The following is a 72089-nucleotide window of genomic DNA, read 5'->3' on the forward strand; positions in this document are numbered from 1 at the left end:
TCTGGAAGGAACTGTTATTGTCTCCATTCGAAATGCAGGAACCGAAACTCAGAGATTAAGCCACTAACTCAAGGCTACTTAGAAGTGGCAAACCTAAATTTGACTCCAGGGCTTTCTCTGCCCAAAGCCCCTTAGTTCTTAACCATTATATTCTACAGGCTTCACAAATAATTTTAGTTTGACAGGGAGAACAAGTTAATATCTAAAGGGTGTGGCAGCAAACAGATGGTAGTTCAAGCAATTAGTGGGCCTCAGAGATGTATAAGAAACAATTGGAGCCCAGACAGGCAGCCAAAACAGAAGTAGGGCGGCCAGTGTTTTAAGGGTGTTTGCCAGTGGGCTGCCATTCTAGAAGTAGTAAAGTGGAGAAGAGAGAAGCAAGGAGCACAACCTAGAGGTGCAAAGTACCAGAGGACTAGGCTCCTGGGCACATTACAGAGTCAGGGGCTCAGGCTGGGGATGCAGCAGTCACCAGGAGTTTCACGGGCAGGCAGAATAAGATTCAGAAACTGGGCACAAGGATAGAAAGAAACCCAAAGCCAGGCTTACTCTTTGATTAGTCATGCAGGGCTTGGCTGGGTGGGGCTTCAGTTGTTTTAACCTCCACACCTGTTTGTGAGCATGAAATGCCTCATGTGCTAGAAAGGATCACTTCGAGTCTGGCAAGTGGGAGTGATGCACCAGTTTCCTGAACTCTCCAGAAGCATCTCGCAGAACTCCAGTAGCCTTTTTCCTATTTTTAAGCAGGTGCTCTTAAAAAGCTTAATTTTATATTGACTGCTGTGTTTGGATTTAGAGTTCTTTTTAAAAGAAATTCTGAAATATTTTCAGAATGTGTCTATGTGGATGTGTTTTGTTAAGGAACGTATTTATAACTCTGGATTCCATTTCCTTGATCTACACCCTTATTGTTAATCAACATTCCAAAGTCAATACTTCAGCTTAAAATTGTTCTCTGACAGACGTGAGTTACCTGTTTTACAAGGACTGGTTAATTGGATATAGTAATGCGTGCTTTGCTTAAATGTGAGGAAGAGCTAATTAAAAATGAAATAAAGTGAGATTTCTTAGAATTTGTGTAGGCTTCAGTTCTAGCAACAGGTTTTGGTAATTATTTAATTGTTTTCATCTTATTTTATTTGTATATCTTTAAAATTTTATGGTAATTTTTTTCATGTTACAAATGACAAGGATTTTACAAGGTGGTTTTGCAAGAGATGAAAGGAATGTAATAAGGAATCTTGGGCTGTGGGCTGTGCAAAGTAATGGCCATTTTGATGACTCCTCCACAATCTCTAGAAAAGCATTTATTGCTCTCTATTGTTTGTATGTTGGTGGATTCTTCATAGGGAACTTGAAGAAGCAGAGTTTGGGTTGATGCAGAATGCAAATAGATATATATTCTCATGTTGGAGCTGGATCGGGAGTGAAGACACCTGACTTCAGAGTTATCTGGGAAAAGACATCATGGTTTCCTTGCTTACTTGTTGACAGAAGCCAAATTCAATTCATTTTAATTTAACTTAGTTAATTTATAAGGTATTAATTGAACACCTATGGCATGCCAACTGCAAGCCTGCAATATGCCAGTGGAAATAGATGGTTACAGAGCTAAAGTGAAAATAATATAAAGTATGCTAATTTAGGGGGACCAAATACATAGGAGATGCTTTTTAAAGATAATGACATTAAGGCTGAAAGATGATGTGGAAATTGGTAAGATGGAAAAGTGGGAAAGAGAATTGTAGAAAGAGGGATGAGCATGTGCAAAATTTCAGAGTGCATGGGAGGTTCTGAGAGTGGTGACTAGTCTGGGGCAAACTGTGGAATGGAGAGAGATGAGTTTGGAGAGTGAGGTGGCCGATATTGGTGAGGCTGTAAGCAGTGAGACTCACTGAAGCAACCTTACCAGGGGAATGGATGATGAGGTCTGTGTTTAGAAATATCACTCTGAAGGCTGTTAGAAAATGGATTGTGGGAAGTGGGTGGTAGAGAGGATAACAAAGAAGAGTGGTTGGAAAACATGAATTGGCCAACAACTCTTTATACTGGTTTTCTACATTGCAGTCTCATGTATTCACAATGCTTGGAATGATGCTTCTCTCTTTCTTTTCTTTTCTTTTTCATTTATTATTATTATTATTATTGAGACAGAGTCTCACTTCATCACCCAGACCAGAGTGCAGGGGTGCAATCTCAGCTCATTGCAGCCTTGACATCCAGCCTCAACCTCCCGGGCTCAAGTGGACTTCCCAGGCTCAATTGATTCTTCTGCCTCGGCCACCCAAGTAGCTGAAACTACAGACATATACTACCACACCAGCTAATTTTCTCTGTTTTTTGTAAAGATGGCATTTCACCATGTTGCCCAGGCTGGTCTTTATCTTCTAGGCTCCAGCAATCCTCCTGCCTTGGCCTCCCAAAGTGCTGGGATTACAGGCATGAGCCACTGTGCCTGGCTGCTTCTCGTTTCTCAACCCCATGGCCAACCTCCCCCAACTCCAACTCACTGCTCTTGCCCACCATTTTCTTTTACTGACTTCTATCCATCCTTCAGGTTTCTGCTTATAAGTTACCTTCTCAGGGAAGTCTTTCCTCATTACCCAGTCTAAGTCTAGCTTTTTCAAATATGTATATTAAAGATTGATATATTGTTAACATAATTCTTTCTCTCTAGACTTAAAACTCCATGAAAAACAGACTAATGTTTATATTTATTTGCTCTCTGATTCATTTCTAGCAGCATCTGGCAGAGTGAATATTTAATAAATATTTGGTGAAAAGATGGATGAATAAATTCTAGGTTAATATTTTTAATTCCTTTAAAGAGTTTCTTTGAAGAGCACTTTTTTTCCCTCTCTAAATTCCAATCAACAAATTTAAAGAGAGTGTTTTTAAGTAATGTTAGTGATGGTCTTGCATCATTCTGAAAGTTAAAAAAAAATGTAAAATAGAAAAGAAAAGAAAAGAAAAGAAACACCAAACACCATTGTACCTGAATTCTGTGGAGGTTAACATGGGTCATTCTGATAGACAGTCTTGTTCCCTGAATCTGTGATGAAGTTGCAAGACCAGATCATAGCTCAAAAAGGGCTTGACTACATTTTCTCTTTCTCCCTCTTTATAGATAGTATATAGGTAGGTTTTCATATGTTAAATTCATGGGTGACTCTGTTATAATCTAATGAAAATGTTGCTTAATTTCAATTCAATTTATTGAGCATGTTTCTATATAAGTTTTATGCAAGATGCTGTACCAAGCATAGGAATTCCTTCACAGAATATAAACTCCAAGGTGGCAAGACCATATCTACTCTACTCAACATTGTATTCTCCAAGGCAGAACACTGACACTGACAAAGTAGGCCTTAATAGATATTTGTGATTGAATATATGCACAAATGGATTACCAAGATTTACAAGGCATATTCTCTGGTCTTTAAGAAACTTGTGATATAATAGTAGGATAAGCTAAATTTCAGGTCTCAGACCTGAGATCAAGCATTCAAGAAAGAAAAATATCAGAGACGTCAACTAATATGTGAGAGGCTGCACAACTTTACCAACCATTTTTTTTACCAGCCACATTTTACAAACATATTCTCTGGTAGGAAACAGTTGGAGAGCAGTCCCAATCCGGAGCAATTCTCAGTGTCTTAAACCCAAGAGACGTCTAGCAAAGCAGTGTTTTCTGATTCTTGTGCCTGAAGGGTCTCTCTTTATCTGTTCACATTTCAGGGATGTTCAATAACTGAGTAATGTACATGGAGTGTTTTCCTAGCCTGGGTAAGAACAATGCATCAGCTTCAGGGCCTTTAATTTTCTAGTTCCTATTGCTAGTCTTGATTGGCCCTTTTTTTCTCCCTAAAATTATCTATTAGACAGCACCCAAAAGTAAAAAACAAATCTAGAAAATTCAACTCAGTTCCCCCCCAAAAAGGAGTCAGGTGCACATTTATTTCCCTTATATCTGCTTTATTATACAAAGAAATCTACATATGGTGATGAGTAGGCAATGTGGCATAGATAATATGGGAACAGAAGTGTGTCTCTTGTGAATAGATGCATTAAAAGATATTTTGGACTCACAAGATAGATTTAACATTTTCCAAAATGTACAAATTTAAGTTTGCCGTCAGTTTTCCTGTGGAGAGAATATAGCAACAAATGAGAAATGCTGAGCCCATAGGCATTTCATTAGCATCCAAACTTCACTAATGAATCCTAAAAATGTATTCAAGTTTCCCCGCTTATTGATGTTTTTAAAAGGAGTGACTGCAATTTAGAAATATTTTTGAAACTGGTGCTGATTACATAAGGATGATGCTCAAATACATCACAATTTATATCCCTGAAAACGTTTTAATTTTTTTTTTTAATTTAAGGGAAACACACACTTAGGAGTCTCTTTTCACAAAAATTGTTATTTTTCTTTTATTAAAAAAAGAACCAGAACAATATGCCGCATATGTTAGATGCTCATTTGTATTTCATCTATATTTTTGAAAATATTTAAAATGACCCATATGTTTTTATACATTCCAGTATATCATTCATTATTTTATAATTTTTGAACTAATGTTAATATATCTTGGAGATGATTAGTTTATAATCTTTAAACTACTTTTGGCTACTTGATTTTTTAAGTGTAATTTTTACTATAGCACCAACATATATTCTGTTGAGATATAATACTCTGAAACAGAAGAAGTTCTTCAGATTTTGCAGATATCCCTGTTGTACCAGGCATTAGGGGGCTCTAACATATCCAAGCCTAGTTGCTAAAGCTGAACAAAAACATGGCTCATTCTACCAGATGTGGATGGGATGCCTAGGAGGGAGGATATTCCTTATCCCTGGAAATAATCCAGATGGACTGTGAGACTACCTGGTAACTTTTCTGTAGAGGAAGTTTAAGCAATAGATTATCAAGTGGAAGTTGAACTAGATGACCATATATTTCCTTTCAACTTGGAGATTTTAGAATTCTCTGATTCACTCTTACTTCTAGAATATGTGGAGATATTGTGATATCAGGGACTCCCAAATTCTACCAACTGGAAGGTTCTGTTTGTTAGAGACAACATGATATGATTCACATATTCCTTAGGCCCTACATCACACCTTCTAATTTGTCTTAATATATACTTTTACCTTAAATATGAAAAAGAAAACATTTTAATACTTACTTAACTTGAGAACAGAAGAAACAATCATTTTTATAAGTTTTGCCATCAGATCCACAAATTGGATCATACATGTGATGACAAAATCTCTGTTGTCCTGGTGGTAGCTTTTTATAATGACTGCAGTCAACCTGAAAAAACATGTTAAAAACCTTCAGCTCTTTCAACCAAATCTTTATTATCAGAATTTAGGATTTTCCAAGCAAGCTCAGAGGGCTCTCAATGCATGTTTCTTATTACAATTGTTGGTTCTCATCTACCCCCTTCAAGACATTTCAAATGTAAAGATGTTTTATGTCAGATATAAAATCATGACTGATAAACATCTTTACCATAGTTGGTTCCCAAATCATAGCTTAATGTAAAAATAGATTTTTTTTCTCACTATACTGGTTGATGTGTCAGTTCTTAAAATACATGGCATATTCTCAAATGCAACCATTCTCGTGGGAATACTCATAAGTGTCATATATTTTCTGTAGGAATTATCCTACTATTTCTGTCTTTCACTGAAAAAGCTCAATATGAATGCAAGTGTGAAATATAGGGATAACTACTATCATTTTAATGACCAGTACATTATTGACAGATTTTTACTACTAATTATTGGTAACAATTTACTTGTTATATACTTCACTGGCACATAGATGAATGTATCTTAATATTGTAGTTGGGAACCAGTGTTCTAAATTCCTAGAGCAAAGCCTGTGGAAGTAGGTAGGCAATTCCCAAGAAAAGTTTTTCATATTTTTTAAAAAATCTATGAGCATATAGAAGAGCATGTAAAGTCAAACACATCTGAATGCAAATCCTATGTGACCCTGTAAAAATTATTTTACCTCTTTAAACTTTAGTTTCTTTACCTGTAAAATAAAGATAATAACCACATTGTAGGGTGGAAGTAAAAAGTATGTAAATGAAAAGATATGTGTACAATGCTTAGCACTACATTGCATGGAAAATATTGAATGAATAATAGGCACAATTTTTTATCTTTTGATTTCTCTTTCGGGTCTACACAAACTCCAGCTGTATATAAAAGACTGCATCTCTAGCTTGTTTTGTCTGAGAGGTCTAGGCATGATATTTTATTAATTGTTAAGTATCTCTACTTGAATAGCTTGGAATATACTCAAACTTAAAGTTGAATTCTTCTTTCCCTCCAGATATGCTTCATTAATTCATTCATTCATTCATTCATTAGCTTCCGTACACCTCCTGTTTTTGGGCTAAGGTTAGTGGAGCTGATGCAAAGATAGGTATGCATGGCATAATGGCAGGAGGACCTTAGAGGCTAGTGCAGCAAAATAGAAACAGCAGTGCCTGATGGTAAGTATATGCCAGCGTGATTTCACTTCCTCTTCTTGCCTGCTCAAATCCCAGGGAGAGAGTTTATGTGATACTCAAAAATGTGATGGGAAACTACCAAGCTCGTAACTTTCAGTAATCCTTTACATCCTCTCACAGCTACTAAATCATGAAGGATGGCTTGAACTCAGGCCCATCTGACTCCAAAATTTGTATCCTTAACCCTATTATTGTCTTTAATAGGTAAAACAAAAGTCTCAAAAGACATAAAATAAATTTCCCAGGCCCCAGTGTCACACAGTTAATAAGCAACAGAGTTTAGAGTGGAACTCAAATTAAGTACCAAATAAGATTTTTACTACCACACCTAGATTTTTTCAACAATACTCATTACTCTAACCTGAGTCATGAATGGAAGGCTAAATTAAATCCTTATTTTCTAAGACAGAGAACAAAGATACTTGTGACCCATTTAAACATCATAAGAATCATGACTTGCCCTTATTGAGTTTCACTATGTGCCAGGCACTGTGCTAAGCTCTTTTCAAATACTATGGCTTCAAGTCTTGGAATAATGTTATAAGTATGTTGCCCATGGCCACGTGATCAAAAAGGTGGAATTAAAGACCAGGCCTTTCTAACTTTGTTGCTAGTGTCTCACCACCTTGTTCTACTTTCTCCATTTTAGAAAGATCTGCTGACAATTTTTGAAATAAAACCAGTTTTGATACACATAAAGTAAATATTCAAACATATAGAAATTTAATTACTATGTAGTATCAAATATTTCCTTACTGATACTGACTTTAAAATTACGTAAAAGTAGGATGGGTGTACTGACCATCTGTTTCGTCTGCTTGGCACATTCTATACCTGGAAGAAAAACAAAGACAAGACAATATTAAACTCTGGAAGAACCTAATCTTACTAGAAAAATAATCTTTGATTTATGCTTTAGCTTTCAGCCTGTCATAAAAATGTAAGTCTCTCTTCACAACTGTGTATCAGCATTGTATCAAAGGTTGAAGCTCTTCACACGTATCTTTAAATTTTTTTCTTTTTTGGAGTGGAAGTGGAATCTAGTCAAAGAAATGGAAAAGATGCCACGATGAATGAGAAGTTTGTCTTAATATTTTCTACCTCATAACCAGAGCTCAGTAGAGACAGAAGAAGTAAGTGAGTCATATTTAGGGAGATCTGCTATTGTGGACAGGGGTAGATGATAGATGTTGGAACAGTGGTTGAAAATTCTAGGGAGGCCAATTTTAACTCAATAATAGAAGAATAGCCCATGGTGCCAAACAATTGATTGTAATGTTTTATGAATAAATGAGTTCCCTGTAAATGGTGACATCAAGTCAAAGCAGAGTCTGGATGATCATCTCCCTAAAAAATTACACAAAGTATTCTTATGAATAAGCATTTGACTTTAGCTGACTGTTAACATCCACTCTACCCCTGAGGTGATGTGATTTAACGATTTGTTGGTTGAGGCAAAAGATGCATTTTAAAAAGTTTCCCTTATTATTTATGTGATGAATTACATATATCCCAGAATTACATAGGCAGAAGACTGCATGAGCTATTAGTACAAGGGCAGGGGCAGTATTATCAGAGATACTCACTGAACATGGTTGCAAGTGTCAGAGCCAAGAGTAGGACAATGGCTGTTGCTCTCATAGTACTGAAGTGGCCAAGGCAGTCAGATGTAGGGAAGAGAAGTGGCCTGGTGTCTGTCCAGCTCACTTGGATCCTGCCTTATATATTTTCAAGAATTCCTGCCTTAATTGTGAAATAGCAATTTCTAAGTAGTACAACTCCAGAAAGAGGTCAGAAATGTCTGCGAGCCATGGCGATTCTTTTCTTGTGAAAGACAGCTAATTGCACATGCCATTTTAATAGCTAGTCCCCAAACCCAGGCTGATGGATGAAGAATGAGATGGTAACTTTGCTTTGAACTACAATTACGTACATAATCAGTGGCATTTTTCATTTCATACAATAACTTGCAATAGACAAGCCACCAATCTTTTGGCCATGGTTGAATAAGTTTTAATTGTTCCTTAATTAAACCATGAGTCATTTGAATTCTTTAATAAAGGCTACAAAAGTGCTGATTTTGGAATGTGCTGGTTTTCAGATAGAGTGACTCTATGAGAAAACTCTGGAAGAAGCTCTTGCAGGTTTTGTGGGTAGAATTGGAGGACACTTTATACTACTAATGGAAGTATTAGTATCTAAGGCTGAAATTCACATTTATTTCCCTTCAAAAGTAAAGAGATAGCTGGAACTTATTCTGGTATGATCTGGGGACAAGATCATCATACTATCTCTGCGAGCTGAAACTTTGGGAATCTTGCACACCTGAACTAATTGCCAGCTACACCACTCTCTATGTGACCTTGTGCAAGCTATTTATCCGCTATAAGCCTTGGCTTTTTTAATCTTCATTTGATCATCTCATAAATATTAATGAGCATTTACTCTGTCTTAGAGACTGTAAATTATCTTGAATATGCCACAGTCCATGAAAAACTGTGACTGCTCTCATGTAGTTTGAGAGAGACTGTCTTCTTTTTTTTTTTGGAGATAGAGTCTTGCTTTATCAGCTAGGCTGGAGTGCAGTGGCATGATCTCAGCTCACTGCAACCTCTGCCTTCTGTGTTCAAGGGATTTTCCTGACTCAGCCTCCCAAGGAGCTGGGATTACAGGAGCATGCCACCACACCTGGCTAATTTTTGCATTTTTAATAGAGACCAGATTTCACCACATTGGCCAGGCTGGTCTTGAACTCCTGACCTCAAGAGATCTGCCTGCCTTGGCCTCCCAAAGTGCTGCAATTACAGGCGTGAGCCTCGGTGCCCAACCGAAAGACTCTTCCTGATCAAACTTATTTAAGGTCCTCTGGACCCTTTTCTTGACTAGGCCTTAGTATTGGCCCTCATTTTGTCTTTGGCCTCCCCAGCTCCCAGTTTAGTAAAGAACTTACTAAATTTAGTTTTAGTAAAGAATCCTACTAAATCATAATCATCCCCCCCACTCTTGATATCTGATCACCCTTGATATCTGATAAAGTTCCTTATCCTCCACCTCTGACATATAATTGCTTAGCCTGCCTTTAGCAAGAATCCTATTAGGTCCTTTTATCAAGAATCCCCCCCTACCCTTAATGTCTTCTATTAAGTAGTTTTCTATCCACCGACCCCCTCATTCTTCTTCTTGGCTATAAATCCCCACTTGTCCCTGTTGTGTCCAGAGTTGAGCCCAATCTCTCTTTCCTATTATAATAATTCTATTATATTAGAATTAAAGGAATCACCCTGCAAAGGTGATGATAATAGCAATAACAGTAAGCATACTTACTGAGCACATATTATGCCTCAGGTACTATTGTAACTGCTGTAAGTATATTAACTCATTTAAATTTCAAAACAAGTTAATGAGACAAGTATTATTACAATCAAGAATTTAAAAATGAATGAAGTGAGGTACAGAGGAGTAAGTTTTTCAAGGTCATAAGAGTAAGTAGTAGTCAGGAAAGAGGTGGGACTAGACTCCTGAGGCAGAGCCTGGACACTGGAACAAATTGGGAACTAGCCAAAACAGGTCCGGAGCATAAGGACTTCTCCATAAGACATGCCTCACAGTATGCCATGTCAGTTTACCATTGCCATGGCAACACCCAGACATTACTGCCCCTTTCCGTGGCAATGACCTGACAACCCTTTAGTTACCACCTTCATCCTAGGAATTTCTGCATAAGCTGTCCCTGAATTTGCGTATAATTAAAAGTGGGTAAAATATGAGTGCAGAACTGCCTCTGAGCTGCTACTCTGGGCACACTGGCTATCGGCTAGCCCCGTTTAACTCAGCAAGGAACAGTAGCTGTGCTGCTGCTGTATACTGCCACTTCAGTAAAAGATGCTGTATAACACCATCAGCTTGCCCTTGAATTCTTTCCTGTACGAAACCAAGAGCCCTCCCTGGCTAAGCCGCAATTTTGGGTCTTGCCTGTCCTGCATCAGTAGAGTTGGAAAATGCTGTGTAAAAACATGACGTATTAAACAGATAAGTGTGCTGTTAGATGAAGTGGGAATGTGGGAATGTGGCAGCCTGGTTTCCTTGTACCCCTCTTTCCACAATGACCCCTGGATCATGCTCATGGAGTCCTCTTGGCTACTTGGAGTAATGGGAAGATCACTAATCCAGATGAGAAGTTCCCAAATTTCAGAATCCCGACTGTGATAAAGTTTTTGTCATTATGAGGCAAAATATGAAAAATTTTTAAATGCTACCAACTCATTATTTGGGAACCTTATTTAAGACTCATCTTTAAATTTAAAAAAAATTACTGTATAAGTTTCCCAGGTGAGGTAAAGATGATCTCTAATGTCCCATTTCTGACTTGAAGTGGGTATAATTCCTTGACACTGAGAGAAGATGACCTTTACTCACTGACTTGTCAGGGAGCATCTCAGAGAGCAAGTAGAAAAATCCAATTTAGTGTGAGTTATTTAGCAGCCTCATTGTCAGTCCCACTTTTCCCTCTATGGTGAGTGCAGCTCTTCACTTTAGTGGAACTTTAGAATAGTCCATGGTATTTTCTGAGGAGAGTACAATAAAATTACAGATACTGAAAAAGAGGGAGAAAGCCTGTTTTGTTCTTGAGAAATATTTCAAAAAGCCTGGTGAACTTGAGTTCCCATTATGTACTACTGCTTTTGCACCACTTTTCCAATTATAGTCTTCCAAATGTCCCCCACTTTATCTGTCGTGAATGCTTATCTAGCACAGATCCTAGAAAAACCTATTGGTATCGCTATTTACTTCCATTTTATAGAAGGTAAATGAGTCTCAGGTTAAATCACATTTCCAAGGTTTCAGATTAAACAACTTAATTTGTAATAAGTTTGTGTTGGGAATGGGGTAAGTGAACACAGCCTCACGGTTTACTTGAGAATTTACTGAACAACTCAGCCTGTGTGGCAAATCCCCTCAGATTCTCTTTGGCATTTAACATTCTGAAGTAACTGCTGTGCTTTGAGGTTGCTGTTTTGGAGGTTGACCTCCTTCATAGAAACAGATTTATCACATTACTAGTACCTACTTTACATGACAGTCAGGAAGAACACATTTTTAAGTTTATAACTTTTTCTTTTGAATTTACTATTGCAAGAATAGACCAAAGAACTTCATATGTACTCTTTACCTTAAGGTCACATTCAAATTTTGCCATCTGTGCCATTTGCCATCAATGCCTTTATAGAAAACTGACCCCAAAGAGCAAGATGTGCCATTGTTATAATGGTCATAGTCCTCAAATTGAGCTACAGATTCAACATAATCCCTATCAAAATCTCAGTTGCCTATCTGAGAAAGAAACTCACATTTTCCAATATTAAAATTTACTACAAAGTTATAGTAATCAAAACAGTATAATAGAGACTATAATAGTCCAAAAATAAATTATTTTATGGTGAATTGATTTTTTGAAATATAGTTTTATTTTTAATTGACAAATAATAATTGTATACATTTATGGAGTACAGTGTGATGTTTTGATGGATGTATACATTGTGGAATGATCAAATCTGGTTAACTAATGTATCAGTCACTTCAAATACTTATCTTTTTTTGGAGAACATTTAAAATCCACTTTTTTAGCGATGTTGAAATATAGAATGTGTTATTATTAGCTGTACTCATTATGCTGTGCAATAGATCACCAAAACAGATTCCTCTTTTCTAATTGAAACTTTGCACCCTTTGGCCAGTGTCTTCTCCTTCCCTCTCCACTTCCCAACTCATAGCTTCTGGTAGCCACCATTCTACTATCTCCTACTATGAGTTTGACTCTTTTAGATTCCACATGTAAGTGAGATCATGTAGTATTTATTTGTCTTTCTGTGCTTGGTTTATTGCACCTAGCATAATATCTTCTAGTTTCATCCATGTTGTCACAAATGACAGAATATCCTTCTTTTAAGGCTGAATAATATTCCATTGTGTATATCACATTTTAAAAATTCATTCCTCTAGAGGGTGGAGCCAAGATAGCCAAATAGGAACAGCTCCAGTCTACAGCTCCCAGCATGAGTGACACAGAAGACGGGTGGTTTCTGCATTTCCAACTGAGGTACCAGGTTCATCTCACTGGGGAGTGCCGGACAGTGGGTGCAGGACAGTGGGCGCAGCGCACCGTGGGTGAGCTGAAGCAGGGCGAGGCATCGCCTCACCTGGGAAGCGCAAGGGATCAGGGAATTCCCTTTCCTAGTCAAAGAAAGGGGTGACAGACAGCACCTGGAAAATCGGGTCACTCCCACCCTAATACTGCGCTTTTCCATCGGGCTTAACAAACGGCACACCAGGAGATTGTATCCCACACCTGGCTCAGAGGGTCCTATGCCCATGGAGAAACTCTACAAGCTAGAGGAGAGTGGGGGCCAATATTCAACATTCTTAAAGAAAAGAATTTTCAACCCAGAATTTCATATCCAGCCAAACTAAGCTTCTTAAGTGAAGGAGAAATAAAATACTTTACAGACAAGCAAATGCTGAGAGATTTTGTCACCACCAGGCCTGCCCTAAAAGAGCTCCTGAAGGAAGCACTAAAGATGGAAAGCAAAAACTGGTACCAGCCACTGCAAAAACATGCCAAATTATAAAGACCATCAAGGCTAGGAAGAAACTGCATCAACTAACGAGCAAAATAACCAGCTAACATCATAATGACAGGATCAAATTCACACATAACAATACTAACCTTAAATGTAAATGGGCCAAATGCTCCATTTAAAAGGCACAGACTGGCAAATTGGATAGAGTGAAGACCCATCAGTGTGCTGTATTCAGGAAACCCATCTCACATGCAGAGACACACATAGGCTCAAAATAAAGGGATGGAGGAAGATCTACCAAGCAAATGGAAAACAAAAAAAGGCAGGGGTTGCAATCCTAGTCTCGGGTAAAACAGACTTTAAACCAACAAAGATCAAAAGAGACAAAGAAGGCCATTACATAGTGGTAAAGGGATCAATTCAACAAGAAGAACTAACTATCCTAAATATATATGCACCCAATACACGAGCACCCAGATTCATATAGCAAGTCCTGAGTGACCTACAAAGAGCCTTAGACTCCAACATAATAATAATGGGAGACTTTAACACCCCACTGTCAACGTTAGACAGATCAACGAGTCAGAAAGTTAATGAAGATATCCAGGAATTGAACTCAGCTCTGCAGCAAGCGGACCTAATAGACATGTACAGAACTGTCCACCCCGAATAAACAGAATATACATTCTTTTCAGCACCACACCACACCTATTCCAAAATTGACCACATAGTTGGAAGTAAAGCACTCCTCAGCAAATGTAAAAGAACAGAAATTAAACTGTCTCTCAGACCACAGTGCAATCAAACTAGAACTCAAGCTTAAGAAACTCACTCAAAAGCACACAACTACATGGAAACTGAACAACCTGCTCCTGAATGACTACTGGGTACATAACGACATGAAGGCAGAAATGAAGTTGTTCTTTGAAACCAATGAGAACAAAGACACAACATACCAGAATCTCTGGGACACATTCAAAGCAGTGTGTAGAGGGAAATTTATAGCACTAAATGCCTGCAAGAGAAGCAGGAAAGATCTAAAATTGACACCCTAACATCACAATGAAAAGAACTAGAGAAGCAAGAGCAAACACATTCAAAAGCTAGCAGAAGGCAAGAAATAACTAAAATCAGGGCAGAACTGAAGGAGATAGAGACACAAAAAACCCTTCAAAAAATTAATGAATCCAGGAGCTGGTTTTTTGAAAAGATCAACAAAATTGATAGACAGCTAGCAAGACTAATAAAGAAGAAAAGAGAGAAGAATCAAATAGACACAATAAAAAATGACAAAGAGTATATCACCACCAATCCCACAGAAATACAAACTACCATCAGAGAATACTATAAACACCTCTACGCAAATAAACTAGAAAATCTAGAAGAAATGGATAAATTCCTCAACACATACACTCTCCCAAGACTAAACCAGGAAGAAGTTGAATCTCTGAATAGACCAATAATAGGCTCTGAAATTGAGGCAATAATTAATAGCTTACCAACCAAAAAAAGTCCAGGACCAGATGGATTCACAGCAGAATTCTACCAGAGGTACAAGGAGGAGCTGGTACCATTCCTTCTGAAACTATTCCAATCAATAGAAAAAGAAGGAATCCTCCCTAACTCATTTTTATGAGGCCAGCATCATCCTGACACCAAAGCCTGGCAGAGACACAACCAAAAAAGAGAATTTTAGACCAATATCCTTGATGAACATTGATGCAAAAATCCTCAATAAAATACTGGCAAACCAAATCCAGCAACACATCAAAAAGCTTATACACCATGATCAAGTGGGCTTCATCCCTGGGATGCAAGGCTGGTTCAACATACAAAAGTCAATAAACTTAATCCAGCATATAAACAGAACCAAAGACAAAAACCACATGATTATCTCATTAGATGCAGAAAAGGCCTTTGACAAAATTCAACAACTCTTCATGCTAAAAACTCTCAATAAATTAGGTATTGATGGGACATATCTCAAAATAATAAGAGCTATCTATGACAAACCCACAGCCAATATCATACTGAATGGAGAAAAACTGGAAGTATTCCCTTTGAAAACTGGCACAAGACAGGGATGCCCTCTCTCACCACTCCTATTCAATATAGTGTTGGAGGTTCTGGCCAGGGCAATCAGGCAGGAGAAGGAAATAAAGGGTATTCAATTAGGAAAAGAGGAAGTCAAATTGTCCCTGTTTGCAGATGACATGATTGTGTATCTAGAAAACCCCATTGTCTCAGCCCAAAATCTCCTTAAGCTGATAGGCAACTTCAGCAAAGTCTCAGGATACAAAATCAATGTGCAAAAATCACAAGCATTCTTATTCACCAATAACAGACAAACAGAGAGCCAAATCATGAGTGAACTCCCATTCACAATTGCTTCAAAGAGAATAAAATGCCTAGGAATCCAACTTACAAGGGATGTGAAGGACCTCTTCAAGGAGAACTACAAACCACTGCTCAATGAAATAAAAGAGGATACAAACAAATGGAAGAACATTCCATGCTCATGGGTAGGAAGAATCAATATTGTGAAAATGGCCATACTGCCCAAGGTAATTTATAGATTCATTGCCATCCCCATCAAGCTACCAATGACTTTCTTCACAGAATTGGAAAAAACTACTTTAAAGTTCATATGGAACCAAAAAAGAGCCTGCATTGCCAAGACAATCCTAAGCCAAAAGAACAAAGCTGGAGGCATCACGCTACCTGACTTCAAAGTATACTACAAGGCTACAGTAACCAAAACAGCATGGTACTGGTACCAAAACAGAGATATAGACCAATGGAACAGAACAGAGCCCTCAGAAATAATACGAGGTATCTACAACTGTCTGATCTTTGACAAACCTGACAAAAACAAGGAATGGGGAAAGGATTCCCTATTTAATAAATGGTGCTGGGAAAACTAGCTAGCCATATGTAGAAAGCTGAAACTAGATCCCTTCCTTATACCTTATACAAACATTAATTCAAGATAGATTAAAGACTTACATCTTTAGATTAGACCTAAAACCAGAAAAACCCTAGAAGAAAACCTAGGCAATACCATTCAGGACATAGGCATGGGCAAGGACTTCATGTCTAAAACACCAAAAGCAATGGCAACAAAAGCCAAAATTGACAAATGGAATGGAATTAAGCTAAAGAGCTTCTGCACAGCAAAAGAAACTACCATCAGAGTGAACAGGAAACCTACAAAATGGGAGAAAATTTTTTCAACCTACTCATCTGACAAAGGGCTAATATCCAGAATCTACAGTGAACTCAAACAAATTTACAAGAAAAAAACAACTGCATCAAAAAGTGGGCGAAAGATATGAAAAGACATTTCTCAAAAGAAGACATTTATGCAGTCAAAAAACACATGAAAAAATGATCATCACTGGCCATCAGAAAAATGCAAATCAAAACCACAATGACATACCATCTCACACCAGTTAGAATGGTGATCATTAAAAAGTCAGGAAACAACAGGTGCTGGAGAGGATATGGAGAAATAGGAACACTTTTACATTGTTGGTGGGACTGTAAACTAGTTCAACCATTGTGGAAGTCAGTGTGGCCATTCCTCAGGGATCTAGAACAAGAAATACTATTTGACCCAGCCATGCCATTACTGGGTATATACCCAAAGGACTATAAATCATGGTGTTATAAAGACACATGCACACATATGTTTATTGTGGCACTATTCACAATAGCAAAGACTTGGAACCAACCCAAATGTCCAACAACGATAGACTGGATTAAGAAAGTATGGCACATATACACCATGGAATACTATGCAGCTATAAAAAAGGATGAGTTCATGTCCTTTGTAGGAACATGGATGAAGCTGGAAACCATCATTCTCAGCAAACTATCGCAGGGACAAAAAACCAAACACCACATGTTCTCACTCATAGGTGGGAATTGAACAATGAGAACTCATGGACACAGGAAGGGGAACATCACACACCAGGGACTGTTGTGGGGTGGGTGGAGTGGGGAGGGATAGCATTAGGAGATACACCTAATGCTAAATGACGAGTTAATGGGTGCAGCACACCAACATGGTACATGTATACATATGTAACAAACCTGCACATTGTGCACATGTACCCTAAAACTTAAAGTATAATAATAATAATAATAATAATAATAATAATAATAATAATTCATTCCTCTGTTGATGGGCACTTTGGTTATTTCCATATCTTGGCTATTGTGAATAATGCTGCAATGAACATGGAAATGCAGACATCTCATTGACTACTGGTTTCAGTTTGTTTGGATGTATACCCAGAAGTGGGATTGCTGGATAACATGGTAATTCAATTTTTAGTTTTTGAGAAACTTTTATATCATTTTCCAAAATGACTGTACTAATTTGCAGTCCCACCAACAGTGTACATATTCCTTTTTCTCACGTTCTCACCAACACTTGTTATCTTTCATCTTTTTGATGCTAGCCAATCTAACAGGTGCAAAGTGATATACTATTGTGGTTTTAATTCACATTTCTCTAGTAATTAGAGATGTTGAGCATTTTTTCATATATCTGTTGACCATTTGTATGTCTTCATTCAAGTAATGTTTATTCAGGTCCTTTGCCCAATTTTAATAGTTTTTTTTTGTCACTGAATTGTTTGAGTTCCTTGTATATTTTGGATATATGGCGAATTGATTTTTGGCAAGGGTGCCAAGACAATTCTTTGGAGAATAATCTTTTCGAAAATTCAGGCTGGGACAACTGGATATCCACATGCAAAATAACGTAAGATACCACGTATAAAAAGTAACTGAAAATGGATCAGAGAGTTACATGTAAAATCTAAAAACGAAAGAACTTTTAGAAAAAACCCAAAGTGTAAATCTTAGTAACCTTTGACTAGGCAATGATTTCTTAGATATGACACTAAAAATACAAGAACAAAAGATATAATAGGTAAATTGGACATTATGAAAATTGAAAGATTTTGTGCCTCAAACGACAGCTCACAGAATGAGAGAAAATATTTGCAAATCATGTATGTGATGAGACACTGGTATCTAGAATATATATAAAAAATTACAGTTCAATAATAAAAAGGCAATCTGATTAAAAATGAGCAAAGGATTTGAATGGACATTTCTCCAAAGAAATGCAAAAGGTCAATAAGCACATGAAAAGACCACTAACACCATTAGTTATTAGGGACATGAAAATCAACATCAGTTATCGCTCCCCATCCATTAGGATGGTTAAGATAAAAAAGGTGACGTGTTGGTGAATAGGTAGAGAAATTGGAACCATTATACATCGCTGGTATAAATGTAAATGAAAATGTAAAATGGCAAAGCTGCTTTGAAAAATAGTTTGGTAGCTCCTCAAAAAGTTAAACATAGAGTTACTAGCAATTCCACTCTTAGGTATTTATTCAAGATTATTGAAAACATGTCCACACAAAACTTGTATATGAATGTACATAGCAGCTTTATTTATAAAACCCCAAATTGGAAACAACCCAACTATCCATCAACTTATGAATGATTGAATGTCATATATCCATGCAATGGAATACATTTCAGCTGTATAAAGGAATGAAGTACTGATACATGCCACAACATGGATTAACCTTGAAAACTTAATGCTAAGTAAAAGAAGCCAGACACAAAAAGCACATATTACATGATTTTATTTATATATAATGTCAAGAATAGCAAGTCCACAGACAGAAATTAGATTAGTGATTCCCAGGGGTTGGGAGGATAGTAGGGGGTAGATAGGCGTGACTGCTAAAGGAATAGTTTCTTTTTGGTGTGATGAAATGTCCTGGAATTAGGTAGTGGTGATGATTGCACAATTTTGTTAACAGACCAGAAACTACTGAAATTTATATTTTAAAAACATGAATTTTGACTCTCTCTCTCTCTGTCTCTCTCTCTCAGGGTACAAAAAGCCGTGAATTTAATGCTTTGTGAATTATTTCTCATTAATAATAATAATAATAAGACCCATTCAGGATCATGCATTGTCATGTTCTTCAGTCTTCTTTAAGGCATAACATTGAAACAGTGCTTTCTTGGTTTTGGAAGTTATAGACCAGTGATTTTGTAGAATGTTTCTGAATTTGAGTTTTTCTGATATCTCATAATGATTATATTCAGGTTGTGCATTTTTGTCAGAGAAATCCAAACGTTATTCTGTGTTTTGCATATTGTATCTTTTCAGCCAGTATATATCGTGTTGATTTGCCTATCATTAATGATGTCAACTTTGATCACTTGAGTAAGGGCAGTGTCTGAATGATTTCTCTACTGTAAAGTTACTCTTTTCTTTCATAATTAATAAACATTTTATGATGAGATGCTTTGAGATTATGTAAATATCTCATTTTATGTTGCAAACCCATACTATTGAGTTCAATAGGCCATGTTTTAATGGGACAAACTATGTAAATGAATGTGCATAATCTTTGTATGTTCCAAGTTATACATTCTCCTTTTCACTTTCTAATATCAATTTCTAACAAATAGAAATGTTTTCATTTTTCAAGCAAGGGGAAAAAACTTGAAAAATTACTGATTGTATTTCATTAATATGCCATGCATGTTGCAAAGAAAGTGATTTATGTTTTTAGGCCTTAGTAAATATTGGAGAAGGATGGGCATTCAGATCATAATTGTTTCTTTAGATTTTTATAGGACATTATAGTTTACAAAGCATGTTTGCATGCATTGTCTTATCTGACTCCCACAATATACATGTCTAATTAGGGGTGATTATTCTCTTTATTTTATAAGTAAGGAAAGAAATACTTTAGATACACATTAAATTACTTTCTCAGGGCTACATATCTTGTAAATGTTCAGGTTGGGTTAAGCCCACGAGTCTGCTGAGTTCACTGAGTTCTCCTGAGCTGTTTGGTGGAGTTTTATAATGAAAACAATGATGAGAAGAATTCATAAAGACCATAAAGATGCAAATGCTGATGATCACACAGAGAGACAAATCTCAATGAAATCACTTCTTCTCCAATACCTAAACTTCAAAAGGTAAAATTTTAAAAACAAATTTACTTCACATTCATATGACGGCAAGTTAGCAACTTCCCATGTGAGAATGATTTACTCTTCCTAAGAATAAAGAAGGAAAGAAAGTTAATAAAGTTAATATATATGTCATTGTAAGAAATACTTATAAATTCCATTGACATTAAACAGTTTATAATGAAAAACCAGTCTTTTATCATCAGCATCACACTTCAGTGGGAACTCATTTGAACCATTTCTGTTTTTAGATTATTGCCATCATAATTCTTAATAATATATGTCTATTGCCTTATGAGCTAAAATTAATTATTTGTTGACTCCCATCTATGGAGGAAAAAAGTATTAATTTCTATTTCCTTTTCATTCATCCCAATTTTTGATAGGCATATCATGACTTTTTAAAATTCTGCTTGTTAACTTTGTAACCTAAAGTAATGTACTTTAGTCACTATTTCTATGTTATCATCTTTAGACAGTATCTCATAACCCAATAAGTACTTCATCTGTCTCCATATACTTCCCTCAATCAGCATTTTTGTCTAGCGATTTTTCACCTCTATTTTTACTTTTATGTTTCATACATTAAAAATATGCATGTTCTGTTCTGTATTCCATAATTGTATCTTCTATATTTTGCTTATAGGTGGGTTTTAAAATTTGAACAGCAATAACTATTTTTAAATTCATTTATAAATATTAAAAGGATTCTGGGAATGTATCCATTGTAGACCAAATCTAGACTTCAATTTCAGAAAGACTGGGGATACTTTTAAGGTCGTGAGTTTTGATAAATGCTGGAAGAAAAAGGTCAGCATTATCAACAGTCTAGTGTCCGCTTTGGATGTCATATGGATTGCAGAACTAAGCCTGCCCTGGTCTCCTGTGAAGCTAGATGTTTCCTTAGCTTTCTTATGTAAGTCTGCAGAACAAACATTATTTAGACCCTGCGCCTGTAGACCCGTCTGCCACTTACAGCCCTACAACTGGGCTATGAAAGTGTTTTGTAAACTATAAAGTGCTTTATAGATATACGTTCTGGGTCATATCATAGTAGAAGGAATTTGATTTCCAGGGATCATAAGATATAGTGGATAAAACTCTGGAAATAGTATTTGGCCCCTGGATTGATTGGGAGTAAGCAGACCTGGGTTCTTGTCTTGGTCTTCCACATAAGCAATGAAGCATTTTCAGCTTTTGGAGCTCAGTGTTTCCATCCATAAAATGAGGCTGTTGACTGGCTCTCTTCCATTCCTGACAGTGAGGAATTATTAAAGTAAAGATGTATATTTTGTGCATATTCTATATCATGGTTCCATTGATATCTTTACCTGATCTTCATGTACAGTTGGCAGGGATTGACATAAGTCTTTCTATGTGTACCACACCCAGGGGTAAAGATGAGCTCCCAGTGTCACAGTATACCTGTGTCATGATCAATGTATCTATTACAGAGTATACCTGTGTCATATCAATATATCTATTACAATTTACCTGCAAGCTTTCATGTACACAGGCTGTAGACTATAGTGATTAAACATATGGGGTATAAAGTCAAATCATCAAGGCAAAAATGCTAACTAACTTTGTGGTTTTCTATAAATTCCTTCTTGCCAAATCTCAGTGGATAGCAGGAAATTTCTCAGTATAATTGAGAGAAATAAATGAAATAAACATAAAACATATTTCACAAGTTCTAGTGTAAAACAAGTGTTAGCCGTCATTATCTTAGATTATTTGAAAGTTAGACAAAAAAAAATTGCTAGGGCTTTTGAGTAGTATAAGGTCATTGTGAGGAAATAATATAAAATATCTTTATTTTTACTCATACAAATTGATTACTGCGAACTATTTCCTGCAATTATTTATTCATTGGGAAACAATTAATGCTTTTCTTTGTGGGTAAGTAATGACTTGGGGAGATCTCAGCTTCGTTGATTCTTTCTCAAAACTGATTTTTGCTTGTACAGATCATATGTTAGACATAATATAAAGATATTTTAGTTATAACTTATTTTCCCTAGATTTTAAGTCAATGATACCATACTGATGTTGAAAATCAGGGTGGCATAATGAAAACAGGATTGGACTTGGACTTGGAATTAGAATATATGGCGTTTAATCCTAGGTCCCCACCTATGCTTTCTAGCTTAATTTCCCTCGTTTGTTAAAAAAAAAAAAAAAAAAAAAATTGCACCAGTCCATCCTATCACAGAGAATAAAATTAAGACATTCTCATTAAAATGTTTTAAAATGATAAAATTCTGTTTGAAAACAAGATTTAAAAATTTAAATGAATGCAATAGCTTTAAAACAACTTTTACAAAACTTGATAAATCATATACAGACTCAAACTAATGTTTGGTCTCACTAAGAATATCTAAAAAAGAAGAAAACAGTGAAAAAGATAAGGATCAAAATTTGCTCTTTAAAATTATTTGCAGACAAGAAGTTTTTAAAATTCGTAGTCAATGTAAGAACTATTTTCCATTTTCCATCAGACAATTTTGTGATGTGATTTAGCACTTACCATTTTTGCCCCTAAGTATGGTCCTAGACTTTATGGATGACAGAGAGGGAGTGCTCATTAATAACCAGATGCCTACTAGAGGCAAACCAAAATACCAGAATGAGGACAAGCAGGATGTGACCAACAACTTGGAGAAGACTGTTTCTTTGCTGTGGATACTGTGTTGAGTGAATGTTCTGGCTAAATTCTCATCCAAATCATGGATCTGCACAGAGGCTGCTGGGAGAGGGTGAGTTGTTATGAGCCAATTAGTAAGAGAAGTAGAGATTGGGTTCCATTCTCATTTGCCAGGAAGGACTCTGGTGAATAACCACAGTTCTGCCATGCTGGGCTCAAATGAAATTTCACCTTCTCTAAGAGATATTTCCTGTTAATCTCATGCAGTAGTGATGTTGCTTTCAGCCGGGACCCTCTTGTATTGAGCTGGGTCAGACATCTATCTCTGAATTTTCTAATTCTGAATGTATACCAATTTAAAAAAATTAGATTGTTTAGGGCTTTCTTCAGTTCTATTGAATGATAATTTGTAGGGTGGAGTCCTGGCATCTTTATTTTAGTTCATTCCTCATTATTCTTATGCAGCAAGCCTGGTATTTGCAAACACGTCAGATTTTATTCTAATGATGTTTCTATATTATAAACATGATCCTTGGTGTATTCAGCTGCATTAATAGAAGGGAAGGTTTAGTAGAGAGGTGGTAGTTTTAATTTCTCTGTATCTATCGGACAAAAAAAACTTTGGTGATTAGTCTGTTTTTGGACAACATACCGACATATTTTAAGATGGACAATGCCTAATTGTAACAGATCCAAGGAGTATGGTCCAGGATAGAAATGTTATAAGGGAAATAACACTTGAGAAAAAAGGGCTGAATTAACCAGAGATTTTTATCCTGGAGAAAATAAATTTCAATGGAGACAGAATATTCATTTTTAAATAATGAAAAGTCTGTTAATTGGCAAAAAGGGTGAACTTCTTTGTTATGTAGTCTCACTGGCACTGATGGTTGATAGCCTCATGAATATAGTCTTCAATTCTAGACAAGTAGAACATCTCAACAGTCAGATCTCTACAACAATGGACATGCTTCCTGTTGAAGCAGTGGCTTTCCCATCAGTACTCTAGAAGAGTTGAGTTGGCCTATGAGAAATTGTGGTATGTTTCTGGAAAGGAATAGGAAGAAAAACTTCCCTTCTAGAAATGACTTCTTGGAACAAGAGAGGTTCTCTTTTAAGGATCTTTTAAAAAAAGAGACCAATGTAAAGCAACAGTATGGTACATAGACTTGTCTGTAGTGGATAAAGACTCCAGGAGAAGGTGTGATGTTCACTGGCATTTGTGTGTGTGTATGTCTATGTATCGTGTGTGTGTGTGTGTGTGTGTCTGTGTGTGTGGTGTGCACGTGTTTCTTGGAAGCTGATTGGGATTCTTTGTATAAATTTTTTCCTAAACAACAAGACTTGTGTGTTTCTCAATTTTCTTTTATAATTGTGTTATTTTATACCCCGATCTAAGAAACAAACACAAACAGAAGCAAATATAAACTTTCTGGGAGATTATTTTTTTATTGACGTGTTAAAAAAAATGCTGGTCTGTCAGTGAGGCATGCGTTTGTAGGGGTAGCATAGAAACTTTCTCCATTCAATCAAGATTACTCTCAATCTGGCCCTGTCCCCCACCCAGAACATCAGTAAAACTGAAAGAAACTCAGTCAGAGCCTTGGATGATGAAGATGATGATGAGAATATCATTCCTTTCTCTCTATGTCCATGGAGAATTTAGCAATTTCCATCGTGAAGAAACTGAACTCTTCCATTACTTTTCCTAAGGGAAGACACAGTTCACAAGATTCATTAGCACAAGAGGAAATTTTATGTAATGTTAGAGCTGAAAGGAACTATAGAGATTATGAGGCAGCACCTCATTTTACAGATAAGGAAACTGAGTCTCAGAAAATGAATGATCTTGCCAAAGCACATTCTGACAGAGGAAGAAGCAGAATTTCCCTAGTCCAGTGATAATTCCACCCCTCTGCTGCCTCCTCTGATTCCAGAGCCCCGCTGACCACCCAGTGTCTTAAAACAACAAAGAAAGAGTACTCTGACAAAATTGAGAGGGCCTGTCTCTCAGCTTTTCCTGGTCAGCAAGTCCTTTGACGAAGCTGGATCCTGCATTAGTGAGGAGGACTTTCATCATGTTTCCCTCCAGTGTCTCTTGAAAACAGCTAGTTTACTGGCCAAGGGCTAGTTTCCCAGTCTGCCTATGTTACAGAATTTTCCCTTTTGTGAAATAAAACCTCCCAAATAGGAATAAATACATAGACATGTCCTTTTGGGCTCAGGGCTTGTTGTTCTCACTTGTTAAGATAATCACAAAGATGAAAACACAAGATCTAAGTGTCCAAAATCCAGTGGCCTGAAAGAGTTAACAATGATCACAGCGGACTCGGTATGAGACAGTTAAGTGCAATTTGCATGTCTTGTACCAAAGAAGTGACATCTGCCTAGCTACATTTCTGCAAAAACATTTTGTGGGCCAAACAAAATACCTAAACAAAACATGTCCGTGGTATTCTGGTCCAAATACTGACAGCTTGCATCCCTTATTTTAGATAAAGGAAAAGCAATCATTTTTGTAGCCTTATTCCCCCTTAAAGCTACAGATACTTGGAGCCTCTAAGAATTTGAAAATAAAGAACCTCTAGGGACACTTTGTCTAAGAATCAAGCTGCAGTGAGAATGTTAAGTATCTTAGAATCTAAGTCAGGTAGTGTAGTAGTTTTCAATTATTTTTGCGGGGGTGGGGATTCAGGGCCCTTTCTTCAAACATGATATTGTATGGCACTCCACTACTTAAAATAGTCAAAGCTGAACTTTATGTTGTAAACTACCCCAAATGATCCCTTTAACCCTAGTGGCGACTCCTGACTTGCCTCTATAGAACCTCTGTGCTCTGGGGACAGCAGTTTGAGAATTCACAGTCTTACTGGATTCTCACAATTGACAGACAGGAACTGAAGGTTCTGTGATGGGATGGGACTAGTCCAAGCTGGCAGAGCAGGTGACTCTACCCTGTCTGATTGTGCAACAGTCAGTTTTCTATCCCCACCTGCTGTTCTGGGTGGGAATAATTATAAATTACAGCTTATAGAGATTTAAGCTGGATCCTGGAAAGTAGAAGCGTTTGTAGTAGAGAGCACTGGCTCCAGATCTCATTTTCTTCTTATGAGGTACTCACAAGCTCTCGGTACACAAGTGACATTCATTCCCATAGGTGATGTAGTCAGAACCACAAACTGGCAGGTATGTGATGGGGCAGGGGATGGCCACCACTGAATACTTCTTGTAAATGCTGCAGTCCACCTGTGTCATACATAAGCAAATGTCCCGTTTTTCTCCCAGACCCCAAGCTAGGCCACTATTAGATATACTACAAGGGCTGGAAGTCCCAGCTCAGATATTCAGATGTTGCTTGGCCACTTCTTTAAGCACTAGTGTTATCACTATGACAAATACTAGCACTACTGGTGTTCTGTTTTTTTTTCTACGACACTCAGTTAACAATTGCTGGGCATTTCTGGGCTAGGCGTTAAACTTAAATCTTACATGAATTTTCTTGTTTAATCTTCAGAACAACTAGAGTAAATTCTACTATTACCTCTCTTTACAAATGTGGAAATTAAAGCTTAGAAATAGAGATAACCTGTTGAAGATAAATGCTGGTAAGTAGTAGAGTTAGGATTTGAATCCAGAGCCTGTGCAATTTATCAGGGTGCTTTTGCTCTGCCTTTTACACGTTATGCCTTTTATGAAAACATCACCAACCTCTCAGCTGGAAGGCAGTTCTCCCTTCTTTAACTCTGGAATATTTAAAAAACATTTTTAAAATATGGTTGTTTATATGTATGTCATATTTCTTCAGTTGCCTTCTGGAGAACAGATACCATTTCTCCATGTGTGTTTGCCTCCCTCTCGAATCCCCCTAAACATACTGAATTTATCCTACATATATGTTGACTAAATGACAGTCAATAGTTATCAACATTAAAATGTTATTCAACATACTTACTTTTTTTGGAGACAGACTAGCAGCTTCTGAAAAAGAGATACAGATGAAAATGTTAAAAATAAAGCAAATTTTAAATCTCATTAATTAATATAAGTTTCATCCTATATAATTATTCTACATTTCCTTTAGCAATGAGATTCAGCACACTCTCCATCCTTATGCAAAATCCTAGTTGTTTGCTGAGGAAGTTGAATGGCCAATGGGTTAGATTAACCCTTGGTTTAGGCAAGAGAATTATCAAAATTTCCTCAATATATTGATCACGGGATGTTTTCTGAACCTCATAGTGTTTTTGATAATGGCCAAAGTCAGGTAGCAATAAGAAGAATTAAAATCATCACTCCTAAGAGCCTGAAGGATCATCTCTGATATCCTTTCCTTCCCAATTGACATAAAGAAATGCAATGGAATGTCTTTATGGGGTTGGAAACACTTTAATTTTTCACAGTATGAAAGTCTAATTTGTTGACCCTTGGCTTTTTGAGACTTGTGTTTTATTTTAACCCCTCCAAACTGATTTGGGAAGACATCCAAGTTTTTCTGTATCTTTGCACTAAGAAATGGTATATCTAATAACACTGACAACTTCCAGTGTCCATATGAACATAAAAATGGGAGACTTACAGAGAAATTAAATCATTTTTTGTTCTATGGATGCAAATAAGAATCCTTGAAAGTGAAGACATTGGACTCAAGTCTCACAAACTCCAGATGGAACATAAGATCCTATTACAAACCAGTACACTTTAAATTCTTACAACCAGATGTTTCTGAGATGCTCACATCCCAGGAGGGATTATTTGTGAAAACAATCTTAATGGCTATATAGGGCACTGTCTGACCTTAACTTACCTGAGCTGCTACAGAAATAGACCACTGTACAGAGCAGAAGGAGACCCCCAGTGATCTTCATGCTGGAAATGGCTGTGGGGCAGAAGCTGCTCTGAGATTGTCACTGCAGCTGCATCAACCATATCCCGGGAAAGGGGTCATGTTTATATATATGCAAGGCTTGGTTTCTCCACCTTTCCTGTGAGGTCATCCAGAGGATCTCAAAGCACAGTGCCACACCCTGTGCTGTGTTACAGTCCTTGTTACTGAATTGCCACTTCTTATCTGACCAATGATTTGATTATTTGAGGTAAGAAGTATTTTCTATCTTCCCCAAGGGTGGGACTGTTAAGAATTCTAAACTTCATGAACTAGAAGAGACTAAGTATGAGCTTCTTGACTTAGTTATGAAACAAGTGAGTATCTCAAACCTCCTTTATTTTACAAAACTGGAATCTATTAAACCCAGATTAGACTGATTACACCTATGTTTGTATCTTGGCACCTGGGGAAATATTGTTTATTCTTGAGGCAATGAACCAATGAAGCAAACTGGGACCTAATGGAAGGAACACTGACATTAGCATTTATGAGGTATGGAGAAAAGCACTAACGTAATACTTCTGAAATTTTCTACCTGTATAATCTTGGATAAGTCGTTATATGCTGTGAGCCTTTATCAGTCCAAAAGGCTTGGTTATGTTGTGATAACATGTAACCACAAGATTTCTGTGAATTAAAACAAAACTTTGTTTCTTACTCAAGCTACACGTGTATGGTAGTCAGCTGATCATGCTACATTGCCTCCACTGTGGATGCCAAGTGGGCAGAGTCATCACTATTTGGAATACTGTAGTCAAGGCGAAGTGGAGTTTGTCCTCAAGGAGTTCTCATTTTAGCAATTAAAACTTCCAGCCCAGAGCAATACTGCTGTCACTTCCCCTCATGGTCTTGTGGCCATCACATGCTTTGTTATGTATGGAGTGAGTGCAATCAATCTGATATGGTTTAGCTGTGTCTCCACCCAAATCCCATCTTGAATTGTAGCTCCCATAATTCCCATATGTTGTGGGAGGGACCTGGTGGGAGATAATTGAATCATGGAGGCAATTTCCCTCATACTGTTCTCATGGAAGTGAGTAAGTCTCACGAGATCTGATGGTTTTATAAGGGGTTTCCCTTTGCACTTGGCTCTCATTCTCTCTTGCCTGCTGCCACGTAAGACATGCCATTCACTTTCTGCCATGATTGTGAGGCCTCTTCAGCCATGTGGAACTGTGAGCCCATTAAATCTCTTTTTCTTTATAAATGACCCAGTCTTGGGTATGTCTTAATCAGCAGCTTGAAAACAGATTAATACACAGTCTTACCTTGTCCTGACCTGTTCCCTGACCTGAAGGTCAGATGAAGAACTAGAATAGTTGGCAAATAGCAGAGACCATCCCAGAGACTGAGTTTCATCCCAATCCAATAGGGCCTGTTGTTAGCCACAATAGAGTTCACATAATTGGAATCATATACATAAAAGTCTGCTCTAAAGCATAGTGCATTTAATACTATTATTGTGATTGTTATTATTATTCACAAACCAAGAGTTAATGCTATGAGTTGCTGACATTAGATTGTAAACTGTATTGTCCACGCACAACTGTCCAAATAGCTGCGGTTTTTCTATTGAGTTTAAGGACGTATGTATGAAGACCTGGGGGAAGGCAGTAGACTGTTCCACTAGTTTACTGCTTGGAAGGTTTATTTTAGTACATTCTAAAACTAGCATCTACAAGACATATTAAGTGACTAATAAATGATATTGCATAATCTAATATTTTACTCCTACATCTGTTTGGGAGGCAATGTAATCTAGTAGTTAAGAGCATGGGCATTGAGTAGATCTCATTTAGAATCTTTCTTCTAAAAAATGTTGACTGTGTGTCTTTTAGTATTTAGGTTAACATCTGATACTTTAGTGTCTTCATCCTTATGACAGAAATAATATTTACCTCATAGGTTGTTTTGATGTTAAATTCGATTTTACAGACACACACTCTCTCACACACACACATTATACAGTCAACTCTTGAACAACATGGGGTGCTGACACCACCACGGTTGAAAAATTAACATACAATTTTTGATTTCTCAATAATTTAACTATTAATAGCCTACTGTTGACCTTATTAATAACATAAACAGTTAATGAACACGTTTTGTATGTTACATGTATTATATACTGTATTCCTACAACAAAGTAAGCTAGAAAAAAGAAAATGTTATTAAGAAAATTGTAAGGAAGAGAAAATATATTTACATTAATTAAGTGGAAATGGATCATCATGAAAGTTTTCATCTTTGTTGTCCTCATCTTGAGTAGACTAAGGAGAAGAAGAAAGAGGAAAAGTTGATTTTACTGCCTCAGGAGTGGCAGAGGTAGAAGAAAATCTATGTATAAGTGAGCCTGTGCGGTTCAAACCAATTTTATTCAAGGGTCAACTGTGCATATAATCTCTTATGGTTGCGTGTCTGTGAGGTTTCTTTGTGGTATGTTTGTGTGGTTTGTGTGTATTTGGGTATCAAGGCGCCAAGCTCATAATTAGATCTTGATATATGGTAGCTAATAATATGGAATGTGCCCTTCATAACAACTCATTAAGGAAGGAATTTTTGTTACTCTAGTTTTGCCAGTGAGTAAGTTAAGACTCAGAGGATTTAAGTAATCTTCCAAGGATCATGATACAATTAATGGAGGAAACTGCTGAGTTCAGTCAAGGAAAAGAAGTAAAGTGCAGGTTCCAATAAGGAGAGGTAATTGTAGGTTTCATTGTTTGCCGCGAATGTTTGAAAAGAATGAATCCTAAGAAAAAGCCATTATGTTTCAAGATGAGGTATCTTTATTGCAGTTTGAAAATGCACTTTTATCAAAGAGGAGTGGGAATAGGGTCAAAGGGTGGTCAAAATGGTGGTAAAAGATAGGATCACAGATTTTTTTTTTAAATGTTTGATAGTCAAAGGAGGAACGGAAGAAGCTGAGGCTACAGAAAGATATAGGATAGACTGAGCATGTCTTAAAACCAAAGAGAAGAAGAAATTTTAGATACATGGTAGAGAGTGGCTAATTAGAGGCATGTAGAAAGATAGAAAATAAGGTTAAGAGCACAGATGAAAAACCATTTTCTCTGACACATGAGAGAGAGAAGAGTGGATAAATGTAGAAACAGGCATATTTTGAAGGGTAAGGAAGGAGAGATGGGGGAAGCCTACTGTAAGGTAGGCTCTAGTTGTTCAGTGCTGGTTTGCTTTTTTGCACTGGGAGAACTGGGTTCGTTTGGGAGTTGAGAAAGATGATAGAAGACTTGGTAGCATGTCAGATAGTCAGCAATGGATCTAAAGATTAATGGCCACTGGAAAAGTTAGAACTAGATTTTAGAAGGCCCAATTAGTACTATTCTTCGTATTTCTCCCAAAGTTTGTGCAACACAGAGTGAGAAATGGGGAACAGTGATTTTATAGATAGGGAATGCATACATCAGAGGCTTGAGGATACCATAAAGACTGCATTAGGAGGTGGCAAAGCTTGAAAGAGAGTTAAATGTTCCAGAAGTTTCTGATGGGCTACACAAGGTACAGGCATTTAAGTGTTTAGAGATCAAGGTTTAGGCAAAATGTGGTAGGTATAGAAAATAAGAACAATTGTTTATTGAGACAGGGCTAGGAATCAAGTTGTCGGATACTATTTCTCAGGGGTGGGGCTGAGATAATGATCCTCAGGGTGTATCCAGTGGGTGGAGATAAATATCTCTCGATTGAAAAGGATGAGGAAAGGTGAGGTCAAGGGATCAGGAGAGGGGTTGGTTTGGGTTTTGGAAGCCGTTTACATAGAGAGGAAATTTTCCAGCCGGGTACTGAGGCACAAATTATGGAGGAGGCTTTTGAAATGAAAGTCAAAGCCTGTGAAGATAAAAGCAGTCCATTTCAGGATAGTTTTTTCATTTATCCTTATAGTTCTCCAAGGAGAAAATCTTGAGGCCTTGTAAGAGAGAATAACTATGGTCCTGGTTTCATCATGAAGAAGGAAATTAGCTCTTTTCCCATTTAGAAAAAAAGAAGTGCAGCTTGCTGCCAGCATTCATTTAATTTTACATAAACATGCTCTTTGAGGCTGAAGTAAATCTAATTTTCAATGTGAAAATAAAATACAAAAACTGTTCTTGGAGTTATTTCTAAACAGAACTTATCTCTAATCCTAATGTAACAGAAATGTAAATGATGATCAGTATTTAGTAGTTTTTTTTATTTGGTAAATTTCAAAGCACAGAACAACACAAAGCAGAACATCATATTATACACAAAAATATTCCGTTTCTCTCCACATCTTGCTGTGCTTGTCATTGTGTGAGCAGCAAACTTGCAGTGACCAGTTGGATTCCACCCCCCTGATGTTAGTGGTATGCTCTTGGGGAAATGTCTTCCAGACAGGCAAAGAAGAGTGACATCATCAGAGTATGGACGGCCTCAAAGACATTGCAGCTGTGGTCTGTGATGTTTTTCCAGCATTCTTTCAATCAATGTCAGTCTGAAGTTTACATGGCTAATTGTGTGCTCAGGATTGTCCTTCTTGAACAGGATGTAGGAGTCTAGCACTGTAATTTTTAGAAGATAGTGAAAGAATTTCTTATACCGAACATTTGATCTCAGTTGGTTAAGAAGTGAGCATCTGATCAGCCAAATCCACTGCTCCCATATTCTTGTTGTAATCCACAATGGCACATGGCTCCTTAGTTTTCTTTCCATTTCTGCTGTCTACTTCAATCACAGTATCATGGTTGATATGGTTTGGCTCTGTGTCCCCACCCAAATTTCATCTCGAATTGTAATTCCCATGTGTCGGAGGAGGGGCCTGGTAGGAGGTGATTGGATCCTGGGGGCAGATTTCCCCTTGCTGTTCTCATGTTAGTGAGTGAGTTCCCATGAGATCTGATGGTTTAAAAGTGTATGGCACTTCCCCCCTCCCCCTCTCTCTGGCCACCATTAGAAGAAGGTACTTGCTTCCCCTTTGCCTTCCACCATGATTGTAAGTTTTCTGAGGCCTCCCAATCATGCTTCCTGTTAAGCCTGCATAACTGTGCATCAATTAAACCTCTTTTCTTCATAAATTACCCAGTATCAGGTAGTTCTTTATAGCATTGTGAGAATGGACTAAGACAATTGTGGAATGTTGACAGCATTGTCACCTCCTTCTTCTTGGGGTAAATGCTGCAGCCACAAGTGCTACTGGCGAGTATTCTCAGGGCAAATGGGAAAAGGTTTTGAAGAAAAGCACAAAAAATTAATATAAAAAATTGAGAGTATTGGGGATTTATTCCCTTATAGATTTGGGGTGTCACAAGGAAGAGTGGGATAACTCATTAGAGGGTTAGAGAAGGGTGAGGAAATTAAATTGGAGCAAGGCCTGTATGAAGAGTTTTTGGGTTAGTTAGCTGGAGGGAAATAGGGAAGCCAGCACTGTAGCTGTGCAGGAATCCAGGTATAGAATAGTGGCTCTAAGGATGGACTGTTATAATAAGAAAATTAACCATATATTCAGCACTTATGAAGTGCTAGAACTGCACTACACCTGCTGTGTGCATTATCTCATTTCATACTTAATCTTAGGAAATAGGAATGGCTATTCTCCCTGCTATTTAGCTGCAATAATGGGAACTTAAGAGATATGACAAGTTTAAGGTAAAGAGCTTAAAGATTCTTTTTAATCACTCTGGTGTATTACCTTTAAATCTAAACCTAAAAGGTAGCTTTGTAGACTCATTGGACACTGAAATAATAGTGTAACTGGCAGAATCAGAGTAGTCAGGAAGAACAGCTAAGTTTTGAGTGAGTAGCAGAGGGAGCTGAACACTGGGGCAGAGTGTGTGACATTTTCATCTGTGAGGATCATCTGGAAAGAGGGTTCACTCCAGTGGAGAGAGGGGAGGACTGAGAGCCAGGGGCCAAGGGTTCCTATCCTGTCCCCCATCCCCATCTATCTATCTAGGGAGCAACACTGTGACAATCCCTTCTCCAATGTGAGCTCTCTACTTCCTCTAAATCTAGTGAGATTAGCCTAGATTGGTAGTTCACATTTTCGAGTTAAAAAGCCATCCATGGTACACTAATTTATACAATAAATAAGGCTGAGGAGTGAGGCTAGGTGGGAAGGAGAGGGTGGAACTTTATTAATTGATTCTGGTTTTCCCTCCTCATTGCTTCACCAGCACCTCTCACCCACCCCCACCAGGGTGCCTTTCTTCTTGGCATCCAGCAAACAAACCACCAAACACTCTCAAGGGGTCTTTTGACAGTTTAAAAATCACTGGCTTAGATTTGTCTTTTCTTCTTTCCCTGTATGGCCCTTTCACATCCCAACTCTTTTCTTTTTTGTTTTTCAAGATAGCCCCGACTATGATCATGCCCTTGTGACCACTGAGGGCACAGTGACCTAGGAATCTGGATATTTGCATTTTGACTTTGTGTCTGGCAAGACTTTGTTCCCTGCATCTCATGAGAGCTGGGAGTTAGCACATCCAGGGATCTTATGCTTTGAATGCCTTCACTTCTTTTGGGGCCATTGAGACTAAATAGCTCCAATTATGGAACAAGGTGATTTGGATGAACAGTAACAACTATTTTTTTTCTGAATTTATTTTGTTCCTAGGAGACCTCACAGTATCTGGATGAAGACTGTTTACACACATGCGCGTGTGAGCACATACACACACACACACACACACAGCTCCCAGCTCCAATTGGTAAAAATCATGTTTACTAGGAAGGAGCAGAGCGTGATGGCAGAGTAGGATTCTCCAGTGATTGTCCCTGAACAGAAAAATTGATTTGTAACGATTACCCATACAGGAAAAATCTTGACAAGAGCTAAATAAACCAGGTAAGAGTACCTAGTTTAAAAATAATAATAAGAAAATATATATTGAAGAAGGTAAAAAAGACAGTTTTATATTACCGACAACCCCCTCCTCTAACCCCAGGCAGCACAGCTTGGAGAGAGATAGATACCTACTTGGGAGAAGGCCAGGGAAGCAAGTGTAGGACGTTGCCTATACCAGAGGCTAGAGTTATTAGGAAGAAGGTGGAGATGGGGTGACATTGGTCAAAGGAGACATAATTACAGTTAGATAGGAGAAATACATTTCAGCAGAACTATTATACAGCAGGGTGACTAGAGTTAATGATGATATATTCATTTTTATTCTGAAAAAATATCAAGGAAGTGGATGTTATGTGCTCTTGCCACAAAAATGATAACTATTAGTGGTAATGCATTTGTAGTTAGCTAGGTTTAACCATTCTTCAGTGTAAATGTACTTCAAAACATCAGATTGTACAAGATAAAAATATGTAATGTTATCTATCAATTAAAAAATAAAATAAAACGGCCGGGCGCGGTGGCTCAAGCCTGTAATCCCAGCACTTTGGGAGGCCGAGGCGGGCGGATCACGAGGTCAGGAGATCGAGACCATCCTGGCTAACACAGTGAAACCTCGTCTCTACTAAAAATACAAAAAAAAATTAGCCGGGCGTGTTGGCGGGTGCCTGTAGTCCCAGCTACTTGGGAGGCTGAGGCAGGAGAATGGCGTGAACCCGGGAGGCGGAGCTTGCAGTGAGCCGAGATCGCGCCACTGCACTCCAGCCTAGGGGACAGAGAAAGACTCCGTCTCAAAAAAAAAAAAATAAATAAAAATAAAATAAAATAAAATAAAACATTTAAAAGTAAATAAATAATCATGTTTCCTGTGCTCAGTGCTGAAAAGATACCTGTAACCTCAGAGTTAGCCAACAACAGGAAATGTATTAGTCTGTAGGGATGCCATAACAAAATGTCACAAACTGAGGAGCTTAAACAGCAGAAATTTTTTCACTTCTAGAATCCAAAATCAAAATGCCAGCAGGTCTGGTTTCTCCCAAGGCCTTTCCCTGTAGCTTGCAGCCAGTCTGTCTTCTCACTGTGTCCTCATCTGGTCTTTTCTCTCTGTACATGGCCTTAATGTCTCTTCCTTTTCTTATAAGGACTCCAGTTCTATTGGATTAGAGTCCTTCTCTTATGACCTCATTTGACCTTAATTACTATCCTAAAGGCCATATTTCAAAATATAGTCACATTGGAGATGTTAAATCAAGTCTAGTCTAAAGCTGCCTCCCTACATATTTTAAGTTCAGTCTAAAGGTTTCTCTGTACATCGTGAACTATAACAAGTGGAGGTGTAAACAGACCATAGCCTACACTTGTGCCAATCACTGAGTTTTGGCCAATCAAATGTAGCCAACTGCTCAAATTGTGTTCAAATAAGGCAAAGGCTGAGCCATCACCAATCCAGCTGTTTGTGCACCTCACTGTCATTTTCTGTACATCACTTTACTTTTTCTGTCTATAAATTTTCTTCACCACATGGCTGCGCCGGAGTCTCAGAGCCTACTGTTGCTGGGGAGGCTGCCAATTTGCAAATCATTCATTTCTCAATTAAACTCAACTTCTTTAAATGTAATTCAGACGAAGTTTTTCTTTTTTTCTTTTTTTTTTTTTAAATCAGAGATCAACATATACATTTTGAGGAGACAAAATTCAGTCCATGATGTTCTACCCCCAGACCCTCAATATGCATATTCTTTTCACATGTGGAGAACTATAGACTTGATCTTCAAGACCCTGGTATTTCATAAAATGTTAGTAAGTGTTTCTTGAAAATAAGATTCCCTGATCAACCAGACACAGGAAACTCTGGGTACTCCATTTCTTTTTGAGGAATTCACAATACATTTTATTTTTAAAGGTTCAATTACATTTTTTTGCAATATGGAAAGTTTTCACTTTATTTAACTCAATTTTTCCAAAACTTAACTGGCTACAGTTTATTTATCATGTTATAGAACACTGACTAACGGCTAAAGGGTGCCAGTGTTTTCTTGAACATTAAAAAAAAATAAGGATTTACTCTAATTTTCCAGACTCATCACCAAAGGAGGTCATTGAATTTTTGGTCTTCTTCGACTGCTCAGAAGTTCTTTATCACGTTGAACAGAACTCCACTGGGATGTGGCCTCCAACATTGTAGTTCTCAGCAATGAAACCCAACACAACAAATCTGCACCCTCTTTTCAAGTATAGCCCTTCAGACCTGCAAAGGCAGTTCTAGAGTGCCCTGTCAAGATCTTTTTTTCTCCAGATGATTAGATCTCTTAATGTTTCCCCTTATAGTACATAGTCTTATAAGTCCTCCCTATGCTGACATATTAATACAAGTTTGCTTAATCAAAATGAAACACCAAGTAATAACCAATTTTACTATTTCCCTTCTCTGTTCTAGGCAGTGTTCCCCACACTAGAGATACAGAGTTGAAAAAGACACACAGGATCCCTACTTCATGAAGCTTACTTTCTTGTAGAGTAAGAAAAAAAAATCAAGAAATATGAGATGATTTCAGATCCTGACAAGTATCTTAAAAATATGTATCATGATATTGAGATAGGAGATAACATGGAAATTGGGGGTGAACTGGATTGGGTGACTAGGGAATACTTCTCAGAGAAGGTGATATTTGAAGGACACCTTAATTATGAGAAGGAGCCAGTCTGGGAGTGCAAAAAGCTCAGGTAGTGAAGAGGGAATAGCTGGTGTGGTAACACATTAAAGGATTCTGTTTTCTTCAATTCCAGCATTATATAAAATGGCTATTTTTTCCTTAAAACATTCAATTTGGAAATCAAGCAAGTTGTAGCCCGTATCTTCTGTAACTAGGCAAAATGTCTTATACTGAATTCTACATGGCATTGAGTTGAAAAATTCTTCCATCTAGTTTCTTTTTTAAATCACCTTTTCTTTTTCCTTGGTTCTCTCTTCTTATTTTTTATTGCAAGTGTTCCTTCCAGTGATTTCAAGTGGAGTCTCTGTCCAGGAGTTTATAGTCTCAAACTTCCAGTCAACATCTATTTATTCAATTCCTATTATGTGCCTCACTTTTTATCATACGACTTTTAATTCATTTTTATGACAGCATTCATTACTGACATACTGACTATATGACATTGCCTATTTATTTATTTGTATATTATTTGTATCTCACCACTTGAATTCAGCTTCCACAAGACCAGGCTCTTGCCTGTTTTTAATTTGCCTGTCTAGCACCTCACACAATGCATTGCCCAGAGTAGGAACTAGGCAATAAATAATTGATAAATTAATAAATAGCCCTAAGATTCCACAACATTAGCCAAATTGTAGAGTAACTCACAATTCATCCAGCATTCAGGAGAGATCATGTCTTTTCCTTTAGTGGATTAAAACAAAATAAGTAAACTTACCTCACTGGAACTTAAAATAATTAAACCAATTTTTATTGAATTTAACTTCAATAATAGGAGGAAACTAAGATGTTTAACACATTTTCTTTCACTTCCCCCCCGATGACTCATAATAATGTTTAAGTTGAAATAATTATTATCTGAGCATGCAGAGACCCCTTTGCAGAGCTGCTGTTAGGAGAGAAGGCCAAAGGACAAATGTATGCCTTAGGGCTGAGGGAGAACCATTGCCTACTCCCCCTTAGCTGCTACCACCACTGCATCAATACAAGGAATACACCAGTCCTAGCAGTGCCCGGACATAGTCTATAAAAAGATTTATCAGCTAATAAAAAGGCTTTATTAATTAAGGTTGTATCTACTTACTTAAAACATGGATACTGCCTAAATGTAGCATGTCCAGATCAAATGGCCCAGGGTAGAAAGAAAAAAAAAAAAAGGTCAGGAGAAATGACTTTAGTAACTTGAGGGATTTTGTTTTTAATGGAGAAGAAAAATTTGAGAATGCATTAAGTAGAAGTAGGGATATGCATGTTATATGACTAACTGGGTGAGAGAGTAAAAACCTGTCATGAAAGGCTCTGAAGGTTGAAAGCATCACAAATGTAGCTGTGGATTTAAGGTAAGCAGAGCTGCCTATCAATCAGATCTCTATAGCAACATTCATGCTTCATCATGAGGTGCATTTCCTTTTTGTGGAAAATCCTGTAGATGCTGGTCCACTAGGAATACTGCGAAAGAAATCAGAGATGATTTAGATGGTCTCTGAGTTCTCATTCAACTCTGAAAACCTGTGGTTATACCCAAGTTAAACTCAGTCAATGTATTGTGGATTCAAAAGACTTTCCTTTGCTCATGTCTGATATACAGGCATACTTTGCAGATGTTGCAGGATCGTTACCAGAGCACAAAAATAAAATGATTATTGCAATAAAGCAAGCCACACAGATTTTTTTTGGTCTCCCAGTAGATATAAAAATTATGTTTACACTGTACTCTAGTCTATTAAATGTACAATAGTATTATGTCTAAAAACAATAGACATAATTTAATTTAAAAATCTTTATTGCTAAAAAATGCTAACAGTTATTTGAACCTTTAACAAGTTGTTATTTTTTTGCTGGTGGAGGATCTGATGTTGATGGCTGCTTACTGATCAGAGTGGTGATTGATGATGGTTGGGGTAGCTGTGGAAAGTTTTAAAAATAAGACAACAGTAAAGTTTGCTGCATCAATTGACTCTTTCTTTCAAGAAAGATTTCTCTGTAGCATGCAGTGATTTTTGATAGAACTTTACCCAAAGAACTTTCAAAATTGTCAATCCTCTCAAACTGCCACTGTTTTATCAACTAAGTTTGGGTGATATTCTCAATTTTTTATTGTGTTTTCAACAGTGTTTACAATATCTTCATCAGCAGTAGATTTTATCTCAAGAAACCACTTCCTTTACTTATTAATAAGAAAAAACTCATCATCCACTGAAATTTAATCATGAGGTTACAACAATTCAGGCACATCTTCAGACTCCAATCTAATTCTAGTTTTCTTGCTATTTCCACCACACTGCAGCAACTTCCTCTACTGGTCTTGAACCCCTTGGAGTTGTCCATGACAGTTTTATTCCCCTTCTAAACCCTTGCTAATGTTCTTTTGGGCTTCTCCCATGAATCACAGATATTCTTGATGGCAAATGGAATGGTGACTCCTTTGCATAATATTTTCGATTTACTTTGCCATCAGAGGAATCACCATCTATGGCAGCTATATTCTTATGAAATGATTTTCGTAAATAATAAGACTTGAAAGTCAGAATTAGTCCTTGATTCATGGTCAGCAGAGTGGATGTTGCGTCAGAGGGCATGAAAACAACATTCTTCTTATACCTTTCCATCAGAGCTCTTGAGTGACTAAATGCATTGTCAATGAGCAGCAATAGTTTGAAAGGAATCATTATTTCTAAGCAGTAGCTCTCAACAGTGGGCTTAAAATTTTCAGTAAACTGTGGTAAACAGATGAGCTGTCATCTAGGCTTTGTTGTTCCATTTATAGAACATAGATGGAGTAGATTTAACAATTCTTAAGGGCAGTAGGATTTTCAGGATAGTCAATGAGCACTGGCTTCAACTTAAAGTCACCAGCTTCATTCTCCTTTAACAGGGGAGTCAACTGGGCCTTTGAAGCTTTGAAGCCAGGCACTAACTTCCACTCTCTAGCTATAAAAGTCCTAGATAGAATTTTCTCCCAATAAAAGGCTATTTTGTACACATTAAAAATTTATTGTGTAGTGTAGCCACCTTCATCAATTATCTAAGGCAAATCTTTGGGATAACTGGTTGCAGCTTCTTCATCAACACTTCATTTTGCATTTTTATGCTATGGAAACGACTTATTTCCTTAATGAATACCCTCTGCTGGCTTCTAACTTTTCTTCTGCAGGTTTCCACCTCTCTCATCCTTCACAGAATTAAAGAGAATTAGGGCCTTGCTCTGGACTAGGCTTTGGCATAAGGAAATTTTGTGGTTGGTTTGATTTTCTATTCAGACCACTCAAACTTTATATCAGCAATGAGCCTGTTCTGTTTTCTTTTTCCTTTTTTCTTTTTTCTTTTTTTTGAGATGGAGTCTCGCTCTGTCGCCCAGCCTGGAGTGCAGTGGCGCGATCTCGGCTTACTGCAAACTCCACCTCCCGGGTTCACGCCATTCTCCTGCCTCAGCCTCCCGAGTAGCTGGTACTATAGGCGCCTGCCACCACGCCCAGCTAATGTTTTGTATTTTTAGTAGAGACGGGATTTCACCGTGTTATCCAAGATGGTTTCAATCTCCTGACCTCGCGATCCACCCCCCTCAGCCTCCCAAAGTGCTGGGATTACAGGCAGGAGCCACTGCGCCCGGCCTTGTTTTCTTTTTCATGTGTTCATTGGAGTAGCACTTTTAATTTCCTTCAAGAACTTTTTATTTGCATCCACAACTTGTGCTATTTGTTGCAGGAGGCCTTGCTTTTGGCCTATTTTAGCTTTTGACATGCCTTCTAAGCTTATTGAATTTAATCATTTCTAGCTTTTGATTTAAAATGAGAGATGTGCAGCCGGGCGTGGTGGCTCATGCCTGTAATCCCAGCACTTTGGGAGGCCAAGGCGGGCAGATCACGAGATCAGGAGATGGAGACCATCCTGGCTAACACGGTGAAACCCTGTCTCTACTAAAAATACAAAATGTTTGCTGGGCGTGGTGGTGGGCGCCTGTAGTCCCAGCTACTTGGGAAGCTGAGGCAGGAGAATGGCGTGAATCTGGGAAGCGCAGCTTTGCAGTGAGTCGAGATCGCTCCACTGCACTTCAGCCTGGGTGACAGAGCGAGACTCCATCTCAAAAAAAAAAAAAAAAAAAAAAAAAAATAATAATAATAATAATAATAAAATAAAATAGTAAAATGAGAGATGTGCAACTCTTCTTTTCACTTGAACACTTAGAGGCCATTGTAGGGTTTTCAGCTGGACTAGTTTTAATATTGTTCTTTCTCAGGGAATACGGAGACCCAGGGAGAGGGAGAGTGATGGGAGAACAGCTACTCAGTGGGGCAGTCAGAACAACACCCTTTTGTCAATTAAGTTCACTATCTTATATGTCATGGTTCATGGCACCCTAAAACAATACAATAGTAGTATCAAAGATCACTATTACCATACCAGATATAATAATAATGAAAAAGTTTTAAATTTTGTGAAAATTACCAAAATGTGAAACCGAGACACAAAATGAGCATATTCTATTGGAAAAATGGTGCCAATAGACTTCTTTGACACAGGATTGCCACAAACCTTCAATTTATATAAAGCACAATATCTGCAAAACACAATAAAATGAAATGCAGCAAAAAGAGGTATTTCTGTAGTGACAAAGGCTCCTCCTAGACCAACCCTAGTCAGGCTCCTTTGAGTCCTCTTCTCACCTAGGCCTAGAGAAACTGCAGGTTCTCAACACCTAAGATTTTGTTTATTCCTCCCCATATTTACCAAAATGCACTAAGAGTTCTGAACAAACCCTAGCATAGTTTCCAAAAGCTCAAGGTCACATCCCTAGGATGACTCCAGCCTTCCATAAAATGCTAGCCTACAAAAGCTTAACACTGCTGGGAGAATTTACTTTGTTCCAGCCAAAACCTGGTGATGGGCAGATAGACCCCTAAAACCCCTCTTCAAGCAGTTACTTTAGATAGCTTGCAATTAGAAATCCTTTCTCTTCCCTTTAAAATATAAACTCAAAACTGTTTCCTCAAGGACCTGAGCACTGTCTCTTTGAACTGCAAGACTTCAGGGAGATACTACTTCTTGTTCTCAGTCCCCATGAGAGGATAAGGGTCTTACTTAAGTGGGAGCCTCACTTTATCTTGCATGTCCGCTCCTGTCATAAGAAAAGTTTGTTTCTTCTTGGAATAAGCACCAGTTAACAAACCCAGCTGGCCCGGCCACATTAACTAACTCCTCTTGCCCTGATCTTTGTGAACTTTGACCTTCTTGACTGCTCAAGCCCCTACTATTCTCTACTCTTGATTCCTCGTCCTCTTCTTAAAACACTCAGTCACTTCTGTACAAATCGAAGTTGAGTTTGGTTTATGCTGGGCTATTTCCCTATAGCAACAGTATTACTGATAAAATTTTTTCTGGCCACTTGAATAGTATCAAGCTTTGTTTAGTTTTGACAATGTTTTATTAGTAACTTCTAAGTGAGAGAAATGCAAAATAAAATTTTGGTACAGGTGGAAATGTTAGATGTGTTATTGCCAAAGTTCAAGCAGTGGATCACAATCAGGACTTAAAAAACTCCATGGAAAGCTGAATGTATTTAAGATTGTTAGAATGACAAGTTAGGAGTGTCAGTAGAAGCTTCCCCGGATATGGTGATACACTCTGTGATGGTGACATTCACTTTTAAAAAATCTGTCCTCTCATGGTATTCTCTCCCACCTGCACCAAAGCATCATATTCTGCCTTGCAATAGAGATTTTTCCTGAGTCTTTTTGTGTAGGTGATATTCTACTCGATACATCAATGGTAGTGAAATTTCTGGATCAAAGTATCTATATATCTATAAACATTATATCTTAAGTTTCTGAGTTATAATTGAAAGACAGTCATCAGGGTACCTACAGATTCCCTTAAATTGTATGCACAATATGAAGTATATGTGAACATATGTATAATTTGCTGGCTTTTTATTAGAATCTCAATGGGGTTTCTCTTTAATCCCAAAACATGTCCTAGACTTTAAGATCCTGAGAATAGGGTCGTATATAATGTTAGGTTTTGAAGGGAAGGCAAGAGTTAAAGAAAGGCAGAGAGAGAGAGAATTGGTGGTTCTACAGCAATGCAGGTTTATTGCTGGTGCAACCTGCGGAAGTTGGGTACCAGCTTAATGCCAGAGCCAACTGCCACTTACAGGCTGGGGTAATTTATAGGCCTGAGTAGGAGGGGTCTGGGCAATATGGCTTGCTGCCTGTGAAAATATTGATAAGATGTTTATATGATCCGATGGTTTGGCCCTTTTTCTGGTGGGATGTGGTTAGGGTGTTCCCTGGACCTTTGCCTAGCAGGATATAATAGGAATGTTCCTTCAGTTGGGCCTTTGCCCAGCAGGGTGTGATAAGGATGTTCCTGTGCTTTGGGGTCAGGTGGCTAGGCAGGATGTTTCTCATGGTCTGAACCCCCATGGAATGTTTCAGTCTGACCAAGGTCTGCAAAATGGAGGGGGAACTTACAAAATGGTGCAGTTTGGACTAACGTATAGTTTTCTCTAATACAGGGCCATGCACATAAATGTTAGTAAACGGCAAGGAAAACAGCTTTACAAGACATAGTATTTGGGGCAAAGTTTTTCATTCAATACGACAATGTACCTGGAGTCTTTTTTATATACTTGTCTCCCTCTTGTGAGGTTTTACCATTTCTTCTTACCATAAGTTTCCTTGTCAACCTTGTCAATTCCGTGTCAAATGTCCTCCTCTCAACATTCTGAGGTCTGAAATGAGAATGGAAAGGAGTAGATAGAACTCCAAAATATTTTGTGTTTTAAATGGAGAGAATGTGGCGTTTGTGGGAAAAGGAATAAAAAATGTCTGTGAGTTATTAAAGATGGTGCTGGAGGATTAGAAAAGGTTGTATCAGTGTCATGGGATGTTGTTTAACTCTGATCTCTAGGAAAAGTGAGCCATCCCTCAGTGTTTTCCTTCCAACTGCCCTGGTTGCCAGGTTAAGATGACTGATGACATCAGGAGCTTCCATGCTCCTGTTTGGAAGAGTCAATCCATGTGGGTATTTGGCAGAGCGTGTGGACAGTGGCTTCTTCTTAAAGCATTCTCACTCTTTTTTCCCTTCTTCCTATTTTTTAATTGACAAATAAAAATTGTCTATGTTCATATTATACAACATGATGCTTTGAAATATATATACATTGTAGAGTGGCTAAATCAAGCTAATTAGCCTATGCACCACTTCACCTACTTACCATTTACTTGTGATGAGAACACTTAAAAATCTCTCAGCAATTTTCAAGTATGCAATATATTGTTATTAACTACAGTCATCATGATGTACAATAGATCTCTTGAGCTTATTCCTCCTGTCTAACTGTACTTTGTGTCTTTTGATCAACATCTTTTCAATTCCTCTCTCTTTAGCCTTTGGTAGCTACCATTCTACTCTCTGCTTGTATGAGATTTACTTTTGAAGATTCCACATATAAGTGAGATCATGCAGTATTTATCTTTGTGTGCCTGACTTCTTTCACTTAACATGATGTAATCCACATTCATTCATATTGTCCCAAATGACAAAATGTCTTTCTAATGCTGAATGGTATTACATTGTGTGTACATACCACATTTATTGTGAATAATGCTGCAATGAATACATGACTGCAGATATCTCTTCCACATACTGATTGATTACTCCAAATTCTGAATAGAGATAATGGGGTTGGTCACAGCCATAATCCAGAATCAAAGATGGGACAGATCATGCACTTCATGCCTGAAAGACTTAGGTGTTCCCACGAGGAGTGTGTGAAAGTAGGATTAAGGAGATTTTGAAGAGTGGTTGGACTGAACTGGAGAGAAGCCGGTGTTACATATGAGAGTTGGTATTTGGGACCTGGACAGAATTAGATGCTGAATAAGGATACAGAGCTACCTGTATTTATCTGTAGAGACATATCTTTGCTGTTATATGTTGTCTTTCCAGATTCAGGCTTATGACCCAGGATACTGGGTGTGGTGGTAAAATCTTATCATCATTTCCTAGAACTCCCAAAGACCAGAGAAGCACAAGGTCATCAGTCTGCAGAAACCAAAGCCCACAGCTCTTCTCCAACATGCTAGTGACAGACTTCACAAAATAAACACAAACTCTCCTCCAGAAGAAAGTGGAACAAATTAGTAGTGAGAGAACTCATGACATTTGTGTTAATCAGAATATTTAAAGATAGACTGTTTTCAGTGTAGTAGAACAACTTTTAAATTTTTTATTTGTAATATAATTCTATAAAAATTGTTTAATTCAAATAATGAGATATTTCTGGCTGAAATAAACATCACATAATAAAGCACAATATGTAATAATAAAAATCATATCATATGAAGAAGAATTGTCTAGGAATTATGAAGCTTTAGTTAGTGTATTTAGAAAATAAATTCCCCGGAGATTTTACATTTATATACTCCATGGTTGTATATTGCAGTAAAAAACAGTAAGTTTTAACAAACTGGTGTAAAAAATACAATGAAAGTCAAAGGATTATAATTAATAGCTTAATACATGCCAGGTATTTTAATAGCTTATTTTGAAAATGTTAATCATACAATTATTATATTTCATTTAAGAGATTTGTAGTTTAAAAATGTGATATTTATAAAAAGGTTTGTGATAGATGTTTTACATGCTATATATGTATATGTTAATTTTTCTCATGATTTTTCATTAAAATAGTTTTTTGTCCTTGTGCCTATTGAACTCACATAGGTGCATGGAAGTTCCCTAACATTTCTATAAATGTACATGTTTTACTGAATGTTTCATCTTTGATATAGAAAACCTTAAAGAAAACCATCTTAAAGAAAAATTATTAAAATTTTGTAGTACTTTTAAGGCATGATATTTTAAATTATTAAACAGGACAAGGTAATGCTTCCATTTTGAATACAAATAAATATTATAAATCAAAATGCTTTGCTGGAAAAACCCATGATGCATTGATACAATAAAAATGAAATGTCTTGTTAACTTTAAGAGATGGGTGTTATTATAACACCCATCTCAGCTGGTTCTTTGCTACTAATGACATTGTTGTTTAATGGGTTTGTTATAATTTGGCCAAAATTTTAAACTATGAAAAACATCCTTAAGTTTTTTTTCCACATTGGAAAACATTTTTTAAAAAAATAATAATGGGAAATGAGACAGACCCTGAGATAAAAGCCTTGATGCAGGAGATGGATTGGGGGGAGAAAAAGAAAGCATGAAAGAAAGAAATCAGGCTCTATGAACCCTGGGACAATACTGAAGGAAAAGCACTGCAACAGAAAATGCATTCCTGATGATGGCAAGATGATTAGAAACATATAGGTAAAGGTAATGGTAGCTTTCTTTCTTTCTTTCTTTTTTTTTTTTTTTTTGAGATAGAGTTTTGCTCTGTTGCCCAGGCTGGAGTGCAGTGGCACAATCTTGGCTCACTGCAACCTCCACCTCCCGGGTTCCAGCAATTCTTCTGCCTCAGCCTCCTGAGTAGCTGGGACTACAGGCGCACGCCACCACACCCAGCTAATTTTTGTATTTTTAGTAGAGACGGGGTTGCACCGTATTGGCCAGGCAGGTCTCAAAACTCCTGACCTCGTGATCCGCCCACCTCGGCCTCCCAAAGTGCTGGGATTACAGGTGTGAGCCACCGTGACCAGCCAGGTAGTGGTAGCTTTTCAATGTAAAAAATGGGACCTCCTTACAAACTCCGATTCCAGTTTTATGTAGGAGATGAAAAAAACTAAAGTATATGATGAAATGGGAACCATGAGAAGTGAGATTATTTGGGCAATGTCTAAGAAATAGGAAAAGTGAAAAAAGCTAAAGAGTAATAATAGCACAAATACAGAGAAGAAAGAGCTGAAGACATGAGTACTAAATTAACCCCAAAACTGTATAGGACATGGTAGCATCAGAGAATATGGAATTGTGTAGTAAAGAGAATACGGAATTGTGTCATAAAGAAATTGGGTCTTTTCCAAAAAAGGATTTGGCCTTTATTCTTGACTTCTGAGATGTAACTTAAGTCAGAGTGTCCTTGTTTAGAGCAGCGTCTGGCCACAACAGATCTTAGGATGCGGCTGGCCACACCTGACAATTTAGGGTAGGGCTGTTCATACCAGAGAGACCAACAATGTAATTTAGGGTGAGGGCTCCAATTGACCTGGAGACTGAGTTCAACCATGTGGGCAATCAAGCAATCAATCAATCATGCTTTTGCTATAAAGCCCTAATAAAAACTCTGGACACCAAGGCTTATGGAAACTCCCTGGTTGGTATTACTCCATGTGTATTGTCACACATTGATGCTACACAGAAAGTAATGTGTGCTGACTCCACAGAAAGAGGACAAAGCAAGCTTTGCCTTCCCCTGTGCTGTGTCTCTTCCTTTGACTAATTTTAATCTGTATCTTCTTGCTATAATAAAATATAACCATGAGTATAATAGCTTTCAGGGAGTTCTGTGAGTCCTTCAAGCAAATTGTTGAACCTGTGAGTGGTTATAGGAACTTCCGAACTTGCAATTTGTGTCAGAAGTGAGAGCAGTCTTGTGAAGGGCTATGCCCTTGATCTCCATAGTTTGGCTAACTCCAGATAGGGATAATTACTGAATTTGGGAGTAATGTGGGATATGGGAACAATTTAGGAAATGAACATGTGCATAATTTAAATATCAATTAGAAGCAAAACAAATACAATAAAATGCAAACAACAGGAAAGTGCACTTTTTAGGGCATAGAGCAAGATAGTAAATATGCTTTGTGACTGAGGTCAGCAGGAACAGCTGGGAACAGTTTTAAGAGTCTGAGAAAGGCTGAAGTACAGAATCAACTAGAAATTTGAAAGAATTAAAGGAACAAGGAGACAATTAGTATAATGAGCAATGAAGAAACAAATTTCTTAAAAGCCCTTGAGGACAGTTTCTGACAATTGATCAGGAACATCAGGACAACTCAAGTGGCTTGGCAAGGGCAAGATATTATAGCTGCAGGAACATTTTAGTAGGATATATGAAAAGTTGAAGAAATGAGTAGAGTGGAAATGGTGGACAGCACAACGGTGGATTAAATAGTGGAGAAGATAAGAAAAGTTCAGGAAATGGATGCGGTTCCATACTATAGGAGCATCTGGGATAGGTGAGCAACTGAGGAGTAAAAAGTAGCTGAGGGCAAAATAAGTGTGTGTTGAGGAAGGGTTGTAGATCCGGTCAGTGAGATTAGCTGACAAGCTGTGTAGCTGAGAAGAGCTAAATCAACAAAGAAAGAAATGGCACCGGTGGAACATAGCACTTTTCCAATTAGCTCAAAGAAGATGAATAGCATTTAGAAAGAGGGAAAGTTGATATAAGGACAGTAGAGAAAACAGACATTTGCTGATATGAAAACAGAGTACAGAAAAAAAGTGAATGGAGGAGCTTGGAGACAGATATGGTCTATAAAATTCCTAGGAATTCTAGTGTGCGTATGAAGCTCTACTCTAGTTCTCCATGAGGTGACAATGGGGCAGTGAGGAAATGAAAGCATTTGAAGTGAGGGAGTAGCTAAATGAGTAAGAGCTGTGCAAGAGACAGAATGATGGAAGTGACATGTAAAGCCAGAGCAATGACGAAAGAACAAATGGTGAGGCCACAGAAGATAGAGGGAGCCGAGGAACTGGGAACATTTAGTAATACAGAAGGGAAAACTTAGATTACACGCCAGATGATGAAAGGAGCCCGAGAGGCAGGACTGGCCCAATTAGAAGAGGCTTGAATCATTGAAAAATGGGGTAAAGCCTAAGGCAAGAGACTTACAGGAAATGGTATAGCTGTGAGAATTAGGCAGTTTGGCCCCTGAAGGCCAAGAAGGAAAATAAACCAAATGATCTTAGGAGATACAAGTCAGTAAAAGAAGAATATCTGCCTTCCAGAAATAACAACTTAGAAATGACAGCAAGAGGGGAAAGTGAAAGAGACAGTGGCAGTCAAGGGTACTGGAACCAGAGAGCATGAAGGGCTGCATCTCAGAGTGCAACAGAGCTCAGAAGGTATGAAGAGAAGGTGTTGGCACAAGGCCTCATGCACTGTCTGCAGACCCATGAGCCAATTAAACCTTTCTCTATAAATTACCTCATCTCAGGCACTTCTTTATAGCAATGCAAGAACTGACCTAGCTCAGCTGTTTATATAGTCAATAGGCTTGTGAAACCCTGCCTACTCTAAGAAGCCTTCCTGGATTAAGAGGAAAGGGCTGGAATCTGTCTTGTCTTCTTTCTCTTAACCATGACTGTGCTTGTTTGAAATGTTGTTCAGTCCTTTTCTGTATTCTTTTTGGTTTGTGACATTCATGCTTCCATAACACACTTTATCAACCTACTTAATAATTCTGTGTGTCATGTGTCATGGTAAGTCACAGAGATAGAATCTGTATCCATCGGATTTGTATAGACTTATTGGTAGCAAAGTATGTAATGACAGGTTGGTTCAATTGTTTGAGTATTTTTCGTACCCATGTCTCTTTTCTGAGACAGGAAAGAAATAGTCAATACAACTAGGTGTTCCCTCACTCTCTTGTGAGTGTGACTGATATATCCATGTGTCTTTTGTACGTTCAGTGAATTCCCTGCAGGTTGTCTGGGATATCTTTGTTTAATTCTGGAGCACATGAAGGGAACATCAAAGTGCCATGGAAGTAAATCTAGGCCCAATCTGGGTGGATGATTTCCTATGAGTTCCTCTACCAGTGGAGGCTGATCCAGGATATTGTGACAACACAGTACCCTTTCTAGAAGAAACTGCTACCTTATCATTGATAATAAAGCCTGTATCACTCTCATTTTCAAATATAACCATAAAAAAGTTCACAATTTGCCAATGCTGTCAGTGCTGTTAGTCTTTACAACAACACTAAGAAGCACTTTGGGAGGCCGAGGCGGGCGGATCACAAGGTCAGGAGATTGAGACCACGGTGAAACCCCGTCTCTACTAAAAATACAAAAAATTAGCCAGGCGTGGTGGCGGGCGCCTGTAGTCCCAGCTACTCGGAGAGGCTGAGGCAGGAGAATGGCGTGAACCCGGGAGGCGGAGCTTGCAGTGAGCCGAGATCGCGCCACTGCACTCCAGCCTGGGTGACAGAGCGAGACTCCGTCTCAAAAAAAAAAAAAAAAAAAAGAAGTGATACCTGCATTTTATACATGTGGAAGGTAGATTTCAGAGAGGATCAGGGATCTGTCCTAAGCAACATAGTAGTAGGTGGCATATTTTGTTGTTGTTGTTGTTGTTGGCAACTGTAGTAATACAGCAAGGGAAGAAACATGGGAAGATAAATTATGTATGTATGAACTGCATCCTCCAGTAATGCTTATTTCTGCTATTCTTAGCCCCTTGATCCTTAGTCAATAACAGACAAAGTAGAATTTAGGCCAAAAGTCATCAAATTAAGACAAATATGAACACTTTACAATGCTAAAGACTCCAATTACAATAAATACAGCCAATTTTATGATGCAGAACTATCAAGGAGAAGTGTTCAGAAACAAAATAATGATAGAAAACTTTAACACATCACTCTTAGTATTAGACATTCGCTTGTCAAAGGGGATAAAATATAGCTAAGTATATAAAAGTTTAAATAACATAACCTATCACCAACAATGTTGATGGCTGTTGTGAGACCCTGGTTCTTGTCTTCATAGTTTAAATGAATTGAAACAAGAGACACACAGCAAATGAGGTGCAGCATAGGGCAATTTATTACAAAGGAAAAATAATATTTGGAAGTTAGGTGCAGAATAGACAGCACACCCTGAGAGAGACTTTGTTCCATTTTCTATTGGGTTGTTTGTTCTTCACTGTTGAGTTTATATATCCTAAACACTAGTTCTTAGTGGATATGTGGTTTACAAATGTTTTCTTGCAGTCTAGAGTTTGTCTTTCTGTCTTTTTAATAGGCTATTTAACAAAGCGAAATAATTAAATAGCTTTAAATTTCCATAAGATACAACATGTAATATTTTAAGCTTAGTTTTTTTACTTAAGGTAGTGTGCTGGAGTCAGCTTACATCAGCCCTTGAGAACTGGTTTTCAAGTATTCAGGGAGTTTGCAAACTGATTGCTAAGGGCAGCTTGAATTTGACCACTGGAGAGTATTTACACTGCAAAAATGAACAAATGGTACAAATTAGGGCTTTTGCTCATGCTTCTTCCAACACTACTTGTCCCCAAAATGTATAACAGTCCAAAAAAATAGAATAATTTATATTATATCTTTTTAATTTTTAGAATTATCTTAATTTTAGATAAACCTGTTTTAAAAATTTATTTATTTAACCTTATTAGATAAATTAGGAAACTCAAATTTGTATTCACTTTACCCATAATTTATATATAGAAAAATAAACCTAACTGGATTTTTTTAACAAGAAATAGACACACCTATTCTGAGTACAGTACAAGTAGTAAAACAAATGATGATAAAATTGACTCAGAAGAAATAAAGATGAAATGAGTTTGTATTGGTTTTACTCCAATGTATGTTACCTTATAAAATTGAATTTAATTTCATAGCCATTATGAACAGCTAAACCATAGTGTTTCATCACTTATAGAAATGTTTTGGCAAATTAAGCAATGAAAACACTAACATTTGGCCAGGCGCGGTGGTTCACGCCTGTAATCCCAGCACTTTGGGAGGCCGAGGTGAGCAGATCACGAGGTCAGGAGATCGAGACCATCCTGGCTAACATGGTGAAACCCCATCTCTACTAAAAATACAAAAAAACAAATTAGCCGGGCGTGGTGGCAGGCGCCTGTAGTCCCAGCTACTCGGGAGGCTGAGGCAGGAGAATGGCGTGAACCCAGGAGGCGGAGCTTGCAGTGAGCAGAGGTCGCGCCACTGCACTCCAGCCTGGGAGACAGCGAGACTCCCTTACAAAAAAAAAAAAAAAAAAAAGTTTAAAGTTTCACATAAGTGTATTTGTGGGCTTCTTATTAAATGTCACTACAGGTTGCTCAGATTAGTATAAGCATATACATTTGCTGAGACATCAGTGAGAGATTGGATCAAAGATGTTTACTTGGAAATATTGGGTGAATTTTTGGCAAAGATGGTTGCTCAGCTATCAGTTTCTAGTAACACCATAGCATGCTGACATGTGGTATAAAATATTAATTCATAGAATAAGTGAAGCTGCTGAGACATCTTCCACTATAACTTGACTAGTACTTGTGTAATTTACACATGGTGATGTAAATATGAAGGAAGATTTATTTTTTCCTCTTTGGCAACAAATGTGATTAACTCTGAGCTACCTAAAATTCTGAAAGATTACATTGTAAGCAAATAGGGTCTTAAACTGAAGTTTTGCTTAGTTATATACTTTGATACTGAACCTATGATGACAAGAAAACATGCTGGAGTGGTTGCCTAGATGAAAGAACTCGTACTAGAATATAAATCACTATTACCTTCATGGAGAAAGTCTCACTATGGAAAAGAAAAGCAGTTGAACTAAAGTGTTCTTAATGACATTAAAAACTGAATTACATAAGGTTACAGCATTACTTCTTGAATACTATTACCTTTATTATGTAATATTATGGATGCTGATCTGAACAATAGTTACTGCCTTTTATAGCTTTTAAGTAGAAATGCTCTGTTAAATATTTCAACTACCACACAAATGTCCTGTTATGGCAAGTTTTGAAACCAGTTTGATCTCAGACTTTTAAGGATATGAATGAGCCATGCTTATTCACTTGTCTGAGATCTTCAGTATTTTTAATGATTTTAATACTTTCATTCAAGGAAAGAATGTAGAATGTTTTTCATGAACTAATGACAAAAATAAAAGTTAGATGCTTGGATGAACAGTTTCTACAAGTTCTTATGACATATGTAAATGATTCAACAATTAGCAATAAGTGGTAGTGGTAATTTTAATATTAAACATCTGTGAAAAGTCAGCAGCAAAACCTTACACATTTGTTTCCAATTTAAATTTTATTTTCTGTCAAAAGAATACTTATACATAAAAACTTTATAGAACCAGAATCTATTTCTTTCATCAGATGTAATTTGTTAACTGTAATTTTATACCACTTTTTTTAGAACTGAATACTAATGAGGATTGAAGATTAATTTTGAAAATATAGTATCACTTTCTTAATATCATCTAACAGTTAAAATAGAATATCCTGAGCTTGCTGAAATTGCTTTAACATGTATTTTCTAAATTTAACATAAATATTTCCTGTGAGATTTGCCTTTCAAACATGAGCATTATTTAAGCAAAACAACACAGAGTTTAAATATATAGACTTTGATACCAATAAATTAGATGAGTTAATAATCAAGGAGTACACTAAATCTTTTAACAGCTACAAGAATATGTTCTTTCAAAATACTCATATAGGTGTTTCATATGTAAAATTGCTATTTTACTCAATATTTATAATTGCAGAAAAGCAAAAATTATGAGTGTAATAACTAGGTATATTGATCACCTGTATGCATACTTTCTATAAATGAGTTCAGTTTTCTCATTTTTTTCTTCCCCTGTATTTGTACTTACTGAATTTATTGAAATTGATTTTATATCTGAATGTGATAAAAAAATTTTGGTCTTATACTTTCTTTGACTTTTTATTATTTCATTTTCTAGTGATCCATTTTATTGTCTTTTATACAAATATTGGCCTTTGATGGCTTGAAAGTTTTTGAAAAAATGATCCTTAAACACAAATGGTTTAAGAACTTCAATAGAGAGTTTGACGATTATATGGCCATAGGTGGAGCCATGGAGGGACAAAGAAAGAGCAAAATTGTTCAGCCTCATAACTGGGAAAATGCAGCTCCATGGCCTGAAATAGGGAAGAGGAGCTGGCCTGTGGTGAGAGATGCTTGTTTGAGTTTTAGATCTCTATATTGTAAGATGATGGTAGAAAATTCAGATACAGGGTCTAGCAGGAGACTGGAGCTCTGGAACTGGAGCTGAGGTCCTAGAAAAGATAAGACCAGAATCATTTGCCTGAAGTCATAGTTGAATCATAGTAATTGTAAGATTCACAGAAGAGAATGATGTCCTATGAGATCTGAGCAGCTGCATTTTTTCATTCAGTGGCTTCAAATAAAATTGATTTATACCTCCTATCAAGGTTGTTATTCTCCCAGGTAATGTAAATTTTCCTATCTGTAGCAAGAGAAAGTAACAGAGCAATGATAATTTTGATGATGGTGATGATAACAATAAGGATAATAAAATAATAATGATCATTGTAAAGCAATAGTAATAATAAAAACAAGTCCTTATGTAGTCCCTGTGTACCAAGGGCAGTTTATTTCACACGAGAAAGTTTAGGCACAGAGGGGTTAAGTTTAATGACTTGCTGGAGGTCACTTAAATAATATGTGGTGGAGTTGAGGTTTGAATTCAGACTGTTTGGATTTAGAGCTTGTTTTTTTAACCGTTGACTGCTAACCATTAAAGATGCTGAAGTAAATCTTTCTCAGAGTCATTAACAACAAGCTACACAATATCTTGGAAGTATTTGTGTCTTTCAGGGAAAAAACAAAGCCATTTTTTAATAATCCACTCATTTTTCGGAAAAATTGCCCTAAGGGGTCTAAACCAATTCTTCTCAAACTGCAACGTGCCCTGCAGATCAAGTGCCCTGCAGATCTTGCTATGATGCAGAATCCGACCCAGTAGGTCTGAGATGAGATCTGTAATTCTGCATTGGTAACAGCTCCCAATGCTGGTCCTTACCCACACTCTGAAGAGCAAAGGTCTGCAAAGTCAGGTGGCAGATGAAGATATGAGGAAGCTGTCCTAGTGGTTAGAGATAAACTATGTTCTGCACTTTTATCTAGAGGAGTCAGGCCCTTGCTCAATGTCCTTAAATTGTTGAAACTACTATTAATTCATTATTACATCTAGGCAGAATACTTTGTTAAAGAAGAGACTAATATTTTTAAGAAGATATGGGTCTGTACTTTTTTGAAAATCTCTTAAAATCACCTCTACCTGTCCTCTTTTTTCTGGTTCCATTTGGGTTTGACAACATAAGGTTGTGGTTAGAAGCAGGATAATTTGAGTTTGAATCTCAGTCCTTCTTCATGAACTACAAGATTGCATAGTTTACTTACCTTGTATGAGCTTAGTTCCCTCGTTTGTAGTATGGGGGTGATAATGGTATTAGGCTTATAAGACTGTGGAGAGGATCAATTGAGACAAGGCACATAGAACATGCTATGGCACTTGGCATGGTACATGTGTTCCCTGAACCTGGGCTAATTATTGTTACAGCTCTATCTCTGCCCATGTGCTGTTCCCTAGTGTCACACTGCCTGTTCCTGTAATGGAACACCTGTGTTCTCATCTGGAACCTCGGATGATTATTTCCATTATCAGCTCACACCCAGAGCCCCCTCCAAATGTCCTTGCTTTTACGTTTGTGTTCATGTTTGTCTTTCAACCAGCACAGGATTTTCACACAATAGTGAAGACATTTATAAATCAGGGGTTTCTAGACTTTGCATGTTTGTTTTCCTACTAAAATAGAATAATTGTGAGGTCCATATTTTGAAGAGAGAAAAAGAAAGGATACAATTTTCTTTGTGTTCTGTGGTAATACAGGATTGTTCCTCTCCATCTCTCTTTTGAGGAGAAGATTTCATTTTTGTTTTTGTTATTTCGTGTAAAGCAGAGACATAGACTAAATAATGAAATAGTGTTAGGCTATAATAGACAGCCAATATTAACACAAATGTCTGTATTTTAGAAGCTGCTTTACTTTTTGAAACTGGAAAAACCTGAAACTCTTTCCAGCTCCAGAGAGAGCCATCCTGATGGAACCTACTGACAGGGGGACACAAAAGAAAAGAGGGAGGAGATGAAAGAAGATAAGGGTCTCTATTGCCAGCAGAACTGGACTGTGTGTTTAACTGGAAAGCTGATGGAGAATGTAGTTATGCACAGCTCTCTGGGCCCTTCTAGTGAAATAAAGAACTAGTTAAATAAGGCAAGACAGAAGAATGAGGCTGCCATCTAGAGGTAGTAACAGGTAATGTTCCAGGGTACAAGGGAGCCAAAGGCAGAGAGCTGCTTCACTTTTTATTCTCTGCAGCCTTCATACATAATAATGATCTCATTCCTCTGTATTAGTCAGGATCTTCCCATTATAAGTGACGAATTATAACCAGATTAAACCAAAAAGTAAAATAATTTATTGACTGATTGATATGGTTTGGATTTGTGTCCCCACTCAAATCTCATGTAGAATTGTAATCCCCAGTGTGGGAGGTGGGTCCTGGTGGGACGTGATGGGATCATGTGGGTGGTTTCTCATGGTGTAACGCAATCCACCTTGGTGCTGTCGTCGCGATGGTGAGTCCTCAGAGATCTGGTTGTTTCAAGGTGTGTGGCACCTCACCTCTCTCTCTCTCTTGCTCTTGCTCCCACCACGTGAGGCACCTCTCTCCCCCTTTACCTTCTGCCATGATTGGAAGCTTCCTGAGGCCTCCCCAGAAGCAGAAGCCCCTATGCTTCCTGCACAGCCTGCAGAACCATGAGCCAATTAAACTTCTTTATAAATTATGCAGTCTCAGGTATTTGTTTTTTTATAGCAGTGAAAGAATGGAGTAATACAATGATATAATTGGAATAGGATGAGATGGAGTGAGCATTAGGTATGTTGGAACTAGGGGATCAAATGATATCAACTCACTCTCTCCTGCTCAAAAACATACATACTCCCCAAAAATGCTTGGCTCTTCTTCTTCTTCCTTTTATTAACATGTGGCCACTATTCTATCCTAATGAATATGGGCTTTACCCAGGAAATGAGTTAAAAGGCCACAGCTATGTGTATATGTGTATGTGTGTTGGGGGAGGGGGGAGGGGTTGGAGGTCTTAGTTTACCTTTTCTGCTCCAACACCTATCCGCTGATGACTTCTAAACTTTTTGTCAGCCCCATCCTAATTCTGATTCCCAGATATAGATATTTAGAGGGCAGTTTGGCCTAGATGTCTAATAAGTCATTCAACTACAAAGCAGTCAAAATAGAAGGTGCTATTCTTCTTATGTTTTATCCTTAGTTATTTGTGTTTCTCTTCCATGTTGATGGTGATACTATCTTTAAATTCCCCTTGGATCTTCATCAGAGATCAGAATCATACATATTCATCAGAATCAGATCAGAATCAGATACATATTCATTAAATAAATATATGTTGAACATGCAAAGTGGAGATGCATCATGTGTAACATAATTTTGTTGTGAGGATTAAATGAAATAACATATGAAAAACATTCAGTAAAATGCCTGACATGCATAATTTCACAATCAATGAATGAAGAGGATACAAAAGATATTTTTAAGCTTGTGTCTTGTTTTTTTGTTTTTTTGTTTTTTTTTTTTTTGAGACAGAGTCTCGCTCTGTCACCCAGGCTGGAGTGCAGTGGCGCGATCTCGGCTCACTGCAAGCTCCGCCTCCCGGGTTCACGCCATTCTCCTGCCTCAGCCTCTCCGAGTAGCTGGGACTACAGGCGCCCGCCACCACGCCCGGCTAATTTTTTTGTATTTTTAGTAGAGACGGGGTTTCACCGTGGTCTCGATCTCCTGACCTCGTGATCCGCCCGCTTTGGCCTCCCAAAGTGCTGGGATTACAAGCGTGAGCCACCGCGCCCGGCCGCTTGTGTCTTTTATCCTAAAGTTTCTCAAATGAATTAATAACATGGAAGAATATAACATTTTTCACACCCAGGGAAAGTCACTTTACCACCAAAACATCCTTTAGTACACTTCAGATTGTGCCTTGAAGTGTTTGTTTGCATTTGTTAATATAAATGAGAGAAGAGAAGAAAACTTCTCCCACTTCAGGTAAGCCCATAAATGCAGCTGTCTGTACTGCATCTCAGGGCATTGTTAGATACATATTTCACTTTAGCCTGGAATCCATTTGAAATGAGTTGAGTGTATGAAAAGAATGGCCATATATATATATATATATATAAAATATATATATGTAGTTATATATATTATATATATGTAGTTATATATATTATATATATGGTTATATGTATGGCAATAAACCAATTATTAATAATGTAAAATGTAGTGAGTGATATTACACACCCATCTCTATAAAAGGCATTTTCCCAAACATGCTCTTTAGTGTTTGCAGGAATCCCATATATTAGGTGTAAAAAGTGGCATTAAAGGTAGAGAAGGGGCTACTCAAGGAATGGAAGTCACATATGTGGCAGGAGGAAGTGAACCTAAGCCTCAGTGCTGCATGTCCATCCCTCAGATCACTGCACCTCAATGCCACACTTAGCCCTGAGAAAACCTCCTCTGCCCTCGGACACTCACTAGGGTAGCATCCTTTACAGTTTTCAAGAACAGACATTGTTTTCTGTTAGGGGGAGAGCATTTCCTTCATAAGTAAAATTTATCCACCAGTACTGATCCTAGAGGTGTTGAGTGCCTTGAAAGCTCTCTGTGTCATGAACTCTTAGATTAGAAATGAATCTTAAATTAGAATGGCACAAATATGTATCACAAACATATAAACACACCCAAGCATACCAGGGCTGACATTTAAAATGTCTGGACTAAGAAAATGTGAGGCCAAAGGTTTGGATGAATAAACTATGTAGACATAGAAGCCTCCTAGGACAATGACATGAATGTTGTCAAGAAAGGCTGTGTCTGTTAGAGGCCAAAAGGCCTGAATTACTTATGGGGGTATGACCAGTGTCCAGACAGCAGAGATGAGGCATCCTTAGTGATTCACCTGGCATGTGCCTTAACCTTGCTTTTCCAGCAGGGCAGATAAATGATGGCCTAAAAGCTGCCTCAGAAAATCAAGATGATTCCAGTCTGTTCTCCACAACCCTGGAGGAGAATGGGCATCCCCTACTCTCACTATTTCAAAGTCAAGAGTGTCCTTGGGGGAAACACCCGAGTCAGCAGGGGCAAGGAGGTGCAAGTAGCATTTGGTAAACAACACAAAACATCTGTAGAACACAGTGGAAATATTCATGAGGGAAGAGAGCCATGGAAAGAAGGACTGGGGAGAAGAAGCACAAAATTGTAAGAGAATGTGATATGATTAAGACAAGGCTGCTTGCCAAAACTCCGCACAGGCAGCGGTCAAGCTGGTCTTCTAGTCTCCTTGGACAAAAAGGCTCTGTTGTCCTGATTATGAGCTCTCTAATAGAGTGTACAGATTTTGAAGCTTTCTTTTTGCAGGAAGATGACTTTCTGTAACCATGCAACATATATTCAACTTGTAAGTAGTTAACTTTTTAAAAAATTTGGATGCTCTTTATTTCTTTATCTTGTCTGATTGCTCTAGCTAGGACTTTCAGCACTATGTCCAATAACAGTGGTGAAAGTGGGCATCCTTGTCTTGTTCCAGACTTAGAGGAAAGGCTTTTAGTTTTTCCCTGTTCGGTATGATACTAGCAGTAGGTCTCTCATATATGACTTTTATTGTGTTGAAGTTAGATGTTAACATTTTATGTATATAAAAAAATGTCTGGGCTTGGATGCCTGTACCGCCTTTGTAACCAGGGAAAAGGCTCTGGTCTCCAATACAAATAGGCTTTAGGAAAGGATCTTTGCAAAAGTGAAAAATCTAGGGAGTCTGTTTTCCTTTGATACATTGTTCTTTAATTTATCATTTGGCTTATCTCAGAGAACAGAAAACATGATGCCAAACGTGTAAGAGGAAATGTATTATTACCTATAAAAAAAAAAGTCAAAGAGTAGATCTAATTTAGTCATGGCATGGCTGGAGACAGAAAATCAATGCCATCAGAATATATTTTCCCTGTATCTCTTGTTTCTGTTTGCTCTGCTCTTTAACTTCATTCTTAAAGGGGCTCCCATTTGTTCTTACGAGATTGCTGCCTGTGGCTCTGAGGAAACACATTACAGGAAAAAAGAGTGACAATCTTTCTCTTAGGGTTTCTAGGTAAGGACCAGAATATCAATGGATCTGTTTTAGGTCATGTGCTGTTGCCTGCACTAATGTCTGTGACCAAGGGACTTCCATTTGTAGATGTGCATAGGCCCAGATTATGTGTTCCACCCCAGATCATGATGAAGTTAACACAAATGAAGACACAACCTTGAGGGTTGGGGTAATCACAAAAAGATAATTGAATTTTAGTTTCTAGAATATAGATGACTGGATATAGAGACATCAGCAAAAGATGTCTACTCTATTTGACTTTTTTACTCGTTAGTTCCCATACTAGCTACTAACAACACTCATTGTTATGGCTAGAATATTTCTACTATCTGATGTAAACCTATAGTGGATTTTCAAATCCCAATCTTGCTAACAAATGGAGGAGCCATAGTGTATTTCATCAGGATATTCAATATATATAAGGCTAGATACCAGTAAAGTGGATGACTTACTCTTTTGTGTAAACAAAACAGTAAGTGGAACCAAGAAAAATTTAAAGCCACTATGGCCAGAGACACTGATAGTGAATGTGACCCAAAATTATAGTTAATCAATCAGTGGCAAAATTGAGGGCAAAATTCATATCTCCTTATTTCCATACCAGTGTCCTTTCTTTCTTTGAGTAGGAATCATCCAGTAGCCTAATACTCCTCCTCTCTCCATGGTATTTTACTTCTCCAACCACAGAAAGTATAACATTCATTTGCGAACGGTGAAAAATAGCACTAGACCTGGGTAACTCAGTGATTCCTTCCTTTGGACTCTGTCTTTTGTAGGAAGGATATTTTCTCTTTTGCTCCATGTCTTTTAATTATATTAGTGGGGTAGGGTTTAATTCTGCAGATAGGCCTGCAATTGGTGGTAAGTATAATTTTAGGTAGTGTTAAGCTCAACTGGTGAAGAGAATTTAAACTACCCAAAATGGGAGTAAGATGACTTAAAACAATCAATACACAGTAATGAATATCAGCTCTTTTGTTGTTTATTTGTAATAAATTTGATATTTGGTTCTTGTCAGTTTGATTCCTTCGTTTTTGTCTCCCATTTTGTTTGATATTTAAGTACAGCATAGGGATGTTATTTAATTTACATCCTCACACTCCAAAAGAAATACTATTCTGAATTAAGTAGAAAAAAGAATAAGCAAGTGTAGGTACTCTGGTACCCATTAATCACATTTTCCATATTTTTCAAATTTTATACGATAATGAAATTCCCTAAAGAGAAGAGAAAAAAAGATTAGTATCATAAGGAAAGTGAACATTGGTATTGAATGTACTTTTCCTTATCTTCTAAAAGAGGTCCTGAAAAGGGAGCTGCTTTTAAATTCCCTTTGCATCCTTCTTTTTTTTTAATTTTTGTTTGTTACCACTATAATTTGTACATTCTTTCTCCATGTCTTGATTATTCAAGAGGTGTCCTATGACATTTTTTATATAGAGTTTTTCATCCCCTAACCCATTCCCATCTCAATACCTTTTCATTCAACATAGAAATACCAGATTTTTTTTACCAAGAGGTAAAAGGTAACCACAGCAATAATGCTATGCATAATTCACACAATTCGCTCTGTGCTCAAATTTTTCACTGTTTTAACACTGTCCATTGATTGTAGTCTGTTCCCCTTACTTGGGTATTTATGTTTCACAAAAGACTAGCCTCTGCATTATTTTCCATCTTTACATATTACTATTCTCTAAATACATAATATTCCTTTCAGCATCATATTTGTATTACATCTCTAAAGACACTGCACACTTTCTTGATTCAAAGTGTTTTCCCAAACAGTTGGCACTGTGTAGATTGAACAATCCATTTTCTTTTTTGTGTTCCATTTCTTTAAAACTCGTGTAGCCCTCTCGTTCTTCAAGAGACTTCCCACGCCAACCCCTATAATCAGGTTCACCTTTGATATATATCTAATGCACTCATTTGGTTCAGGAATTATAAACATAAATGCTTGGAGCCTAGTGGGTAATATAAATAAGTGATGTGAGCCACTTCCATCACAAAAGAGAGAGGAAGAACTGGTTGTTTGGAACACATGATCTCCATTTGAACGGGGAGCTACTATGAGGCAGCTGTTGCTTATTTATTGCCTGAGAAATCCTTGCTTAGTATCACTAAGCAAGTTTGAAATCTGTATTTGTGGGTAAATTCTATCAATGATTTCAAAACTTATTAAAACATCATTTTTGTCCAACAAAACCAAGGTTGCTTTCTATTCTCATCAACTTTGTATGCATATGTTCTTTTTGCCAAATAAGACCACAAGCTTTTTAAGAGTATGGACTGTTTCATGTAATGTTCTCTTTTCTTAGCATATATTACCAGAGTGCTAGACTGAGTAGGCTTGAGGGATTCATTAAGGAGAGTGAATGACTATAAATTCTAGCCAAGTTTTGGATTCATCATTATTTTTCAAATATTTTACATTGTTCACAAGTGGCAGATATCTCTGAGAGTCGTGAATCCAATTTGCCAGGGCTTTTTCCTCAAAACACTGCTAAGAGCAGAGACCAAGGAATTACCCTTCTCCTCCCATTGTTCAAAAGAGCATTAGGACTATTCTTCTTGCCCTGAGATATAGAAATGGCATGAAAATTAAGTTTATACATTCAGGTCATATGGAGAATTAAGCAAATATGCATGTCACTGCGCCATTCCTGCCATTGGAATTAATTTTCTGTGTTCCAGAATAAGATATGTTTGATATGAACTGTGCTCCTATTGGCTACAATCTTACTGAACAGTTTTTAACTATTTTAACCAGCAGGGCTCTTCATTTATTCTTAGACTGAGAAATAAAAACTAGAGTGGTCATAGTACATCTCTCAGAGTTACAAGGTAGAAAGGAAGGAAAGAAGGAAAGAGGGAGAGAGGGAGGAAGGAAGTAAGGAAGGAAGGAATTACTACACCAGGAATTATTACCAGCTTCTGGAGATGACCTAGAAGCCCAAGGAAGGAAGGAAGAAGGTAGGAAGGAAAAATGGAAGGAAGGGAAGGAGGAAGGAAGGAAGGAAGGAAAGGGAAGGGAAGGAGAGAGGGAGGAAGGAAATGGAGGAAGGAAGGAAGGAAAGGGAGGGAGGGAGGAAAGGGAGGAAGGAAGGGAGGAAAGGGAGGAAGGTAGGAAGGAAAGGAAGGAAGGAAGGAATTGATAAAGGAAGAGAGGAAGGAAAGGGAGGGAGGGAGGGAAGAAGGAAGGAAAGAAGGGATTGTTTCTTTAATCTCTTCCCCATTTTTGCCAAGGAGATCTGAGGCCTGATCTTTGAGCTGCTAACACTGTTCCGTGAGGTTACAGCCTTCTCACATTTCCTAGATGAGCCTGAAAGGAATCTGAGAATGATCTTTGTGGGAAGTTGTGAAGTAATAGCCCGGCAGATCAAGGCCCACATTGTGTGTCTGTCTGAATCTATGTGATTTTCCAAAGGCCAGGGCATTATGAGTGAGACCCTCTTACACTGCTCTTTTTAGTAATGTGTGTACAAGCACCACAGAGTATAACAGAAATATTACGTGGAAGAGCTACAAAGACATTTCCAAGTCTATTTTCTGACTATCTCATTTCTAAGAAATCAACAGTAACTGCATTAGCAAGGAAGGATAATGTAACTTAATTATTCTATATAGTCTGGTATCTCTTTCATCTTTTAATGAGAACAGTAGAGCCAACAGTAGAGACCTGGTTAACTTACATTTTTACATTTACATTCTTTTTCTTTAAAAGACATTTCAATTATCCTCTGAAATGGAATAATCCTCATGGAAGGGCAGCATGATACTAGAAGCTCATGAGGATTATTTTCAAAGAAAGCTGTGCAGAAGAGTTGGCTTAGCAGGCTTGGCATGCTCAAGCCAGCTCCTGGGAGATAACCTATGAGCCCTTGGAATAGTCTGTGCAATAGGGTATGTTTGTTTATCTAGGACCTGGGTCTGCCAAAGAGTTTATGCTAGCCATGAAATTTATAATGAACACCTGTTGTTGTTTACTAGGGTCCTGGAGCACTCCATATCAGTTTGATCTCTGGCTGGGGAGGAGCTGGAGATTAAGTATTTAAGATCAGCCATGTAGGTATTCTGTGCCTACCTGACTGATCCCCATTAAAAAGTCTGAACACCAAGTCTTGGGTGAGCTTCCCTGGTAAGCAATACTTCATGTGTGTTGTCAGGGTAGCAGGGAGAATTAAGTATCGCTTCTGTGAGTCCACTGGGAGAAGACAGCTGGAAACTTGTGCCTGCTCTCTCGGGGACTCCACCTCATGCATCTTTGGTCTTTGCTGATTTTAATTTGTATCCTTTCATTATAATAAACAGTTACCATGAATATAACAGCTTTTCTGAGTTTTATGAGTCCTCTTGAATCCTCAAGGCTGAAGATAGTTTTGGGGAACCCCAACAGAGAAGATCTCACAGGTCATGAAGAAGTTAACTGACAAGACACAGGGCTGATATGTGAAAACAATTTTGAGTGGAGCTAAATATACATTGTAAGGAATATTATTAATTCCTTAGTCTAAATTTCCTACTGAATTTATTTGAAAGGTAAAAACAATATGAAAAGTTGACTGTCAATTTTTATGCATGTAAGACCACAAAACCCCTTTGCTACTCGTGTGCGTATCAATACCTGCATCTATGTTTATACCTTGGTCTATGTCTATAGCGGCATCTGCATCTTTTTCTACGCCTCTTAATAGCTACCAAACACTGATAGGTGCTATTCATAGGTTTGTCAATGTGACATATAAAAAAAGTTGAGTGTTTTTTTAAAATAACTAGATTTCCATTCATTGCTTGAATATAATCTGTAGATTACCTACAAATATAATCTCTGTACAGTTCTCCCAGAACATTATGTAAGCCTTTTTTCTTTTTTAAATGATTCAACTTAGAATATTAACTAAATTCTAGGAGACTTTCTTTCTTCACTCTGTCTGTAGTCTGTCCCCAGTTTTTGTAAATAATGAGGCTATTTTTTTTAAAAGTGTGCACCAGTAAAACCCAATTCCTTGACTATGTTTCTTTGAAATTTCTGTGAAGTAGAGGGAAAAATAATGGCATTTTATTCTGAACTTACCTCTGTTCAACACAAAAGAAACACTCATTCTGGAAAGTGCGGCCATTTGAGGCACAAACAGGTGCTGTCACATTGGGGCAGTCTGCATTGTAATCAGGGTCCAGTGGGATATACATTTTACATCGGGGCTGCAAATACATGATACCATAAAGTAACAAATAATAGACTCTCTGCCATCTATTTCTTCCTGTCACTTCTGTCCCACTTAAAAATAATATTAAATCATACCAGTCAATTGATCTTATCAAGGATTCCCTGTTCTGTGGCCTTCTGTCAGGCCAGTTTCTTTTTCTGATTGTAGTGTCCCCACCCATCCTATCATCTCTTCAAGTCATAACCATTTTAATATCCCTGTTTAACCTTGAATGCAAAGCTTTCACTTAGCCTTCATGTTTCAGTTCCAATAGGACGTTTATGAGTGGAGATGCTTATGTGTTTGTGAAATTCTAGAGGACAGACCTCAAGTGTCATTGGTCAGAATAAGGATTTTATATTAAAACTTATTAAAACTCACAGGCAAGATAGCTGAATAGGAAGAGCTCCCGTCTGCAGCTCCCAGTGAGATCAATGCAGAAGGTGGGTGATTTCTACATTTCCAACTGAGGTACCTGACTCATCTCACTGGAACTGGTTAGACAGTGGGTACAGCCCACGGAGGGTGAACAGAAGCAGAGTGGGGCCCTACCTTACCCAGGAAGTGCAGTGGGTCAGGGAACTCCCTCCCCAGCCAAGGGAAGCCATGAGAGACTGTGCTGTGAAGGACAGAGCTATCCATCCCAGATACTATGCTTTTCCCACAGTCTTCGCAACCTGCAGACCAGGAGATTCCCCCAGGTCCCTACACCACCAGGGCCCTGGGTTTCAAGCACAAAACTGGGTGCCCATTTGGGCAGACGCTGAGCTAACTGCAGGAGTTTTTTTTCATACCCCAGGGGTGCCTGGAACTCCAGCGAGACAGAACTGTTCACTCCCATGGAAAGGGGGCTGAAGCCAGGGAGCCGAGTGGTCTTGCTCAGCAGGTCCCATCCCCACGGAGCCCAGCAAGCTAAGATCCACTGGCTTGAAATTCTCTCTGCCAGCACGGCAGTCGGAAGTCGACCTGGGACACTCAAGCTTGGTGGGGGGAGGGGCATCCGCCATTACTGAGGCTTGAGTAGGCGGTTTTCCCCTCACAGTGTAAACAAAGCCACTGGGAAGTTCCCACTGGGTGGAGCCCACTGCAGCTCAGCAAAGCTGCTGTAGCCAGACTGCCTCTCTAGATTTCTCCTCTCTGGGCAGGGCATCACTGACAAAAAGGCAGCAGCCCCAGTCAGGGGCTTATAGATAAAACTCCCATCTCCCTAGGACAGAGCACCTGGGGGAAGGGGCAGCTGTGGGTGCGTCTTCAGCAGACTTAAACGTTCCTGCCTGCTGGCTCTAAAAAGAGTAGTGGATCTTCCAGCACAGTGCTTGAGCTTAGCTAAGGGATAGACTGTTCCTCAAGTGGGTCCCTGACCCCCGTGCCTCCTGAAGGGGAGACACCTCCCAGCAGGGGTCTACAGACACCTCAAAGAGGAGAGCTCTGGCTGGCATCTGGCAGGTGCCGCTCTGGGACAAAGTTTCCAGAGGAAGGAGCAGGCAGCAATCTTTGCTGTTCTGCAGGCTCTACTGGTGATAACCAGACAGGGGCTGGAGTGGACCTCCAGCAAACTCCAGCCGACCTGCAGAAGAGGGGCCTGTTAGAAGGCAAACTAACAAACGAAAGCAATAGTATCAACATCAACAGAAAGGATGACCATGCCAAAACCCGATCTGAAGGTCTCCAACATCAAAGACCAAAGGTAGATAAATCCACGAAGATTAGGAAAAATCAGCCCAAAAAGGCTTAAAATTTCAAAACTCAGAATGCCTCTTCTCCTCCAAAGGATCACAACTTGGCAGCAAGGAAACAAAACTGGATGGAGAATGAGTTTGACAAATTGACAAAAGTAGGCTTCAGAAGGTGGGTAATAACAAACTCCTCAGAGCCAAAGGAGCATGTTCTAACCCAATGCAAGAAAGCTAAGAACCTTGATAAAAGGTTACAGGAACTGCTAACTAGAATAACCAGTTTAGAGAAGAACATAAATGACTTGATGAAGATGAAAAACACAGCATGAGAACTTTGTGAAGCATACACAAGTATCAATAGCCAAATCAATCAAGCAAAAGAAAGGATATCAGAGATTGAAGATCAACTTAATGAAATAAAGTGTGAAGGCAAGATTAGAGAAAAAAGGATGAAAAGGAATGAACAAAGCCTCCAAGAAATATGGGATTATGTGAAAAGGCCAAACTGTGTTTGACTGGTATACCTGAAAGTGATGGGGAGAATGGAACCAAGTTGGAAAACACACTTCAGGATATTATCCAGGAGAACTTCCCCAGCCTAGCAAGACAGGCCAACATTCAAATTTGGGATAAACAGAGAACACCACAAAGATACTCCTGAAGGAGGGCAATCCCAAGAGACAGAATCGTCAGATTCACCAAGGTTGAAATGAAGGAAAAAATGTTAAGGGCAGCCAGAGAGAAAGGTCAGTTTACCCACAAAAAAAAAAAGCCCATCAAACTAACAGTGGATCTCTCTGCAGAAACCCTACAAGCCAGAAGAGAGTGGGAGCCCAATGTTCAACATTCTTAAAGAAAAGAATTTTCAACCCAGAATTTCATATCCAGCCAAACTAAGCTTCACAAGGGAAGGAGAAATAAAATCTTTCACAGACAAGCAAATGCTGAGGGATTTTGTCACCACCAGGCCTGCCTTACAAGAGCTCCTGAGGGAAGCACTAAACATGGGAAGGAAAAACCGGTATCAGCCACTGCAAAAACATGCCAAAATGTAAAGACCATCAACACTATGAAGAAACTGAATCAACTAATGGGCAAAATAGCCAGCTAGCATAATAATGACAGGATCAAATTTACATATAACAATATTAACCTTAAATGTAAATGGGCTAAATGCCCCAATTAAAAGACACAGACTGGCAAATTAGACAGAGTCAAGACCCAGCAGTGTATCCAGGAGACCCATCTCACGTGCAAAGACACATATAGACTCAAAATAAAGGGATGGAGGAAGATTTACCAAGCAAATGGAAAGCAAAAAAAAAAAAAAAAAAAAAAGGCAGGGGTTGCAATTCTAGTCTCTGATAAAACAGACTTTAAACCAACAAAGATCACAAGAGACAAAGAAGGCCATTACATAATGGTAAAGGGATCAATACAACAAGAAGAGCTAACTATCCTAAATATATATGCACCCAATACAGGAGCACCCAGATTCATAAAGCAAGTTCTTAGAGACCTACAAGGAGACTTACACTCCCACACAATAATAGTGGAAGACTTTAACACCCCACTGTCAGATAGATTGATGAGACAGAAAGTTAACAAGGATACTTAGGACTTGAACTCAGCTCTGGACCAAGTGGACGTAATAGACATCTACAGAACTTTCCACCCCAAATCAACAAAGTATACATTCTTCTCAGCACCACATCGCACTTATTTTAAAATTGAACACATTATTGGAAGTAAAACACTCCTCAGCAAATGCAAAAGAATGGAAATCATAACAAACAGTCTCTCAGACCACAGTGCAATCAAAGTACAACTCAGGATTAAGAAACTCACTCAAAACTGCACAACTACATGGAAACAGAACAACCTGCTCATGAATGGCTACTGGGTAGATAACAAAATTAAGGCAAAAATAAAGATATTCTTTGAAACTGATGAGAACAAAGACACAACATAACAGAATCTCTGGGACACAGCTAAAACAGTGTTCAGAGGGAAATTTATAGCACTAAATGCCCACAGGAGAAAGTGGGAAAGATCTAAAATCGACACCTTACATCAAAATTAAAAGAACTAGAGAAGCAAGAGCAAACACATTCAAAAGCTAGCAGAAGGCAAGAAATAACTAAGATCAGAGCAGAACTGAAGGCAATAGAGACTCAAAAACCCCTTCAAAAAATCAATGATTCTAGGAGCTGGTTTTTTTAAAAGATTAACAGAACAGATAGACTGCTAGCCAGACTAAAAAAGAAGAAAAGAGGGAAGAATCAAATAGACACAATAAAAAATGATAAAGGGGATATCACCACCAATCCCTCAGAAATACAAACTACCATCAGAGAATACTATAAATAACTCTATGCAAATAAACTAGAAAATCTAGAAGAAATTGATAAATTCCTGGACACATAGGTCCTCCCAAGACTAAACCAGGAAGAAGTCAAATCCCTAAATAGACCAATAACAAGTTCTGAAATAGAAGCAGTAATTAATAGCCTACCAACCAAAAAAAGCCCAGGACCAGATGGATTCACAGCTGAATTCTACCAGAGGTACAAAGAGGAGCTGGTACCATTCCTTCTGAAATTACTCCAAACAATAGAAAAAGAGAGACTCCTCTCTAACTCATTTTATGAGGCCAGCATCATCCTGATACCAAAACCTGGCAGAGACACAAGAAAAGAAAATTTCACGCCAAGATCCCTGGTGAACATTGATGGGAAAATCCTCAATAAAATACTGGCAAACCGAATCCAGCAGCACATCAAAAAGCTTATCCACCATGATCAAGTCAGCTTCATCCTTGCAATGCAATGTTTGTTTAACATATGCAAATCAATAAACAGAATCCATCACATAAACAGAACCATGACAAAAACCACATGATTATCTCAATGGTGCAGAAAAGACCTTCAATAAAATTCAACACCCCTTCATGCTAAAAACACTCAATGAACTAGGTATTGATTGAATGTATCTCAAAATAGTAAGAGCTATTTATGACAAACCCACAGCCAATATCATACCAAATGGGCAAAAGCTGGAAGCATTCCCTTTGAAAGCCAGCACAAGGCAAGGATGTCCTCTCTCACCACTCCTATTCAACATAGTATTAGAAATTCTGACCAGGGCATTCAGGCAAGAGAAAGAAATAAAGGATATTCAAATAGGAAAAGAGGAAGTCAAATGATCTCTGTTTGCAGATGACATGATCATATATTTAGAAAACTCCATCATCTCAGCCCAAAAATTCCTTAAGCTGATAAGCAACTTCAGCAAAGTCTCAGGATACAAAATCAATGTGCAAAAATCACAAGCATTCCTATACACCAATAACAGACAAACAGAGAGCCAAATCATGAGTGAACTCCCATTCACAATTGCTACAAAGAGAATAAAATACCTAGGAATAAAACTTACAAGGGATGTGAAGGACCTCTTCAAGGAGAACTACAAACCACTGCTCAAGGAAATAAGAGAGGATACAAACAAATCGAAAAACATCCCATGCTCATGGATAGGAAGAATCAATACTGTGAAAATGGCGATACAGCGCAAAGTAATTTGTAAATTCAGTGCTATTCCCATCAAGCTACCATTGACTTTCTTCACATAATTAGAAAAAAACTACTTTAAATTTCATATGGAACCAAAAAAGAGCCCATACAGCCAAGACAATTTTAAGCAAAAAAACAAAGCTAGAGGCATCACGCTACCTGACTTCAAATTATACTACAAGGCAACAGTAACCAAAACAGCCACATAGACCAATGGAACAGAACAGAGCCCTCAGAAATAACACCACACATCCACAACCATCTGATCTTTGACAAACCTGACAAAAACAAGCAATGGGGAAAGGATTCCCTATTTAATAAATGGTGTTGGGAAAACTGGCTAGCCATATGCCAAAAACTGAAACTGGACCCCTTCCTTACAACTCACACAAAAATTAACTCAAGATGGATTAACGATTTAAATGCAAGAACTAAAACCATAAAATCCCTAGAAGAAAACCTAGGCAATACCATTCAGGACACAGGCATGGGCAAAAACTTCATGACTGAAAAACACCAAAAGCAATTGGTAACAGAAGCCAAAATTGACAAACGGGATCTGATTAAAGAGCTATATAAACTATCAGCAAAATAAACTATCATCAGAGTGAACAGGCAACCTACAGAATGGGAGAGAATTTTTGCAATCTATCCATCTGACAAAGGGCTAATATCCAGAAGCTACAGGGAATTTAAACAAATTTCCAAGAAAAAAACAACCTCATCAAAAAGTGGGTGAAGGATATGAACAGACATTTTTCAAAAGAAGACATTTATGCAGCCAACAAACATATGAAAAAACACTCATCATCACTGGTCATCAGAGAAATGCAAATCAAAACCACAATGAGATACCATCTCACACCAGTTAGGATGGCGCAGTGGCTCACGCCTGTAATCCCAGCACTTTGGGAGGACGAGGCGGGCGGATCACAAGGTCGGGAGATTGAGACCATCCTGGCTAACACGGTGAAACCCCGTCTCTACTAAAACATACAAAAAATTAGCCAGGCTTGGTGGCGGGTCCCTGTAGTCCCAGCTACTCGGGAGGCTGAGGCAGGAGAATGGCGTGAACCCAGGAGGCAGAGCTTGCAGTGAGCCAAGATCGCGCCACTGCACTCCAGCCTGGGCGAGACAGCTAGACTCTGTAAAAAAAAAAAAAAAAAGAAAGAAAAAAGTCAGGAAACAACAGATGCTGGAGAGGATATGGAGAAATAGGAATGCTTTTTCACTGTTGGTGGGAGTGTAAGTTAGTTCAACCATTGTGGAGGACAATGTGGTGAGTCCTCAAGGATCTAGAACTAGAAATACCATTTGACACGGCAATCTCTTTACTGGGTATATACCCAAAGGATTATAAATCATTCTATTATAAAAACACATGCACACATGTTTATTGTAGCACTATTCACAATAGCAAAGACTTGGAACCAATCCAAGTGCCCATCGATGATAGACTGGATAAAAAAATG

The 72089-nt window shown here is 37.9% G+C and overlaps 3 protein-coding genes across 3 annotated transcripts in view; all 3 read right to left on the reverse strand.

Moving 5' to 3' along the window:
- Positions 1–3958: 3958 nt before the first annotated feature.
- SPINK9 (serine peptidase inhibitor Kazal type 9) lies at positions 3959–8318 on the reverse strand. Its single transcript, XM_055285724.2, has 4 exons — positions 8120–8318; positions 7336–7367; positions 5190–5317; positions 3959–4144 (listed from the first exon to the last, which is right to left on the reverse strand). Exons 1-4 carry the CDS (start codon positions 8172–8174, stop codon positions 4099–4101), a joined length of 261 nt encoding a protein of 86 aa, XP_055141699.1. The 5' UTR covers positions 8175–8318; the 3' UTR covers positions 3959–4098.
- A 15895-nt stretch (positions 8319–24213) lies between these two features.
- On the reverse strand, positions 24214–27710 carry SPINK7 (serine peptidase inhibitor Kazal type 7). Its single transcript, XM_055285725.1, has 4 exons — positions 27589–27710; positions 26737–26762; positions 25906–26030; positions 24214–24492 (listed from the first exon to the last, which is right to left on the reverse strand). Exons 1-4 carry the CDS (start codon positions 27647–27649, stop codon positions 24447–24449), a joined length of 258 nt encoding a protein of 85 aa, XP_055141700.1. The 5' UTR covers positions 27650–27710; the 3' UTR covers positions 24214–24446.
- Positions 27711–61080: 33370 nt separating this feature from the next.
- Positions 61081–72089, reverse strand: part of SPINK13 (serine peptidase inhibitor Kazal type 13) — a 17772-nt gene continuing 6763 nt past the window's right edge. Inside the window, exons 4-5 of the mRNA XM_055285723.2 lie at positions 65237–65364; positions 61081–61376 (exon numbers count right to left, since the gene is read on the reverse strand). Coding sequence (XP_055141698.1) covers positions 61328–61376; positions 65237–65364 — 177 coding nt within the window. The 3' untranslated portion in view covers positions 61081–61327. The remainder of the gene's footprint in view (positions 61377–65236; positions 65365–72089) is intronic.

Source organism: Symphalangus syndactylus, chromosome 7, assembly GCF_028878055.3.
Source record: "Symphalangus syndactylus isolate Jambi chromosome 7, NHGRI_mSymSyn1-v2.1_pri, whole genome shotgun sequence".
Classification (NCBI taxonomy): domain Eukaryota; kingdom Metazoa; phylum Chordata; class Mammalia; order Primates; family Hylobatidae; genus Symphalangus; species Symphalangus syndactylus.

Excerpts from the sequence above, each read along its gene's own strand:
- SPINK9 (XM_055285724.2), bottom strand. The coding sequence starts at position 8,174 with ATGAGAGCAACAGCCATTGTCCTACTCTTGGCTCTGACACTTGCAACC. Across the intron at positions 7,368-8,119 it reads GACACTTGCAACCATGTTCA|GTATAGAATGTGCCAAGCAG; the intron begins GTGAGTATCTCT and ends TTTTTCTTCCAG. Across the intron at positions 4,145-5,189 it reads TTCTTCTGTTCTCAAGTTAA|GAAAACTGACGGCAAACTTA; the intron begins GTAAGTATTAAA and ends TTCTCTCCACAG.
- SPINK7 (XM_055285725.1), bottom strand. The coding sequence starts at position 27,649 with ATGAAGATCACTGGGGGTCTCCTTCTGCTCTGTACAGTGGTCTATTTC. Across the intron at positions 26,763-27,588 it reads CTATTTCTGTAGCAGCTCAG|AAGCTGCTAGTCTGTCTCCA; the intron begins GTAAGTTAAGGT and ends TCTCTTTTTCAG. Across the intron at positions 24,493-25,905 it reads CACTTGTGTACCGAGAGCTT|GAAAAGTAATGGAAGAGTTC; the intron begins GTGAGTACCTCA and ends GTCTTCCCTTAG.